This window comes from Dermacentor albipictus, chromosome 1 (assembly GCF_038994185.2).
Source record: "Dermacentor albipictus isolate Rhodes 1998 colony chromosome 1, USDA_Dalb.pri_finalv2, whole genome shotgun sequence".
In the NCBI taxonomy this organism is placed as follows: domain Eukaryota; kingdom Metazoa; phylum Arthropoda; class Arachnida; order Ixodida; family Ixodidae; genus Dermacentor; species Dermacentor albipictus.
This window is the reverse complement of record NC_091821.1, coordinates 26118888-26171801: the sequence shown is the minus strand read 5'-3', so window position 1 is coordinate 26171801 and position 52914 is coordinate 26118888. Positions and strand designations below refer to the sequence as shown.

Sequence of the window (52914 nt, the reverse complement as noted above, 5' to 3'; positions counted from 1 at the left end):
CAGGCTTGGGAGAGGACGACCGTTCGGCGAGGCTCAAATAAATCGCGTACTGCTTGCAAGGCGAGAAACGGGAGCAGCCGCAGATACAGCGATTAGCTGGGATACTGTTGCGGCTGTTGCTGAATCTGAAGCTCTTTGAAGTCAATGGTTGTAGCGGCTGCGCGCTGCGATCTCAAAGCGCGTTCATTCTTTGATCTCTAGTACCACGGACATTGGACAAAAACTATATTTGCTTTACGGACAGAGGGTACGTCGCAGGAAATTCGAAGACCTCACCCGTGTATGTTTGTAGCGTGTGCGCGCTTGCATCCTACGGTTCCCACAGTGCGTCCGATGCTCGAAGGTAGCGTCGTCGCCTGTCGGCACCTGTCTTATCGCCGGCCGCGCTGCCGCCGTGTCTACTTTTGGGGAACTCCACATGCGCGTAGTCACCGTGTTGGCAAGTGAGCTTCGCATTCTTCTGCTCCCCAAAACGTGCTCATTTCGGATCGTACCAATGGTTATGTCATCTAGTGTATGTTAAAACGACGATGGCATTTGTACACCGGCGAAGAAATAAATCGTTATGAACTTGGGCGGTCATGAATCTAGTCTAACGTTGCAGTTTTTACGTAGCGAAAATGGCTACGAAAGTGGGGCGGTCCCGGAGATAGGCGCTTCAAAGCGCCAGCTGTAGCGACAGCACCAGGAAGTGGCACGCGGCGCACACGCCAAGCATTTCAGAGCTCACTGGCTTTCGAATGAGAGGAGTATGCGCGCGCTCGTGGCCTATTGGTGAGAGTACCGGGCTTGACGGCCGACGTTCGATTCCACCCCATCGGTCACACATAATTTTCTATTAATGAAAGCGAGGCGAAAGAAGAACCTACCTGCCGCAAAGTGACAGGAATGAGGTTGGAACGCATCGCAAAACATGTTTGGAATGTCTTCATATGCGAGTCCTAATTATTGTATACTGGACTCAACTGCTACACAACAAAAGAACAACTAAAAAAATCAACACAAATTACCCAATAAATTGTTTATTGAGAACACTCAACGGTAATATTGTTGTGCAAGGGTTGAGTGAACTCAATTGCTCTTGAAAATTTGTTGAAGTCCGTTGTTTCAACAATTCCCCAACAATATATCAATGGTTAATCAACACTCATTTTTGTACGGGTAGCCTCCGAAATGCATGGCGCGCTGGTGGGGGCGAACGCTGAGAAACGCGTCATACAGCAACTAGGCTCCCTTCTCGAGCTTTTTCCTGGACCTGCTGCGCAACCTAGTGGCGCTGCCGAGAAGTCCGCACGTGGCCTGGGAGTCGAGAATCACGGCGCGCCGGTGCCTGCGAACGCTGAGAATTGTTCACTCACTTTGCCGCACATTCAGTCGCACATACTCAGTGACCCAAGTTGGCGAGAGGTTCATTGCAGAGCGGCAGATACCCTGCGCTTTAATGGCGCAGCTCGCTGAATCCTTGGTGTGAAAGGCGTTCATTGAAAAGCAACACATACCAAGTGCATTTGGGGCGCATCCTGCTAATGCGTGAGTTTGCTGTCCTTGAGGAACCCTTGTGACACTGGATCGTTTCCGCTCAGCATCGAAGAAATTTAAGGGATATTGTTCGTGATTGTGGAGTGGCACATTCCCAGTGGCACATACTTACATAGTTACCCAAGTTGGCTCCACAGACGTTCATTTAAGGGGGCCCACACCTACTCGCACATACAGCGTGACCTAAGTTGGCATCAAAGTGGTTCATTCTAGACCAGCACTGACCAAGTGGCACAGTACTGCAAGTCAGCGTCAAAGAGTTTCTTCGAACTGCGGTACCTGCTTTAAGAGTTGGGATCCGGCATGCACAAAAGGGGCAGCTGGCCCACGCTGTCGTCCGACCCATCCACGCTAAGGACGTTGTTGAAGGTAGGAGCTTGTTCTCATCGAGAACGAGGAGTAGTGGGTATATTTACAATATCTACATCAGGAGTGCAGAACGTTACGTCTCATCAGTCGAGCATGACTGAAGTGAAGCACTCCAAGGAGTCGAAAAAGCTCGCTTAAACTCCCTCTGTCCTCCCTAGATCATTATGCCAGCGTAAACTGTCCCCCCCCCCCCCCGCCTCGTCCAATCGGAGCGTCCAAAGTCGTCAAAGGACTCGTGTTCAGTGACAAGGGTTCACACAATCACTCCCGCACCTTTTTACACTGAACACACAGAAAGGACTGGAGCTTCGTAGAGGGGGATTGCCACACTTGACTCAAACTGGTGCGTTTTGGTTCCTGGGATGACTCCGCAGTTAGTTGGAGCGTCTGTCAAGCGACCGTGGCGGTTACCGGAGTTCGTAAGGGAACACCTTAGTACACCCGTTTCCAGGAGTTTTCTTGCTCCCATTCGTCCATGACTGCAACCGTTAACCAATTAACAATACTCGGTCCGCCAAGCGTGTCTCGCCTAGCGGGCGCCGCAGGTTTGTGCGAGGGTGACGCATTGTTAGCTTTACGAAGCGATCAGTCGCAATGGGGCAGGTGAGGCTAGAAGGTTACTGCCTCCGCTAGCCGATCGTAACATTACCCAGTACCGCGCCTACCATGAGCCACGTCGGCCTGAAAAAGGTTCGTTGAAGAGCGGCACGTATGTAGACATTGCTACATACTCAGTGACCCAAGTTGGTCCGATGAATGGTTTCGAACCCTGTTACCTCAGCCGCGCAGCCCGATGCGCTATCCGACTTCTACTGCAGGGAATCGCTTTGTTATCGTCGCAACCGACTACCTCACACGTTACGCTGAAACAAAGGAAATACAGAGAAGCACAACAGCCGAGGTGGCGCGCTTTTTCATTGAGCATGTTGTGTTGCGACACGGCGCACCAACCGTCGTAATAACAGACCGAGGAACCACATTCCCGGCTGCAACTTTAGATCACGTCTCGTGGCTAAGTGGAACGGCTCATCGGAAGTCAACCACCTACAATTCACAAACCAACGGTATAACGGAACGCCAAAACAAAACAATTGAAGACATGCTCTCCATGTACGTGGATGTTGAATGTAAAAATTGGGACGACATCCTACCTTATATCACCTTTGCATATAACATGGTGAAACAAGAGACGACGCGCATGACTCCGCTCACCCTTGTTCACGGACGGGATGTGCGAACGATGTTGGATGCGATGCTTCCACACGACTTTGACGACACTGACACGGATGCCGATGTGTTTACGCAACGCGAAGAGTCTCGGCAGCTCGCGCGCTTGCGGATCTGCCAGTAGCAAGACTACGACGCGGGCCGCTATATCTTCACCGTCGAAGAGCAATCTATGACGTCGGCGACAGAGTGTGGGTTGGACACCCATTCGGAAAGGAGGCCTCTCCGAAAAGCTGTTAAATAAGGCGATACTTCCGACCATATCGAGTATTGCGCCGACTCGGTGATGTCACATACGAGGTCGTTCCCGATAGTCCCAATTGTACGCGGCGCCGCACGCACCGTCCTCAACTTGTGCACGTTGTCCGCATGAAGCCGTATGTGGGCGAATAACTATGCGACAGACCCTTACTTCCGCAAGTGACACTTCTGGTCAAGCATCAGAGCGATGCTCTCTGAGGGAGGGACAAATGACGCGTGTATTCTATGCAGACAACTAAAATAGGAACATTAACGGACTTCGTCTAGTGGGTCGGTGAGATTCGGCGAGGACGAAGAAGACGTGTCTCTGGCCTATTTGTTCTTAAACAAGTTGTCCTGCTGTTCTTGAATAACGTCTCCCTGTCTACTGTCTGCGCTGTACTGCGACAATATAATGTATGCTGATGATACAACGGTAATTCTGACTGCACGAGATCATGAAAACCTAATGAGCGACGCCAATCAGGTACTGATGAAGTTATCGTCCTGGACACCAGTGAACTCTTTAACAATAAACACTTCCAAAACGAAAGATGTTTTGCTTAGGCCAAGAAATCGAAAAAATCGCCTCCCACGTGCAGTTAAAACTTCACAATTCAGAAATCCAGATGGTACAAAGTTTCAAATGTCTAGGTCTAACTTTCGAACAACACATGTCATGGACTGCGCATGTTGAAACATTACTTTCCAGTACATCCATGATCTCCAGCATTCTGTCGAGGGTGCGTTTTTCACTACGAAAAGCAATCAGACTTCTCGTCTATGAATCTTTGTTTTTATCCAATATAAACTACTATCATCTTGTTTGCGGCTCGACGACCTTGACAAATATCCGTAAATTACTTATAATACAGAAACACGCTATTCGTGCTATTGCAGATGTTCCTTATGGCAGCCAGACCACCCCACTTTTCAATGAAATGAATCTAGTTACTCTACCAGACTATAATCGTGCAATTTTCCGGAAGCAGTACCACGCAGGCCTTAGAAGGGATAAATTTAAAAGCACCGCTGCAAGACTAAAGCACAGGGAATTTGCTTATAATACTCGTCTCGTTCAAACGTGGGAGATTCCGTGGACGCGCACTAATTACGAAAGAAATGCTGCCATATCTTTTTCCGTTGTACTTGAATCAACTAACAATATGAAAATATCGATTACGGCCTTTATCGTTTTTTATGCGCTGTTGAACTCACTTGATGTACGATTTTGTTTATGCCACTTTACCGTTTTTCTTGTGCTATTATTCAACCAATGCTTCTACTAACTTTTTTTTTCTTTCATACCGGTTGGTGCGATCTGTCGCTGTATTTGCCTGTCCTTGCCATTTATACTGAGCCGTGGTCCTAGGCAAGCCCGTGTAGCGGCTTTTTGACCACAGCCCTCAGCATCCGAAATGTTGGAATAAAGCTTTATTTGATTTGATTGACTGGTAGTCAGAAGCTGTCGCTGCGGAGGTTATTCTAACTGTGGCCGTGTTGTCTGTGAGCAAATTCCTGACATAGTCGTATGTCCGAGACCCGCAGCCGAGGTCTTCGAGGTTGCAGAGGGTAGCTTCGTGACTGACGTTGACACAAGCTACCTTTACGTCGATGGCTAAGATCGAGGATTCGCTTCTGGTGCTCAACTGGTCGATGAGGTCTTCCTTGAGTAGAAGCAAGACATCTTGGGTTGACAGTTTCTGCCTGACAGAACTTGCGCAATTTTGCGCAAGTTCTCGATGCTGAGTTGTCTGTTTGGTTTGGAGATCATTGTGATCTCCGAGTGCTTCCAGGCAGCCGGTCGCTATCCTTTCTCCTATAGCATGCACTGAAATATTGGAGTAGGGTTGTGGTAGCCAGCTGCGGAAGGTTCCGGAGATGATTGTTGATAATCCGATCTTTGCCCGCGCTGGTGTTTCTGGCGAGCGTCGAAAGTGACGCAGAGAGTTCAGCATGCGTAAAGGTTCGGTATAGTTCGTGGTTTGGTTTTCGACCGTAGACTTTGTTGCATGACGTCGTATTAACGGTTGGGTCGCCGCACAGCTTCTTCTGAATTTCTCGAGCGAGGTTCTCTTCCGTCCCGGCGTGGTTGTGCACGAGCCTACAGAGGTGCTGTCGCTGCTCCATCTTTGTGGGGCCGTTTTCGAGAAGGGCGCGCAGGACGTGCCACGTCATCTTTGTGCTCAGGGTTCCCTGGAGTTCTTCGCAAAATGCGTGCCACTTCTGTCTTCCTAATCTCTGCGCGTATGCCTGTGCTTGCTCGGTGAGGAGGGCGATTCGCTTCTTTAATTTCTTGTTTAGCTTGTGTATCTTCCATCTCTTGAGGAGAGCTCTTCTGGCTTCCTAGAGGTGGAGGAATGGAATGAATAGAATTTATTGATAGGAAAGACAGAGAGGTCGATCTGAGCTAGTGCGCTCTAGTCTGCTACTCTGTACTGGGGAAGAGGGAAGGGGAGTAAAAGTATTGGCATGGATGATGATGATAAGAGAAGTGGTGAGTGCTTATGTACATGAGACAGTTGCCTCGCTAGAGCCGCTCGTCGAGCTTGGTGTCCTGCAGGAACTTCAACAATACTTTTGTGGCACGCATTGAAATTGCAGTGTCAGGCCATGGGCCGAGAATAGCTTCCTCCGACAGTAGTTGTCTGCCAACGCTGGCTAGGAAACTGTCTAACGTCCTTCGCTCCAGCATATATGTTGGGCAGTCGCACAGTACGTGTTGCAGTGTTTCGGGCATCTGGCAGTGTACACAATCAGGGCTGTTCGATTGGCCGATGAGGTGTGCGTAGCGACGGGTGAAAGCAACGCCGAGCCGAATCCTGTGTAGCAATGATGTTTTGTTCCGTGTAAGCTTCGGGGGCAAACAGAATTTACCGTCTGGGTCAATCATACGTAGACGTGTGTGAATGTTATCAGAGTGGGCTCTGTAAGCCTTTGTAAGGTCCTGCATGAGTGCCTTGATCATGGAGTTGGTGTCAGGTCGCGAGTAGGCAATCCGTACTTCATCACAGGAAGGGGAGGCCGATCTTGCCTCACTGTCAGCGAGTTCATTACCAAAAACACCACAATGGCTAGGCACCCATTGAAAGGTGATCACGTGGCCACTTAACTCGGCACTGTGATAAAGTTCGACGATTTCCAGCACGAGCAGATAGTATGGTCCTTTGTTTAAAAAGTATTTTAGCGCCTGTAGCGCTGATTTGGCATCGCACAATATTGTCCATTTATGGGGTGTCTGCGTTCTCATAAAACGGACAGCCTCCCGTATTCCCGCAAGTTCCGCTGCCGTAGATGTCGATTTGTGGTCTAATCGAAATCGTTGAGTAATACCAAGTTGTGGGATGACAAATGCGGCCGTTGTGGCAGATGGCGTGACCGAACCATCGGTATATACTTCTAGAGTCCCACTATATAAAGTAAATATATGGGACAGGGTGAGCTGCTTCAAGCCAATGGAGGAAACATGAGATTTCTTCCTAATTCCGGGTATCTGAAGCCTCACTAGTGGTCTTGGCAATGTCCATGGAGGTGTCGCGGGGATGTCGGTTACCTGGAATCTTGCAGGTACAATGCTTGCGTGACATGCAATAGCTTTAGAAAAAGCACAGTCAAGGTTGATGCTTGGAAGCGTTGACAGTGGATGGCGTGAGTGTCTGGTTAGCAGGCGAAGATAGGTTCGCACAGGTTCACAAGACCTGTATATGTCGATAGGACAAGCCCGTGCTTCCGCTATTGTGCCCTTAGTTGACGTGCAGCGTGGCAAGCCAAGACATATCCGTAGTGCTTGAGCCTGAAGGCTCTCCAGCGTGCGTATACAAGATGACCCCATGTTAGATAACACAGGCATGCTGTAGCGTATGTAGCCCACAAAAAGTGCCTGGTACACTTGGAGCAAACTTCGCTCAGAGGGGCCCCATCTCAGTCCTGATATTACACGAAGAACGTGTATGAAGTTGGTCAGTTTAGCCCTTAGCGCAGTAACATGTTTGGTCCAAGAAAGACTGCGGTCTATTATCACGCCAAGAAATCTGTGGTGGGTGACTAAAGGGAGCGCCGTTCCGTCGACAACGATTGGATAATTTGACATCGATTTGCGCGTAAATGCCATGACTGCACACTTAGTAGCTGAGAGTTGCAGGCCTTTATGGCGCAAGTACTTCGCCGTTATGGTAACCGCACGTTGAAGCCTTGCACGCACTTGTGGACGTGTGACCCCAGATGACCAAATACAGATATCATCCGCGTACGTACTGAGAGGTGGAGGAGTTGCTTATAAACTGCTGGCGCTTCTTCATCCAGCTGTATTTTTTTGGTGGGGCGTTCAGCGGTGTCGAGCACTTTCCCCAGCCAGTCATATATTTTCTGGATTGTGGTCTCGACATTTAGCCCGTCTCTAAATGACTTCCACTCCGTTACCCGGACCGTTCCAACTCAAGCGGGCTTGCGAATGTGAGCCACGGTTAGTTGGAGGATGTGGTGGTCACTGCCCAGGGTTGCTGAGAGTCGGCTCCATTCTGCCGAGGGCACGTTTAGCATGAAGGTGAGATATGGGTTTGTGTCTCTGGACACACTATTGCCAATCCTCGTTGTTTGGGGTTGGTGTTTCTGCATGGTGAGTCTGTTTTGTTGCGCAATGTCATGCACTCGGGCTCCTTTCTTCGTGGTGGTGTGGTATCCCCAGGTCGTGTGTGGGGCATTGAAGTCCCCTACAGTAACGAATTGATGACAATCGGTGCGTTTCTTAATTTCTTGGACAAGATGGCCGAAGTATGAAAGGTGGCTTATGGGAGGGCTGTACACACTCGCCACGAAAAGGCTCTCGTACGATTTCCTTTCCGGTATGATTTCTACTAAGGTGTATTTGATCAGTGTGTTGACCGGTTCCAATTCCTGTGCGGTGAGATTTTTCTTGGTGAGGATTGCCGTGCGTTTTGTTTGTACGTGGGCTTTGTACCCTTGTAGCTGGGCCTTTCGTGTATTTGTTTCTCGAAGTTCCATGACGTCAGGTGGCCCTTGTTTGACAAATTCTGGTATGGTAGGATGCCGTGGTCGGCAGGAACGACAGTTCCACTGCCATATGCGGAGAGTCTAGAGCGCATTTGTCGTCCTGTGATTAGGGACCGTCATCTTCGGCTGGTTCTCTTGCGTGCCGGCGCTTGCTGGTAGGTGAAACTGAACCAGCGATACTTCGGCCGTGTGCTCACACTCGCTTTCTGTCGGGCTGACTGTCATTTAGTGAGGTGTTTAGGTGCTGTTTTGTTACGTAGGTCTTCTTCACGAGGGCTAAAGAAATTGTTTTGCTGAGCTGCAAGTCTAGCGTGTCTAGCGTGGTAATCTTATTGGCCATACTTACGGCGAAATTTGCTATTGCTGCCTGGACGATTTTCTCAATTGTGGTATGTGGATGCTTCGCATGAGGCACTTGTACACACACACAAAAAAAAAACGTTGACTTACAGTCAATAAATAGCACAAGGCTATGTCACCATGCAGTGTTACGATAATTGTGTGGCAGCAGAAAGAAGAGTATTAAGCGTCAAGTATAAAACCAGAGATGTATTAAGAGTATAATAGATAGACGTAATGGAGAGCAAAGCAGCTGTGGAACTATTTCGACCTTCAAATAATAAAATCAAAAGGTATATGCTTTATGATAGTTCAAAGGACAGTGATCGAGGCCATATCAGGGTCTATGAGAGTGCGGAATTATTCGAGAAAATTTTCATATGAAGATGATGCGCGCACGGTTTACCGGAATGGTGCAGAAACCAACCAGCGTGTTCTCTTAGAATGTCGCAGTACCCAATCAGCGATAAATGCGAACGTAGTTAGCCTTCCCGAAGCCTTGGCTGTCAGCGGCTGTTAGGGAAACGTGAACAGTTCTGGCGGTGGAGATTAGCAAGAGACGGCTGGATGATTGGGATCACTCACAAAGCAAGGGGAAACATGCAGGGAAGTAAACTTTCTATTTTGAATAAAAAAAAAAGCTTAGGGCGTAAAATTCGAAAATTAAGGTACGTCAGCAGGTAAACAAAACAATTTGGAATCATCATCATCAACACCACCACCCCCACCACCACCACTACCACCACCTAATTGGCTGGACATGGTTCCCTCCCACTGGTGCTGTAAAGCGTCCTCCGCGTGATCATCGTAGCCTGATCCTTCACCAGCGCCTCCTGCCCTGCTCCAGAAGCTTACAATGTTGCTACAGCGGCGGCGCCCTCTCCTTTCAGACAAACCGTCACATTAAGGCTGCGAATACTTCTAATAAAATAGTAAAGCCATTAAATGAAACAAATCATTCACTGACGAACTCCTCAATGTCCCAACCTTATTTCCTCTTATGTATGATGCCGTAGTGGATGGCGTCGGACGAATCATGGCCACCCGCGATATCATCAACCTGCATAAAACCACCTGTTTCTCTCACCTCGAAATGCGACTGCCCCGGCCACAGAAGAGGAAGTTCGCTGCACTGGCTCCCGCATCATGTAGCACAGTAATTAGCTCTATACAGCAGCAGCCAAATCGACTACATGAATCCAGGGGTACACGTTCTGCAATCTTTTACCATTCTCCTACCAAAGTAGTGTGATGAAAGCAATTTTACCGCTAACAATACCCATGTACAATCGACTGCCGTTTAATCGGCTTCGGTTAATTTGACTTCTTGCTCAAATCAAGTGTACTGGAAAGCCCCGGTGACATTTCATACATTGTTGTGGAATAAAAACTCTTTTAGTTCGAATTCGACCCCTTCTGAGGGGTCGACCCCCGTCATACGCGCAGCGGTTTCTAAATGTTTCAAAACACAGTAAATTCAACCGACAGTGCTGTTGCCTCCAGAGACGTGAAGCTGTTTTATTTAAATTTATTTTTATCTTTCAGTGGCCAACGCTCCTTCTGTCTGTGAAACCATCCGTTCCCGCTTATCTTGTTTCACGTCCCGCTGAGGCGGCGTTTAAACACGTCTGTGCTCTTCGCAGCACACCGGTTGAGTCGCGCTTCGAGTGTAAGAAGCAAAAAGACATTACAATCTATTTCAAGCGTTCAAAAAAACAAAAAGATTCAAATTGCTTTATTTTGTCACCGTTTCTTAATGAAATGTTTGAGATAATTCGATAACTGCCGTACCGGAACGGTTCGAATTAATGTCACTCGAACGTAATACTGCTGTGTGTGATACCAAATAATTGTTTTTTAAATAACCCATGCATATTTGAAAGTTCTGCGTGTTTCCGGAAATCCGAAGAAGCTGTCTGAGAAAAGCTCAGAGGATATGAAACGACAGCAAGAGAACACGCATCTCACATAAGAATAAAAGCGCCGTGATCGGCATGTCTCCTCCGGTCCTGTATATCCGTGTTTGCACCCGAAGCACGTGCGCGCCATTCGCAGTGCGCCATTCCGTGCGGCCGTGGCGCGTTCGCCGAATTGAGCCTTCGTTGGTAACGAAGCCGTATATCGAGGGCAGCAAAGGGTGCAACCGCTGACAAGGGTCGTCAACGTGTCGAGGCACGTCTCTAACTCATCACAAGTCTGACGAGCACCGCCCACTCCGTCGTTATACATAGTGTCATCTTAAATGCTAGTTCCATAACGCAGATCTTTAGAGCCTCTTTCTGATTCGCTGGATGTTGTCGCAACTCGTACTCACGCGACTTGGCACGTCGCACCGACGTCCTACTAAACGCAGTTGGTTGCTTCATCGCTGTTGTCAGCATCGTTCAACCTCCCCGCGGTTACCGTGTTGCAATTGAAGCCGCAGGTGCACCGACTCGCTCGTCGCCTGCCTACGCTTACAGCCGAGCATGTGGGAACGAACTGCCACTTCGTACTAAGCGAAGCGCAGCGGGAGTTATCATCGTACCTTGACACAACGGTTACAACTTCCAAGCTGCCCTATGTGGCCACGCCACCATTGTGCAAACGGGACGTCCCATACTGAAATCAGCGCTACAGACACGTTTGGTTGAATAGACGACACAAGCCAAGCCGACACGTTACGAGACATGCCTTCGATGCGCACAACAGCACCGTTTCCGAAGCGGCGGCGCCAGCTGGTCGCTGCCCAGCTCGCGTCTTTGGACAAGGTTGCCGACTGACCACATACACGTTTGGCGGCGCAGTAAAACGGCAGCCTCTTGGAATATTCCACGAAGAATAAACCCCAAATTGCGGTTTTATGATGGAACACACCGAAGTACCATAATCTGTACGACTCCACTGTGTCTTGTTCACGCGACGCTTTCCATGGCTCAACTGTGAACACCGAGTGATGCTCCGTCACACATACGTACATACATACATACATACTTACATACATACATACATACATACATACATACATACATACATACATACATACATACATACATACATACATACATACATACATACATACATACATACATACATACATAATCAGGTCGTGGTTTTGACACATACGTGTCAAAACCACGGCCTGATTATGAGGCGCCTCATAGTGGGGGACTTCGGATTAATTTTTACCATCTTGGGCTCTTTAAAGTGCACCCAATACACGGTAAACGGGCGTTTTGGATTTTGCCCCCATCGAGATGCGGCCGCCGCGGCCGAGATTCGATCCCGCGACCTCGTGCTTAGAAGCGCAACGGCTTAGCCACGAAGCCACCATGGTGGGTGAGGCTCCGATATATATATAGACATATATATATATATATATATATATATATATCTGGAAGGCATAATTGTGAGACGGAACCTGTACTGTCGCTGAAATTTAATGGTTGTTATGATGCCACATCTTACAAACATCGACTATGGAGCACTCGTTTTCGTTTCGCTGTTTATCGGAACTGATTGAATAAGCAGTGCTTGCCAACGGGAGGTACATGCTTATGCCCCACTCATGACTCAGGTCAGCTGATGGTTACAAAAAATCAGTTTTTAATTTGTTCCCGTCGATTGTATAATATTCGCAGATAGGGGTACCAATGGACGTGTACATACAGGGTGTCCCAAGTATCATGCCCCAAGATTTGAAAATATGCAAATGCGACGCAGCTGGACAGACCCAAGGTAATATTGTTTGCGGTCGCTTGGAGATACTCCGATTAGTTTTTCCATTTCGCCTGATAACATAATTACTCTTAATTAATTAATCAGCTTCTCAAATATTATAATTAGATGAAAAGTGTCAATGAGAAAATTGTAGAACAACAAGAAAAAACTCCAGATACAGCTTTCTGTTGCTCAATACCGGCTACATAAAAGTGTTTTTCCAAGGGTGAATAAGCCCGCGAATACATGCAAAATTGCCGCGCGACTGCCGCTCGAGGCACATTGTGTGTATTCTCGGGCTTCTTTGACGCTCAGAAAACAATTTTATGTAGCAACAGAAACCTGTATCGGGAGCTTTAAAGGTTGCTGTACAATTTTCTCACTGACACATTTAATCTATTTATAATATTTGAGAAGTTGCTTAATTGATTAGGATTAATTGTGTAATTAGGCGAAATTCAAAAACAATCTGAGCATCTCCAAGCGACAGAAAACTACATTACCTTGGTTCTGTAGCGATACATGCCATTTGCATATTTTTAATGTTTAACTGAAGTTACGTGGGACACCCTGTATACTTGTATTGTGCATGCATGCGGAACCCGGTTGGCTAGCTTACAGTGCAGAAACGGAGAGACGGAACAAAACAAACAAACAAAAGGAAACGCACGCGCGCATGCACACACGTTCAAACATTGATCGCTATAGGTCATTAGTGTCCTTCTGTATGGTGTTCCTTCCACACGTACTCAGTGCTTACTCTCTGCCTTTCTTCCTCTTTCTATTCCCCTTTCCCCCACCCCCAGTGTAGGGTAGCAAACCGGATGCTGTTCTGGTTGACCTCCCTGCCTTTCCTATCCTTGTTTTCTCTCTCTCTCTCTCTCAGAAGCGAATTGAACGTTTGCCCGTCATAACCCATACAAGCAATTTGCAACTTTTAGCTGGCCTAACCATAGTCTAACTCGATGCGAAATTTGACTGTATACTGCTTGCGAGTAGGCGTTGCGTTGACGAACCCTTATTCGTTAATAATCGGAACGCATGTATTGATAAACCTTGAGTTGTCTGTCTTTCAGAACCATGGACTCCCTTCGCACCGCTTTGACGCAGTTATACAGATGACATAACTTTTGCAGTGAAAATGCTTGGATTGGAAGCCTCATGCGTAATGTGTGCAAAAGAGCACAAAAGTGATGTTGCGTCTTATTAAATATTTTTTTTTTAAAGCGCGGTAAATTTCAGCACTCTTGCAGAGTTTTAGATGTCTTCTAGTGGCAAACTCAATGCGCTCAATGTGACAGGCACACTGTGACAACCACTACAGATCGGTGCAGTGAACTCTGCGCCACGCTCTTCGGCAACAACGCCACTGCGTCACAGCTCTGCAACTCTCGCTCGTGACATCTGTCCCCAACGGGCCCTCGGCCCAATAACGCCGGCGTCGGCTTGCGTCGACGCAACAACCACGCTTTTCATCGGTTAACGAGCGCAGACCCTTAACGGGCTGCTTCAGCGAGTTCGAGTGATTCTCTTTCGTAAGTTCTCGTTTCTGTGGCATTTAGCGTTGCCTCACTCATTTCGAAATTAACCGCGGGCGCGCTATCGCATGGCGCTGGAGGGCGCACGCAGTACGTACACTGACTATATAGGAGCACGTGCGCTTCGCTTTCGCTAACATCTCTTTGTAGGTACTGGATTGTTTCCAAATGGACGCACCGATGTTTGGGGCCCAAACGAGCTTTGCGCTAGCAGGAAATGGCGGTAGGATGGGCGCGATTTAGAATTTGGAGATCTTGCGGTCCTGCCGTGCGGCTTGCAGCGCCGCCGCGGGTGAAAAGCATAGCTACGACAAAGTGTAACGTAAATCCTTTGAAGCAGAGGTCGTGGTTATACGCGGCCGTCTTTGTTGAGGCCAATTTTGAGTATTATTATTGAGGATATCATCCGGCTCGTGATGTCTATCCGTGTTTTTCCATACGCTCGACTGTAGTCGAGCTATGGACCTATTTGAGGCCAACGAGCTCTCAGAGTGCACTACTGGTCTCAAAAAACACCGGAAAGTCTCGTTCAGTTCTGGTCGAATGTTAGGTAACGTGAGAGCCGTCGCTACGATGGCTGCCTTTAGTTGACGCGAAGCTATTGCGGCTTTTTGTATATATATATATATATATATATATATATATATATATAGTCATTGTATTTTTCAGTGGCTCAAGAGTATTCAGAAAGATGAGAAGCACGAATTCTTGGTTATTTTTGGTTGATTTGCTCAACAGTTTCGGTCGGCCCACCGACTGACACTGTTAGGCAAATAAACTAAACATAGCAGCGAAGTATACATACATACATACATACATACATACATACATACATACATACACACACATATACACATATATATATATATATATATATATATATATATATATATATATATATATATATATATATATATATATATATATATATATATATATATATCCTTCCCATATACTGCTAACGCCGCAAAATAGAGTGTCGCCCAACATATGCAGTCAATGACCGTTGCCTAAAGACAGAGGGAGCAAGCGTGAGAGTGAGTGTGAGAGAGATTTTAATGATAGCAGTAGATGTTAGCCTAGCCAAATTTCTGGAATAATTATTCTAGATATGAAGCTAAAAAGTATACAGTGAACGTTTCAAAAAGTGCAGAAAGACTCATTCAGAAATAAAAGAAGGAAGAAACACTTTTCAATGAAAAGGATCCACGAAATGAGAAAATTCTACAGCACCTTGAAGGCCTGTGTCACTTAAAAAGTCAAAAGCGCACTTCTCTCGCGTCAAAGGCAAAGTGTTTCCCCAAGGCCCGAGAACGTCTAGCAAGGCGTGCATCGCGGCGGTCGTGTAACAAATCTCAAATGGACTCTTGAAGTCCTGAAGCACCTGTAGGTACAAGTGATGTATGTCATGCCCTCGCGAACACTGTAATAGCAACGTAAGATGTAAGTTTGAGAACACAAAGTTTAAATGTGATAGCTTCGCGTCCCTAACAATACAGAGGCAAAGCAAATTTGTTAATCATGGTGTCTACCGACTTTTAATGGACCTTTGGTGCACCGGTATCGAGTAAACTTCATTTCCTAACCCACTCGTGGTTTGCAGCACTCCGGAAAAATCTTTTTTTGTTTCCTTGTCTTTTTTTCCCCTTTTTTTAACGTAGCCTCTTCATCGGTTAGCTATACCGAGATATGTCCGAGACGGAAATTGCTTATGAAAAACCCCGTGAATTTCCAAATGGGTATTACTTTCACTCAGAGCCACTGGCAAATGAAGCAGCTTTGCTTTTCCAAGCACTGTTGCCTGAACACGATGCAACAGTTTACGTATACAGAAGTGATGCACCCTGCAGACCACCTCCAGCACATCCCCTTGGTGGGGCGCGTGAAATAAACAGAAGCAATAAAGAAAATCGCAGTTTCGCCCGAAAGGCGAAGCATCGATTTCGATAACAAATTAGTGGACAGCTATACGAAGTAAGGATAGCAGTTTTATCGGCCGTATAAAGTTGTAACCATAGACCTACTAACTAAACTGACAAGCATGGGTGACGCAAGCGCATAAGCAAACATGAATACGTCGCACCGGATGACCGCAGAAATTCGCTGTCGAAACGCGGAGTGAGTAAGTGCGGCAGCAGCAGCCAGCAAATTGACCTTCGTGCTGCCGCTCTCATCAACGCGAACGAAGTCGCGAAAACACAGCACGTAGCGGAAAATGCACCCGTCGCAAATGGCTTCAAGATACGGCGGCCGGGGAGGATCGCCCGGAGGAGAACGCGCGCCCCCTTCCTACCCTTTTCTTCGCGCTTCCTCCCCACTTTCCTCTCCTTCGTACGCGAGATTGAGACGCGATCGCCGGCTCACCCTAGCGCGCTTTCTCTCGCACATACAGCATACGGCGCGCGGCGACGATTTTATCACCCTTGGACTTTATGCGGAAGCCCACGGCGACTCCGATGGCAGGAATGCACTTGGAGTGTCCATATAGTTGCTATCGCAATAAAAAAAGAAAACCGCAGAAAAGTTTCTTTTCTCGCTACTGGGGACACTGATTGCAGTATGTTACCGCATATGCAAGAGACCAGAACAAACACTAACACGTCCCATCATGCCTTGCACTCGAGAATATTTAGCGCTTGCTTTGGTGGGTCAGTGAATAAAACAGCGCTGGGACAGACCTAATCGCACTGCGCCATCGATCATCACAGGCTAAGTCGGAGGTTACCTGTTTCACAAAAGTAGCTGGATGTAGTCGCAAATATCTTCATTGTCACCGTTGCTTCGTTCTGTCCCGCCCCATGCTTGGCGCTTAAACGTTCGCACTGAATGCGGCGTATGACAGAAGATCAAATGCCTTTGTTAGATAATTTTACTCTTTAGTGTTGGCTCCTCCGGCAGACCTTATACGAATTGTCTTCTGGAAGTTAGGAAAGTAAAATTCAATAAATTACAAAGCTGTTCAAAAGGTTTTCATTCTGCGACGTACTAAATTCATATGATGAATGGTGGAGTGCACTCCTATTTATTAGCACTGTTCACGTCGAATATGATAAGTTGTTTTTGTTTTTACCAACGCTTAGTCTAAGAAAGGCTGTGCGTTGCGCTATTGTATCACCTCAGTGCTTCATTTGGCTGTTGTAGAGGGAGAGTAGGAAATATATTACAAGGAATAGGGTCTCTTATGAACTCAACCTATTTAGTTGTCCACTATGAATAGTTAGCACGTATAAGAACAGTTTTGTTATTACAAACTAAGGGAACAGTGCTCGACTCCATCTAGGTATGTTCGATGTTTCCTTCTTTTTTAAGATATAGGTGCATGGTCGCACCTCTTAGTGTGAGCTCAAATCTCACCATTTTCTGGGACGCGTTCTTTTTTTTATATATCAACCCAAAGGTAAACAGTGAGGATGATAATGAGGTCAACAAATCTGTCGCACATACTAAAAGATTTCGTCACACGCCGTTCTCAAAACACCGTAAAGAAGGCAATAAGAAGGTTTCGTGCACTACATCGTCATGCGGAGTGGCGTTACCAGCGTACAAAATCCATCGAAGACCTTAGGACAGCCATACGGCTACAAAAGAAAATTCAACATCGCATGGATAAATTGGCATCTCGACGTCGGACAATGTTTTGCCGGTCACTAGACCCCCGAAAGCCACTTTCCCACATCTGGAGAACCATACGTGGCCTGCATTCCCTCCCTGAACAACGCTTCCCATTCAAAGTGGTGGCACTCTTCCAGAGGTGGCTGAATGCCGATGTTGCAGAAGACTTTTGTGCAAGGAACGCTGGCCAAGCAACCGGTCCAGGCTCTCCAGCCTCCAATGACATCCCTGTTTCGCGTGACTGCCGCATGGATCTTCCGTTCACAATGGAGGAACTCGAAGCGGCTCTTGCCTCCGCACATAGACAGTCCCATATTACACGAACATCCACTAATGAGGAATAGGCAGTGGGAGGCATGGCTTGCGGACGAGGGTCGGGAGAGCCAGTTGGCTTTTCTGGACCAAGCCCAGCGAGCCGCTCGTGCCAGTGGGGCTCTGGAATAGGGGCTCCAACCATCGTGCCTTGTTTTATTTACATTTAATAAAGTTTTACTCTCTCTCTCTTGCTCTATGCAGGCGTTCTTCATCCCCGGGACCAGATGGAATATCCTACCGCGCCTTGAACAACCTGAGTGTAGGCGCACGGAGAGAACTGTTGGACCTCTACAACGTATCCTGGCAAGATGGTGCGGTTCCCGAAGAATAGAAGACAAGCCGCTTGGTCCCTCTCCTGAAGCAAGGCAAGTCCCCACTTGAACTCACCTCATACCACCCAAAAGCGCTGGCCAGCTGTGTGGGAAAGATAATGGAAAAAATTATCCTTGCCCGCTTGGAGTGGTACCTGGAACACTACATGTTCCCAAATTGCATGGCTGGTTTTCGTCGAGATCGCTCATCAGTAGACAGTGTTGTTGATTTCGCTACGCATGTCCAGCTTTAAAAGTCATGCAAAAGATTATCTGCAGCTTGGTTCTTGGATGTCAACGGGGCATACGATAACGTATATCACGAGGCTATCCTCGATACTCTTGAGATGGTTGGCCTAGCTGGCCGAGTTTTTCAATATATTTCTCATTACCTTTTATGAGATCGTTCTTTTTGTTTTAGGTCGCGGGATCGAATCCCGGCCACGGCGGCCGCATTTCGATGGGGGCGAAATGCGAAAACACCCGTGTACTTAGATTTAGGTGCACGTTAAAGAACCCCAGGCGGTCGAAATTTCCGGAGCCCTCCACTACGGCGTGCCTCATAATCAGAAGATGGTTTTGGCACGTAAAACCCCATAATTTTTTTTTCTTTTTGTTTACCGGCGATGGTCAAACCGCACGACACTACACCTACCGAGGTGTTCCTCAAGACGGTGTACCAAGCTTCACCCTATTCAACCTCACACTCATTGGTCTCGTTGAACATCTGCCAGCAGCGATCAAGATATCAATGTACGCAGGCGACATATGTATATGGACTTCGGGTGTGACCCGTCCTCAGATACGCGCAACACTTCAAAAAGCTGCTACTCTAACAGCTATATACCTCCGCAACCAAGGTCTAGAAATCTCGTCAGACAAATGCGCACTGAAGGCATTCACTCGCAAACCAATGACACCCTACGCCATCTCAATAAATGGCCTGATATGCTCTTATGAGAATACTTACAGATTTCTTGGCATAATCATTGATGGAGATCTCTCATGGAGCCCGCACATGATCTACTTGAAACAGCGTCTGACAGCAATCTCCCATTTTTGAAGTTTCGGGGCGGAAAGACTTGGGGAATGTCAGTTCATGCAATGTTGGAATTGTACAGGGCTCTCTTTCTGGGCTTCTTGAGATACAGTTTGCCCGTACTGACCAACACTTGCCTGACAAATCTTCGTGCTCTACAGGCTGTACAAGATCGGGCTCTAAGGGTTTGTCTTGGTTTGCCAAAATGCACATCGACAGTGGCGACTATTTCAATCACCCGGGACACTCTCATACAAACACACATTGCGGTGGAAGTGTTGAGAGTGCACATTAGGCAATTTGCCCTTGCCCGTTCCCATCATCTGGCAACACTACCGTCAGAAAGGCCGCAGGCATTATTTTGTGCTACGATTTCGGATTAGTACCTGCCTTCCATCAGGCATTGACCCCCGCAACTAAGCCATCGATTCCTCCATGGTGTTTGGCTCGACCTGCAGTGCATCTCACCGTACCAGGAATCAGGAAAAAAATCTGAGCTGTCATCACCTGCTCTTAAACAACTAACTCTGCTCCTTTTGCACGAACGTTACGCCCACTTCATACATATTTATACTGATGGATCGGCAACTCCTCAGTGTTCCTCTAACCGCCGTGGTTGCTCAGTGGCTATGGTGTTGGGCAGCTGAGCACGAGGTCGCGGGATCAAATCTCGGCCACCGCGGCCGCATTTCGATGAGGGTGAAATGCGAAAACACCCGTGTACTTAGATTTAGGTGCCCGTTAAAGAACCCCAGGTGGTCTAAATTTACGGAGTCCTCCGCTACGGCGTGCCTCATAATCAGAAAGTGGTTTTGGCACGTAAAACTCCATAATTATTTAACTATTCAGTGTTCCTCTGGAGCCGTGGTTCTCCCAGCGAAAGCCACCACTATCAGTTTCAAGACGTGTCACCCAACGACACCGACAGCTGCGGAACTTGCAGCTCTTCGCGCTGCGCTTCGTCTTGTCAGCCAAGAACCTCGAAGATTGTCAATATTTAGTGACTCGAAGGCAGCACTGCAGTCTTTGCTATCAACCCTGCGGCGTGGACCACACGAACAACTGGTATTCAAGATTAGAGAATTAACCCATACCAGCCAGACGGCTAGAAAATTGCTTAACTAATGCATATTTTTGTACCTGGAAATAATAATTAACCTGAAAGCTATCGTCAGTTACCTCACGTGCATCTGTTGTAACCTTCTTTAGCATATAATCGCCTCCCACGTCTACAGTCACCAGAAGACTAACAAATTCTTCTTTCGCAACCAGCACAGATGCTGGAAGCGCATGTCAAGCTGAACACAACTACTGGAATTCACCACTGAACTTCATTCCAATGTGAACCATTGCCTACAGACCGATTGCATCTTTCCTGATTTTGCCAAAGCTTTCGATCGTGTCACCCATTGCCGCCTTCTTTCCAAACTATATGCCCTTCCATTAGGTTCCCTCACTTTATCATGGCTTCGGAATTTCTGTTCCCTTCACAGGCAATTCACGATGGTTAATAATTCTTCCTCTCTCTTCCTACGTCTCTTCTGGCGTTTCACAAGGCAGCGTTCTAGGCCCGCTACTTTTCTTGATCTAAATACACGGCCTGCCAAATAACGTATCAAGTTTTAGAATCTTTGCTGGTGAGTGCATATTACACAGACCAATAAACTGTCTCGATGACCACTGATCTTTCAAGACGATCTAAACATTATCTCTAACTGGTGCAACACCTAGCTCATGACCCTAAATACCAACAAATGAAAAATTATTTGTTTTGGATGCAAGCATGATGTTTACAATATTTACTACCTCGTACAAGGCGACAAGCTGTCCCGGGCATATTATAATATCCTGGCGTTTGCCTTACACCAGGCCTCTCACGGTTTGATTAAATCACTGCTGCCTGCGCGAAATCCACAAAACATTAATGCATTTACGCCGCAACCTTTGACAATGTCCCTCTAATGTTAGTAAATTATCCTATCCAGCTTTCGTCCGCCCACAACTTGAATATGCCTCATCTGTTGGGTTCTGCATTTCAGAACAGAGACGCCCGTTGCATTTCAAGGAACTATGACAATCATTCAAGTGTGACTCAGCTTAAACTCGATCATTCCCTTCAACCACTGGCCATTCACCGTCAAACGTCTCTCCTATGCGCGTTTCACAAGTACGTCTACAGCAATAAAATATCCTCGTTACACCTTGAACACCCCTTTGCACGTCGAGCAGGCTACATAATCACCTCCGCGTCACTTTCACAAGCCATCCGTATGTGGAACGATCTTCCCGGTGGTATCGCCCCTGATTAAAACCTGAATATGTTTCGCCAGAAGCTGGAGGTAGATTTTTTTTTTTTTGTAATAGCGCTGTAACATGGTTTCGTCGATTAAGGTTTTGCTTCATTCTGCGATGTGTTGCGTTGTCTTCGCTTGCAATGAAACGCTCTTTTAGTGCTCACTTCGCAAACGCATTTTGTTGTGTTGCGTTTCTTTTTGTTCACTTGCTTCACAACCTTGTTCCTTACGAATTAGCTTGTGTGTTCACTGTAATAACTAAACGCCCCTTAATCAATGCCCTTTGGGCCTGTAAGGTAATTTGAAATAATAGTGTTTCAACCGTGACGAATATACCACAGCGCTGGCCGAACACTGTGCTCTTCTTGTCCGTAGACCCTATCACCAATTTGCGGCTCCTAAACAGGCAGGTTCTCTATTTGTTACTCGAGGGAATCGCACCGAATGAGAATAAAGACATGAAAATAAACTCATGGAAGAGTGTCCTAGCTGTAGACAATTTACTCGTAGCACACTAAAGAACTTCGGAATGTCATGGAAATCGACAAAGTAAATATGCGATCAATGATTCCTACAGGAGGTAACGGCACTGTTGACATCATTTATGACGTCGACGTTTCCATTTCGATCCACAACTTGCCAATATGAATAAATCCAACAACAGACGCCTCCCATCACGCATCTCACCAGATTTAGAAAAGCGCGCTGCGTGAAGCTTGTGTTTGACGCACGAAGGAAGAAAGGAAATCAACTTTATTCAAGGTCCTGAGACGCCCTCATGGAGCGGGCGTCTCACACGGCGGAACCGGGAGGTTGAGTTTCCCGCCGGCGTCGTTGACCTGCTGGACGGCTCAGAGTTGGGGAGCGAGTTCTTCGCTCCGTATTGCTTGTTCAAACTTGCGCTTGTCCGGTTCGGAGTTTATCTGAGCTTGCGAGCACGGCCAAAGTAAATGATAGACGTTAATGGATGTATTGCAACTGGTACAATAAGACTTGTCGTAAAGCTCAGGCATGTAGTGGTGTAGTCTGTTTTGCGTGGGGTATGCGGGTATGTGTCTGTATTGTTCTGAGTGTAACCGCTTCAGCTCGAGTGAGCGTGCGGTGTGGCGTGCTATACTCTCTACGTTGTAGGTAGTAGTGCTTAGTGATTTCATTGTATGTAGTGGGGCGTCCTTGTTCTCCGAGTGGTTGGGTGAAGCCGCGCGGTCTCTAAGCGTGCGCGCAGCCTCGTGCGCCGCCTCGTTAAGCTTGGGGACGTCGCCGATCTTTGGTCCTAAGTGTGCCGGGAACCAGTATATGACGTGGTTCTTGATCCCTTTCTTTGTAACAATTCTGAGAGCCTGTGCGCAGACCATGCCTTTTTGAAAAGCTCTGATAGCGGCTATGGAGTCGCTGTAGATCTGAGAAAGATTGACGTCGGTGAGTGCAACAGCAATCGCAATTTGTTCGGCCTGTTCAGGCTTCCTTGCAATTACCGTGGCTGCATGTCTTGTGGATCTGCGGCCGTCCACAAGCACCACTGCGAAAGCTTTGTTTGCCGCGTATGCCGCCGCGTCCACAAAAGCTGAGCGTTCGTGGTTCGCCAAGGCTTGGTTAAGGAGGAATTGTCCTCTCGCTTGTCGTCTACCCCTGTTGTTTTCGGGGTGTACGTTTCTGGGTATAGGTCGGACGGTGATCTTGGCGCGGATGTCCCGTGGTAGGTCCGCAAAGACTTTTCTTTGTTTCCTTGAGCAAAGTCTAGCTTCCCTAGGATCCTGTGCCCCAGAGGCGGCGTCGAAAGCCTAACAAGCTGGGCGTGCTGCTGGGCTTAGGCAATTTCTTCCAGGGTGTTGTGCATGGCCAGGTGCCCCAGCTTCTCATTACTGGTGTTGGTCAGAATGCCGAGGGATTGCTTGGTGACCTTTCTGATTTGCGCATTGAGTCTGCCTCTTTCGGATCGTGACCAATTGAGCATTGCCGCAACGTATGGGAAGTGACAGGTGACGAACGCGTGTATGAGTTTGACGAGATTATGTTCCTTGAGGCCCCTGTGTCTATTGGAAATTCTTCTGATGAGCCCGATAGCGTTGTTGGTCTTGGATGAGCGTCTGAACAGTAGAGGCATTGGCATCTTTAGTCTCTACGATCATACCCAGGGCTCTGATTTTGACGACGCACGGGATGGCGTGTCCCGAATTGGTTCATACGTTAATTTCCTGATTGTAATCGTGGTCTGACGACTGCCTTCCCTCTCACGTCAAAGTTAACTATGTTCGCCATCCAATTCGACCACACTTACTGAAGTCCCTACAGTGTCACAAGTGCTTCAAGACTGGCCACGTAAAAATGTCTGTATGAACAATGTCTTGTGCCCGTGGTGCGCTGAATCCCATTCAGCAGACGCCTGCCGCGCGACTGTCCTAAAGTGCCCAAATTGCCATGGTTCCCATGAAGCCTCTTTGAAGGAGTGCTCGCGGGTCCGGAAGAATTTAGCGGTCCTAAAGCATATGGTTCGCGATCACACAAGGAGGCTGCCACTATACTTAGGCGGCGGTGGTATCGCCACCGAAGAGTGCAACGAAAAGCTGCACCAAGCGGCACACTGTCTTCCGCCAAGGCGGCTGCAGCATCAACGCGGAGCTCCACCATGAAAGACACTGTGAAAACGAAGTGGCAAGACTCGATCATCCTGAAGGGTGGCCCACACTTCGAAGCGCACAAGTTGCCACGGAGACACCTCGGATACTACCGCCACCGACACCCTCACCAACCAATGATGCAACGACTGATCGACAGGTCATAATCATGTTGCGGTCACTGATGGATGCTATACGTGTTCTACTTATACCCCTGTCACACGAGCACTTTAAAGGCATTTGAAGAAAAAGACATCTCACACAAAGGAGTTGCATCCGCAGACACACGCCAAAGTTTAATCTCTTTTTCAGAAGCGGTCTTTTCCGAAACCGGAGATCACCGATCTCTTTTACGGCTGGAAAGGCGTAGCCTCCAACGCAGTGGGCACCAGTAATTATCATGCAATAAAGAAACGAAGCAAAAGTGCATTTTTATTTCAAGTGTACACATCACAAAAAAGGGTTTTGTCTTTCGTTGAACCTTAAGTAGGCGCAGTTTTGCACTTTTTGCACGGCACTCTCGTAAGCAGTTCGAAAATATCACGTGACGCTAACAGACGATGCAAATTCGCGCCATTTTCTGCGACCATGGCTACGGCGAGCGGTACCGACGAACAGCCTCCGGCACGCCAAAGAAAACCGCGGGTACAGTGGTCGGAGAGAGACACCTGGGCGTTAATCAAGTTATGGGAAGACAACCTGCCCTCGCTGCGTGCGCAGAAGCACAACGGAGGCGTTTACGATGGCATTGCACAAGCATTGACGAGCATGGGTGTACCTCGCACAAAGGCGCAAGTGCACAGCAAGATAGAGAACCTGGGACAGACCTACAGGTAAGACAAAGCACAGCAGTAAGCTGTGAGCGCTAAATTTACCTTGAAGCGGCTTCAGGCTGTGGTCGCAAGCTGCAAGCTCTCGTTTGTGGTGTCGCGACCTCAGCATCGAACGTTGTTTCCGTAGTAGGCAGCGACGGAACCCTAATCTAGCGGACGGAGCCGTAGTAACGAAGGTTTTAAGGCAGAGACCCTTCATTTCAGCTAGCGTCGAATTTTGCAGGGCTGAACTGCGCCCTGCACACACGAAAGTCGACGACGCGCTAAAGGCTGTTTCTGCAATTCCTTTACAGTGCGAGTCGGTCTGAGTAAACGCAAATTCGCCTTCACATGCGGCGAAGAATGACAACCCGCGCAGGTCGTCAATAGCATGATTTCGTTCGTCACAAGATAACGGGAACCTTAACTTATGGACAGGCGCATTTCACATTATATTGTACGCCTTCTCACGGCAACATATAATACGAAGCAGGAAGTCGTCTGCATGTTTTCATTTCTGCAGATGTGACTACGGTTTGCATTTTTCTCGGACCATGCGCAAGCGGTGTTCTCAGACAAGAAAACATGAGAAACTTTAAATTTTTTCGAGTAAAAAGGGTTACCTTCGCTTCTCAGGCTTTCTGTACCATCAAGTCGCGTTTGTATCTATCGGCAAACGTTTTGCTCTGTGTATATCTTTACATTTTGAGTATATAAAATTTTAGTTCTTTCGTTTTCTTATCCAGGAGCTGCCTGAAACACATGACAACAGGGTCATCACCGCCGAGCTGGCCATTCTTCTCCGAAGTCCATAGGTTTCTAGGATCCCTGCCTGTTCACGATACATCTTTAATGGAAGAGGCTGGGTGCAGCGAGAGCACAACAAGCAGCACTGCCTCCGTCGAAGAAGTAAGAAATGCATAGTGGAGACTATATATGCTTTATTACAGTCAACTAAATTTCAAGACATAATGTAGCATCAGCTGTGCTGCCAAGCCCATAATCTGCACAACCCTGCAGTGTAGCGGACTGCTCTTGTTAATACTGTGGTTCATTTCTGCTTGTGCTCACGCGCTGTTCATTTTGCAAGCTTGGCAGTGCGCTGTTTGGAGAATAAAAAAAATGCAGACTCTAAAATAAAAAAACGTGAATACATACACGCAAGGAGAGGCAGCTCTCTTGCAAGTAAAAACCCTGAACTAATTGTTTACCGCTTCACACATCAACTAATGTGGTCAATGTATTTCGGATCCCTTCTTCAAACGCAGCTGATCTTCGACATGCTTGATTCCGGCTCTGCTTCTTGTGAAGACGTCGCCGAAGATTGTTCACCTTCCGAGTCGCCAGTACAACAGGTTGAATCCAGGAACCTCGCAAGTGGCAGTTCCGAATGTGCCCGCAGGAAGAGAAGGCAACCGGCTGGCGACTTTCAAGAAAGGATGCTTGAGGAGCAGCGACGGCAGAGAGAGCAGTTTGCTGATGCGCACAAAATGGAAATGGATCTCCGTAAAGAGGGGCTCAAGTTGCAAGAGAAACTTGTAGATGCAATGTTGAAGTTTTTTAGTAAAAACTGACATGGTGTTCCACAATTGTTGCTGATTCTTGGGACTCTTGCGTTCAGTTCCTTCGCTTGTAATATTCCACAAGTGCTGTCCTGATGGCGGATGCATTTCCAATTTCAGCTTCTGTTCTGCGTGATGGCTGTGGAAATGTAGCATTGGACTGCTGCACCTCACTGAACCACTGTGGGTGGACACTGTCGTTGAAGTGCTCGCAAATGTTATTGAGCACGCAGCATGCTCGTATAGCCAAACGGGCATTGCCAACAGAACACTCCATTCTTTTCGCAATGAAACGGAACCGGGCCTTTAGCCTTCCGAATGCGTTTTCAACTATCCTCCTTGCTCCAGATAAATGACAGTTGAAATTCCTTTCAGCTTCACTGATGACAGTTCGGTGTCCAAATGGCTTCATGAGGTTTGGGGTTAGTGGAAATGCTTGATCGCATAATATTATCGGTGGGACTGCTGTGGTACCCACTGCGGCAACAGGTGCTTTGAAAAGGGGACTGTTGACAATCTTCGACAGCCGTGAAACACCAAACACATGTGCGTCGTGGCAGCGTCCTGGGGCACCGACATTGCAGTATCTGAATCGATACTTGTGGTCGACCAATGCTAGTAGGATAATACTGTGCCTGCAAGAAAAAACAAAGTGCAAAGTGAATAAAGGTTAGTGCAGCATGGCACTGCTGAGTTCACTGCCTTTAGTTACTGTGATGCGATTTTACAGTTTGCTTTTATTAATAGCTGTGAGTGCAGCTCGGATTACATTATTTCACATAATGCCACAACCGGTCGCTGTTAGCGTACTCTACATCGTATAGGAGTTGCAGTCCTGCGGAGAACTCTTTTCGTCGTCGCATTAAAATTGTCGCTGCTAAACACTGCAAGACTGCGAACCAAATTACGCGTTTTCTTAAGAGCTGCTGGTAAAATTGAATAACATTTTACTTAGCAATAAAATATGGGTCAGTCAGTTACTTTTTTTTACTACTATAAAAATGGGCCCAAACAGAACACTTACATGAAATAAGTTAAATCGTGGCCACTTACCAACCCTTGTAGTTGTAGTAGTCGGTGGCGTACTTCTTTGGAGGCGAAATAGGGAAATGGCAGCCATCAAGGGCACCGACAGCTTGAGGGAAATCGCACACGGCTTCGAACTCTTGGATGTGCCTAGGCATTTCCTCTTCAGTAATCATTCTGATCCAGTCACTTTCGAGCACAGAGACAACAGCTGCGCAAAACTCTCTGTAAATGACGTTGACGGATGAGCGCCCAACGCCGAAGAGGTTTGCCACAGTTCTATCTTCGGCAGAAGAGCACAATTTGTAGAGGCCAATGGCGACACGCTTTTCCGCAGTGATCGGGTCACGCATGTTGGTAACTTGTTTTTCGAGCACATGGCGCAGACTTTCCACGAGAAACCGGAACGTTGAGGGGTTCACTCGAAACGACTGCTTGAAGTTGTGGCCACCGAGGTGAGGCACAGTCTCCTCGAACCACTTTTCGTGGCGGATGAAAGCCCACGTCGATCGGTTGCAGACTCTCGTGGGAAGCGCCAAGGCATAAAATGTACACCCGTTGAGTAGCAACTGCCGCTTAATACGGTCTTTGACTGCCTTTGCGGCGTCTGCTTCGCTCTCTGCAGCAAGAATCCTTGCCAAAATGCATGCTATTTCGACTTTTTCCTTCGTGTCCGTGCAGTCCCCCATATTCTCGACCTCCATGTTGACTCCGATGTAAACAGTGGCCCAAGGTTGCTAGACGAACATGTAAAATTTGCTACTTCTGCGAAGACTCTTGAAGCTACCTTATTAAATCTTCTTTAATTTAACCTTTTCGAATAAACTGTATCTAAATTCACTAAAACAAGCATATTATAGTACGTTTCTAATTTCTATATTGAAATACGTTGGTTTATTCTAACTGGTTTTGTTTCAGAATCTAGCGCCATGCTTTCCATAGCGTGTTCGGAAGGAAACGATAAAAGGAGATCGCCCGCGCCGTGTGTCTGCAGCGCAACTCCTTTTAATTAGAGGTCTTTCAACTCGGTAAAGGACCGCTTAGGTAAAAGAGTTTTTGCGTGCTTGTGTGACAGAGGTATTAGCAACATGAAAATCCTGTCGGCGCCGAGCGCCCTGTAGGTACTGGACACCCTGAGACCAGTGCTTGCCGCTAGGGTAAAATAATGTCCCGCCAGATGCCATCGTTTCGAGAGGAGGTCCAGAACGCATGTCTTTCAATGGAACACCAGTGTACTTAATTCGCGCGTGTCCGACTTTCGACAGTTTGTATTCGTGAATCAGTTTTCCATTATTGTGATTTGTGAGCCAAACCTGTCACCTCCCGTCAGACTTTCCGGGTATGAGTGCATTATGTCCTCCACCCAAGGGCAATGCAACAAGATTGTTGTTTTTATACGCCGTGACTTCACACGTGTTCATCAGCCAGTGTCACCTGACAATGAAAGTCAATACGTGTGTTTAACTGTGAAGAAGAGCAAGGCCACTGTCACAATTCTGGAAGCCTACTTATCACCATCAACTCATAGAAATGGCGAGCGCTTACGGGAAATTTTGACAATGACTCCACAGCTGCGGATGATTTGTGGGGATTTCAATACCCACCATTATCGCTGGGGAAGCTCCAAGATTAACTCTGGGGGCAGAATATTGGTGTCCATTGTCTCTGAATGAGAACTTCGTCTTTGAAATGATGGAAGCCACGCCTATCTGCGAGGATTAGCATATGATAGCTGCCTAGGCCTTACCTTCGTTTCGCGCTCTTTTAACAGAAGGGTTCAACGGTTCTCGGATTTGGAAACGCGGGAAGTGACCACATCCAAACTTATCTCACGATTGAAGGGCTGACTATCTATAGCACCAAGTTCTGCGGAGTCGTCCACTACATCGACTGGCCTAAATTTAAATAAATCCCGGAATGCTGCGGTTGAGACGACTTACCATCCAGCCTAGGGGACTCAATAACAGGTGCCTTACAGGTTGCCACACATTCCATTTTAAAGAGCTCCGCACGCACCGACTTCTACATCGACTTGGGCGATTCGCCGCCGTGCGGAACGAACATACACAGGCTAAATGCCCATTCATGATTTTGGATTGGCCAGACGTGCACAGAAGAAAATACAGCGTCTTATGAATAAGCTGGCTTCACAACGATGGGTCTGTTTCTGCTAGTCTATGGATCCCCGAAAGCCTTTGTGTCTTATATTGAGAACTATTCGTGGCCTCCGTGCAAACCCTAGACAGCGCCACCCACTTAATTCCCTGACTCTTTATCTACAATGCAGAGATATTGAAGCAGCAAAATCCTTCTGTCGGAGGATTGCCGGTGAAGTAAGTTCCACTGGAACGCGGACTTCCGACCACTCACCGTTCTCACGTGATCCCCGTATGAGTGCCCTTTTCGATCCGGAGCACCTTTTGGGGGTGGTATTTCAATGTGTTTTTCCGAGCCGCCGGAAGAATTCGTGGTAGCGTCCATGTACCTAACAGTAGCAGAGAATTCTGACATATCAGAAAAATAATCCTAACTTTCGGGCAGACTGAGCTCGAAGCAGGAGACGGTCTCAGTGGAAGGACCTTGGCCAGGTGGAAGCGCGAAATTTGTAAAGGAAGGAGTATAGTGGTGGCTTGGGGCTGTTCCAGGCTGCAATCCAGAGCCAGAGGGTATCTCGAGGCTCGTTACCGCCGCTTGCATCTGCATTTGTTGGTATGGTGTAATACCACACCCTATCAGGCGTCTCAGGACGCCTGAGAGTGTGTGTCGGGGGGTGCCGCACCCATTGCTGGAATCATGTCCGACACTTAGAAGCACAGTGTGCAAGAGGACAGACAGTTTGAAACACACAAACAGAAAAGCTGCCACAACCACTCCGCAACTTCTTCCCTCCGACTCGAGACCGGCTTTACACTCTATGGAGTTAGTTTTCCGACGCGGAGCTCACGAACCGCTAACGTAAGAAATTGTCGAACTTCACCACGACGTCGAACTTAAAGGACACGAAATTATTTTCCAGTGATTACCTGGCCATTGCGGGATCCGAGCAAATTATCACACAGACAAAGATGCCCGAGAGTCACATAAAGAACACAGCGTTCCCATTCCTCTTTCCAGGGCAAACGCTGCAAGGCAGCTTCGTCACCTGGCACGCAAACTCCCCTTAGCAGAATGGAACTCACGAAATATAAGGCGCACCAGGTTACACGAACTGAACCCTTCGCTCCAACTCCGAGCTCCACCCGGGCTTCACCGACGTGCGGCATCGCTTCTACACGGGCTGTGGTTGGGAGTGGCTTTCACGATGGCTCACACTACATTGATTGTAATGACCGACAGTGCCGCGTCGACGTCTGCGGTAGCGAAGAGTACATCGAACATTTATAGCGTCACTGTCGTCGATTTCAGTAGGAAAGACAAACATTATCTATCCTATTACGATGACTGAAAGATCGGCCGTTGTCCGTACAGTGGCTCCTTGAAGACCGTCCCCATCGTTCATCGGCGCACAAAGCGGTGAAGGCACTTTTGTGTTTCTTGAAGGCGAATGGCCTGTGTGAACGTCTTAGACTTGGCGAGGCCCTAAGCACGCTGGCCTGTGTGAACGTCTTAGACTTGGCGAGGCCCTAAGCACGCGTGCGCGAACTCACCGTGTCGTTCTTCCCCTACTTCTTCCCACTCATCCCTCTATCTCATCTTTCTATTCCCCCTTTCCCGTCCCGCAGTGTAGGGTGGCCAACCAGATGCATTTCTGGTTAACATACCTGCCTTCTATCTTTCTTTCCTCCTCCTCCTCCTCCTCCTCCTCCTCCTCCTGTTCGTAATCGGGCTGCAGCCGGCCTAATTCCGAAATCGTGACGCTCCAGGCGCAAGTTTGCAGCGGTTGCCTGGTTCCCCGGTGGAAACGGAAAGTAGAGGCCGCACAGAGCGGGTCGTTAATTGCACCGCTAATGTTTTACAGCCGGAGGCATGGACGATGCTGCAAAGGCACCGGCTTGGAAAGCGGGCGAATGACCTCGCCCGAAGCCGAAAAGCAGACTGAAGAGAGCGCCGTGGTTTTCGGCCCGTACGCACCTTTGAGCACAACATTAGGCACCGCGTAATCCTTCTAATCGGGCTGATGCGCACTGGTGCTAATGGACGACCGCAGTCACCGTAAAGAGGCCGTGAAGTTTGAAATAATCAGCTTTGTCCATGCGTCCATGCGCTTTCACGGACGCGACAAGTTGAGAGTCATTTTGAAAATAAATCATACTCGGAATCTTTGAATCACTGCCGTTGTAGCTGTGAACCGACTCTCAACGCCGCGACTGAAATTCTCTTCGATTTCCCACTGCGTACGTTTCTGTTGTCCGCACGTTGTGAGTGCATGAGCGGCATCCAAAATTCTCAGTAGAGTGGAGTGAGCTAAAGTAGGCTGTCACTATAGCAGCCACTTTCTCTGTGTTACCGGAACATCTGAGAGATGTAACCACACCTAAATTATAAGAGCATCTTATGTAATGCCTCGAAGATGGCAAGACGTTACTACTTGGAGTCATTTGAAAAAATAACAAGATGATACACAAAACTGAAAAGAAAAATTACGGCAGAAACCTTCCTCGATGAGCCTCTACATCACTGCGAAGCATTTCTGCAATTTACGTGGCGCAAGGCCCGAACGAACTCGCGTGCTCCCGGGGAAACACTCACTCGAGGACCACCACATGCGCGAGCCGCGACACCCTGACGACGTAAGATCGGAACCATAAGGGGTCGCAGACGCTACACGCCACACCCAATTCGTCTTCGACAAAGTGCTTTTGAAAGTACGCGCGGCGGCCCGTAAGTGCTGGTCCTCCAATCGGCGCCGTTTCGTCTCGGCGGCCTGGTCAGTGGCCGTTCGCTTGGCGTGCTGCTGTGCTTCGGCCGTGCGTCGCTTCTCTTGCTTCTCGCGCTCCGCAGGCGTGCGTATCACGCTGGCCCGTCGCTTGGCCTCCTGCCTCGCCATTTCGGTACGGATCGCATACCTCCGCACTTTCTGCAGAACCTTTGCACTCTTATAAGCTCCTCTCCTGCTTGTTACTTTGGAGGGCTGATTGTTGTACCTGCAAGTAGAGGCATACGCGCAACATAGCGCAGCTAGCGCAATCGAGTCACGTTTATTTGTGACGCGCACGCCCGTGCCGGCGAGTGGAGCAAGGAGAGGAGGCGCCAAACCAGTAGCGGTGTGACCGCTCCAATAGCGCATATAGGCCATAGCGCATATATCAATAGGCCGCATGGGGATGCACATGCATCAGCGACGAACTGTGTGACCTTGTGAAGACCTTGGCTTCAACTAGGCAAAAGATGCTTCGGATTTGAAAGGCAGCACATTTGCGACCTATATATATATATATATATATATATATATATATATATATATATATATATATATATATATATATATATATATATATATATATATATATATATAGTAATTTTGTGGTGTTCTCTAAGTAGACTTTCTGTAGTCTTATCAGGAGTTATTGTTTCTGCGTTGATAACAACGTTAAGTTCCCCTTTTCATGCCTTAATGGGGGGCCACTGTCAGCTCCGACTTTCGTCTCTACAACTATGCCATGTACACGCCAACGCAGCCTTCAAAGCCTATAGCAGCGCCCCAATGTGCCGCAATTCGTAGACTGTAGATGCCCTATATCATTCATTAAGTCAATGCAATACTTTGAAAGCTATGGGGTTGTCTGTACGGAAAAATTGTATACTAGTTGTGTACTAACAAGGTATGGTCCAAGTTACTCGGGTTTCAGTCTCGGGAACATCTCCTATTGCATGGTGAAAAACTTCGGTCAAACAGAAACGTCTCTTGTCTTGCATATATTCAAGAAAATATCGGAGGAATCACATCTTCGGTCATAATTGCTTCTGTGGTACCCTTGCTAAAGCGTGGAAAAAGACCATGTCATTCGACTCCTAATGAGACCTAGGATTTCATACTTAGGAGCTCCAAAGGTACCTAAGATCGAAACGTCAGTTGAAAGCCTTCATTAGAAAATGGGCGTCTTGGCTCTTGCAACAAAAGGCCTCGCAGCTCTTGAATGACTACCAAGGATGTTTACACGGATGTTTACACGGATGGTTATGACAAGGAAGGCACGACAACAGCAGTTTAAGTTTTACCGGATTTTCATGAGGGACACGCTTGTCCTCTAGGACGCGAGCGATGATCAACAGCAGCAGAACTAGACGCATTTCTTCTAGCCACTGAGATTATCAAAATATATGAAACACCACAAAGGAACAGAAGATCTCATTCTGTTATGCGACGACGTCATTATCAATCAAAAAGACATTGCGCACCCTTGGACCTTGCAGTATCGAATAGTAGACTGCCGTTCGTATGACGAAAACGCACGAAAAAAAAAAATGTACCGACCCAATCTATGTGAAACGAAGCTTTAGTGAAGTGGGTAAATAAATGTTTTACAACTAACGGCGCTGCTTATAATTTTCTTTACATTTATGCTAGGCATCGTGTAATCTCATGAAATGATTGTGTTTATCCAGCACAAAGGTCAAAAACTTATCGTTAAATAATTGTTATGCCTATGCACTATATCGCTCACAACCGATGCACAAATTCAAGCACCTTATCAGACGGATCCAATGTGTGGCACATATACGCAGCTATGTCAAAAGGACGAAGGCTTGTCGAGAAAAGAATGGGGATGACAGGTATATGTACAGAAAAGTAGGACACGTATTAAGGAACATTAAGGGATTCTGTACCTCTTGTGCCCTAGTGGGGCATGCCTATTCTGGTGAACTGTTCAAGAGAGGGGCTTTAGTTCAAGAACGGGCACACAACCTTTGACACGCACTGAGTGGCTGAATCAAAGAAAAAAAAACGCAAATCAAAGAATTCGAATGATGATGATGACGACGACGATGACGACGACGACGACGACGACGACGACGACGACGACGATGATGATGATGATGATGATGATGATGATGTGAACTGACATTATATGCTCAGGATTTATGCAGGAAGTTATTTTTTGTTTCGCCATACAGAGGTGGGCATCCTCGGCCAGCTTACAAGGGTGGTATAAGCCACTTCACGGGTACTTTATTATAACCCTTGTCTATATGTATCCACAAATATATCCGGGAGGATAGCGACCGACCCAACAGCCATGCAGCCACGCCAAACTCGGTAAAGTATTCAAAATAAGCTTCGTTTTAAAAGACAGTGTGAAGACCGAGCTTACACCTATGTTTAACAATCGACTGGTGTGTAACGCCATGGCATTCATTTTTGTTTCTGCACCATTAAAAAATTTACTCTGCGAAAACTAAGTACAGCATACGAGAAATAATATGCATCACTTTCCATTTTTTCCGATGACACGCACAGCGTCTTTGGAGGCTCGCGATGTCATCGCTCAAATACTTTCCTCGTTATGCGCAAAAGAAGAAAAAGAAAAGAAAGGAAAAGTCAACAGACAAATGTAGAGTGCTTCTCTAGTCCCCTAACCTGCAGCCGCAAAGGGCACCCGACAGCTGAACGAAACAAATGGGGCATAGACAATATTTGGTAACATGATCTGGCAATTTTCGCAAGACGAATTTGGCAACGCTTCCACTGTGACAGCGTGAGTGGTCCTGCCTAAGATAACTGCAACATAGCGCTGACTAAGTGGTCTCAGTTGATTTGCTTAAGACGCAGTTGGCTGTTAATACAGTACAGCGTTCTTTGGCTGGTCCATCTGAAACTCGGCAACATTTCCCAGCGGATAATGCCTTCAATACCCGCCGTAGTTGCATAGTGGCTATGGTGTTGGGCTGCCAAGCACGAGGTCGTGGGATAGAATTCTGGCCCCGGTGGCCGCATTTCGATGGAGGCGAAATGCGAAAACACCCGCGTACTTAGATTTGGGGGCACGTTAATGAATCCCAGGTGGTCCAAATTTCCGGAGTCCCCCACTACGGCGTGCCCCATAATCAGATCTTGGTTTTGGCACGTAAAACCCCATAAATAAAAAAAAGCCTTCAATGTCTCACCAGATAAATGATATTTGGTGCCGAAATTTCCCCTAATTAGTGGTCGAGATAGATACGGGTGTAGCGCTGCCAGCGATGGCGTCTGCACTTCGAATTCTGCTGGTGTGTCTAGAAGGCCCCCGAATCTGGTGATCCATTATTAAACTCGCCCGGCACACAACGCATCAGAAAGGATCATATTTATCTAACTCACACTCCAACTTTCAAGAAATAAAGAGCCAAGAATAAGCCCTCAAATACTTCCAGAAAATGAGAAATTGGACCTTGGGTATAAAGAATTTTGGTGGTTATATGTTTTTGTACACAAAAGCCCATCTGTTGAAAAAAGATTGACATGACAATAGGGAGCTGACAATGATAATTCCATGCATCGCAATATTTTTTATATGGCCGCAAAGTATACGCATAGTGGTTCTGTATTAGGGTCAAGAGCAAAAAGAAGAACAAGAAAAATCACACGCCTCTTGCACCGTCAGCAATGAAACACGCAGAGGATGAGTGTTCGCACTACGCAATTTTAACGCGAATCCTCGTCATTTTTATCCTTAGTGTGGTGAATCACTCGAAGCCAAAGGAAAGAAAATGTTCCACCAGTGTCATGGTTTTTATTCTCTCTCTCTCTCTCTCTTTTCTTCCTTGCAGAAACTCACCCGCGTTAGCGCTCTTGGTTCTGAATAAAATGGGGCCCCAAACAACCGGATTTAATTCATGCGATTACAAATAAAATGCGTTCACCTGAACTTACTGACCACTGGCACAGTTTAAACTAAGCGTGCTATAGTTCGTGTGGGCGGTACGCGCTCACGGTTCGTGCAGGAACTCCGCGACTCTGCTATTTTTTCAGCTCTCGGCAAACAATGCTGGCGGCCCGACAACGATTGAGAAGAGACCCGAGGCGAAGATTTGAAAACAAGCTCGGTCGAAGTGAGACATCCGGCCGGGCTAACAAGATTTGAAGGTTTTGGGATTTTTTTTTTTTATGCTAGCCAGTTTCACCGAACCTGCCATGCGAGCAAGCGTGAGTCGTGTTTGCGCTGGCGCAGTCCGAATTCGAGCCCGTGTGGTTGATTCGGGCCTACAGGGCAAACACGAAAGACGCACGTGTCTCTTGGACACTATGCCGCTTTTGAATTTGTTGACTGCGTAGTTTCAGCTTTTCGTGAAAGTGTGTTCGAGAGAACTCATTCGGCTCGATTGTTGCAACTAAGGAGCGCCTCGCTGCTTTACTTCGGTCGTGCTTTTATTGCGTTCGCCCTTTTAAGTGCTGGTGCTGCGACTCAAATCGCAAGGCGAGTGGCGTTTTCCTGCTTTCAGTGACACTGAATAGACTTTGAACTTTGGAACACTGCACCGGAGCGCACTGCTGAAGTGGAACGCGGGAAGGTAATGTGCATCAATGGCTAAATTGGAATAAGAAAACCCGATAGGCTCTTTACTGGCAAACAGCGTCTCAAATACAAATAGAGGGGTAGGAGTGAAATGGGGGGGGGGGATTCTCTTTAAAAATTTCGGAGAGGTTTGCGTGGCGGCAGGCCTAGCGTGCTTCTCAAGATGGGAACGGTGAAAAATGGCATGACATCTAATGTACACGTCACAGATACACAACATACATAAAACGCAACACAGCACACAACGAACTAGAGTTGCTCATTGAGACTAGTGTCTCTGGTGCTGAAGTCTAGTCGTTAATATTGCTACAAGCCATTCCCGTACATTGGAGAAGGTGCAAGGAAGAAGATGAAGTCAAGGATCTATGAAGCGCCTCGCGTGGTGGTTGTTCCGCCATCTCGGCTTCTATCTGCATATATTACTTAAATACATTTTCCCTTTTGTTTTGCTTAGTCTTATCACCGTCACAATATCCTGACAATGATGGACAGTACATGAATTCTACCATTCGACATGGATTAGTCGAAGAACTAAAAACGGAAAATAAAAAGATGGTGTGGCATTTTTAGCGCCCCCTCTTGCTTGTTCTTATCTTATTTTTAGCCGCACAACTTTTCCTGGATCAGCTTAGTCTTTTGCGTTGAGCATTAATTCATTCGATCAAGCAGTACCACCCAGTGCATAAAAGAACTCTCGACACTTTCGAGCGTATGCATCAGTAAATTTAAAGGACATTTAGGCAGTCACTATTGATAGTTATTTCTGACATTTTATTAATAAGGTAAAAGTTGGTGGATAAATCAGGCTCATTGTTGCTGCACAAGAAATTTTCGATGGCAGGTTAGGTTAAAACAAGAATCCAAGTTATACGAAGCCCAAAGTGTAAAATTTAGACAAATCCGTGTAGTAACTATCATTCACATGGTGAATGGAGCACCGCACTAGTGGCGCACGCCTACGCTAATGCTAGATTTCGCTCTAGCATACTTATAAGGAGCTGTACGGCTGTAGGTAGTTCAGTTCTTGCAGTCGTAGGCGGGTAAAGCGACTGTGGCACTATAAAGCTTCATAAGCTCGCCACGTGAGAGCGCAAGTAGGGTGATCGCAGCGTTAATAGGTGAGCGTTTGAAGTAAACAAGAGGCAGTATCGCTAAAAAAATAAAGAACGAAAAAGGCTGAGAAGAAATGGAGTCTTGGCCGTGACACATCACTGCACAATATACAAATTGAAGTTTTAATGAAGAGAGACAATGTAAACTAGATAAATGCAAAATGGTACACTGTAATAGATGTAGTAAATCCTTATGCGCTCAATCCTTATTCGCTCAAGCTCAAGTATTTACTTGAGCGAGTAAATACTCGCTCAAGTATTTGTCGCTGACCCGTTTCAAAGGGAACGCCAATAGAGATCATCATCAAAAGCAGCAGCGGCGGCAGCTAGCAACAGCAGGGGCATAGTGTGGCATACTCACTCAGGAGCACAATGACTTGTACTCGCTCCATACTAATTTTGCAGGCCTTATGCCTATGAAATTAGTATGGTATATAGTATATGTAATTAGCATTAATGTAGAGCCTTAGTGAGTGACGAAAGGTCTATGTGGACGCGAGTATGAGTGGGAATGCCCATGAGCTTGAGTGAATGTGAATACGAGCAGGGACTGAGTGCCGGCTATGTGAGCCAGTGACGGTGATTTTGAGCGAACATGACTATAAACGTGACTCGGCCAGGGCGAGTGGGCGTTGTTAAGAATGGCGAGCTGCAATGCAAGATTGCCACACAGTTACGACCGGGGAACAAGACACGCATCCCCCACTCTCCGTCGCTTCAGCTAGGATGCGTTCGATGAAGCGGGCTTTGTGCTGACACCGCCGCCATCCTCCAGCCCCATCGCCGTTGTGACGGAACGAGTTCCGCGGGCGAACTATTGTGCCCGAGCTCCCCAGCGCGGACCTGATCTGCTACGCGTGAACGAGCTGCCGCGGGAAAGCCGTTTTTTGTTGCTTCCCACACGCCTTCCGGGACGCAGGACAACAAGCTACCCACCATGGCTCCGAGCTTCCCGGAACGGCGCCCCTCTGACGTCGGCGCCGGACATCGGAATGTGTGTGCCTATGTGTGCGTAAACTGTTCTGCAGGGCGGCGGCAAGTTGACAATGAGTAAACGAACGTTCGCGTCACCTTATATTGTGGGAGGACCGAGTGTTTAAAAACTGCTGTGGTGCGAATGCTGGACACTGCTCTCGTGCAGTCATGTTGGACTGACACTCTTTTTCTCAAGCAGTCATGTTAGATTGATTTAAATACTGTAAATAAACCCATATTCCTCGTTCTCGATGAGAAGCAGTTCTTCCCTTCATCAATGTCCTCAGCGTGGATAAGTTGGACGACGGCATGGGCCAGCTACCTTCGAATTCATGCCGGAAGTAATTGAGTATAAAAACTTAAGTGAGCATAAGTTATAAATGTTAGAAAGTGTTGGTGAGTATGAGTTGACGTGAGTAGGAACGCAAGCAGGAACGTGAGCGCTTGGTGTGTCGTCTTCTTTCACGTCCGTGTCGTTTTTAGGTCGCGCAATATCATTTAAGCAATGGATTACCAATTTGCCCGGAATGCTGCTCTCATTAACGTGAGTGGGTGTCGAGGAGTTTAACTGCACTTGAGTGTCATTGAGTACGTAGCCTGCAAGAATATTTGTGAGCCAGTATGCGGGAGTACTTGCTTATTCTGCCGAGCTTTGAGATGGGCGTCACACGCAGGATAATTAACTGGAAATTCAAATCCAGTCGAATGACGAAGCTAGCGAGAGCGCCTTGATGGAAATTATACATGGTTTGGAAAAGCGACCTGTTATTGACCATTTTGCATTGCAAGGGTGCAACACGATGACTATGATGAAGAAAAGCGGATGCGTACACATGCTCATAAGGCAAGGTATGAAATGCCAGAGGGCAAAAGACAAATGTAAGGAACATTTATAGACTAGCGACACATGGGAAAGAATACAATACATGGCTGGGAGAAGCTTACTTATGGACAGCTAGTGGCAGCAGTGAGCGAAATAAATTTATTGACTGTTACAGAAGTGGAATATACAAGTTTAGAAAATCTGGCCACCTAAGGACGGACGGTGAAGGCAGAGAGCAAAATAAAGAAATGTTGGACTGTACTAGAAGCCATAGAAATGAGCTAAAACAATCAGGCCAGGTGGTATTAGTGGGAAATATGAACGCCGGTAAGAAAGATCTAGATGAATATGCCAATTACAATGGTTCTGTAGAGTTGGATCAGTGCGAGGAACAAAACTTTATTAACAGGAAGAACAAATGCTATGGGCATTGCTGGTAATAGGCAGTCAAGTATCGACTATGTTCTATAGTCCCATAAACTGGTAATGAACGACTAAACCAAATGGCGTAAGATGAACAAAAAGTCGCACTTTCGTCCGAAAGGAGAAGAATTAACTTCTATAGTAAATTAGCAGACAGCTATACAAAGTAAGGATAGTAGTTTTATCGGCCGTATAAATTTGTAAACATTCGCTAACGGACTAAATTAACAAGCATGGTGGCACGCGCGCACAAGCAAACATGACCACATCTCCCTCAATGACCGCGCACACTCGCTGTCAAAGCGCTGGAGTGAGGAAGCGCGGCAGCAACAGCTAGCGAATTACTTCCTCTCGTACTTCCTCTCGCTTCAACGCGAATTAAACGGCGAGAACACAGCGCACACGAAGCTATCAGCGCTCGGCGCACTCTGTCCCCATCGCAGATCGCTTTAGTGACAATGCCCGCCCGGCCGCGCCATTAGCAGCGGGCACCGGAGTACAACGCCCCCTCCCCCTCTACCTCCCCACCCCCATTGCCCTGTGCACGCTGGAAGATGGCGCGCTGCCTCCCCGCTTTCCTCCCACGCGTGAGGGACATTGATCCACCATCGTCGGTTCCCTCACGCACGTTTTCACTCGCGCATACGGCATACGGCACGAGGCAACGATGTTATCGCATCTGGACTTTACCGGAACATCACAGCGAGGCCGCCGCCGACAGTGACGATGATCGCGGAAATGTACCTGGAGTGTCCATAAATTTGCTATCTCAAGAATGAATGATAGTTTGGGTGGCGATTATAAATGTACAACGCTAAACTTCGAGAGAGATTTGCAGAACCTACACAAAATAGGAAGCAACAGCAGCAACATACCCAAAAATGACTGAAAAGTAAATATTCCAAATGGCGAAAACCATATAGAGGGAAACAGAGGCACTTCCTACAAGGATCAGGGATTACTAGAAGCTCAAGAATCGTTGAAGTAGAAAGAGGAACCATGAAAAGGGTGGAACAAGAAAACAAAACAAGGTATGAATGAGCGTAAACAGTCCTCTAGGGATCACACAGAAACCAAAAATCTGGTATTGCACGAAGAACAAGTAATGCTTAGATGGAACCCTTACCGTGAAAATTAAAGGGTGGCGAGTAAACTAGCGCAATACAAACTTAGAAAGCACAAGTGAGAGTTGCGTGCATGACTTTCGCAAAAAGGATGAAGACACACGAAAAAAGGTTCTGGAACCATGTGAATGCACTAGCAGTCCCAACTAAATATTTACAGATTGTCATACGGAATCAGGATGAAACCTTCGGAGGAGAAGGCGTGCTGCTGCACGTGAGGGAAGTAATTAGTTATAAATTCGGCAAAGAAGATAGTGTAATTCAAGCCCTGATAGATCAAGCCACAGAGCAGCCAGAGAGTGCACGACATAAAGCAGAAAACTTGAACCGGAAGAAAGCGGAAGAAAATGTCGGTAATTATACGGCAGCGGGATCCGATGAAATCTCTATGCAACTCATCAAACAACTGGTTCCTAAGGGCAAGACTCAGCTGACTAGCGCTATCGAGCAAGAAAATAAAGCAAGGCAAATTCTAAGGGGGTGGCGTTTAAGCAGAATAAATATAATGTATAAAGGCAAATGAGATAAGGATAATATGAGGTCTTACAGTGACGTCGGTTAAATATAGAATGACAACACAAGCCATTAAGCTAAAGCTGTCAAAGTGGGTGGAGAGAAGCGATGTTTTGAATGAACTACAGATAGCATTCAAGCCAGGGTTATGCTTGGAAGGTAATATGTTCCCGCTGAGTGCATAAAACTTTCAATGGCTCAAAGTAGACCATTATGAATAGCGTTTCTAGATACAAAGGTAGCTTATGACAATGTATAGACGGAGAGTTTCTATGGGATATCCTCAGGAACAGTACATATGGATGGCGATTTATTAGAGCTGCTGAAGGACATAAATAAAAACAACCGAATGCAAATCATATGCGACGACCGAAAATGCTAAGAACTATTGGAAATTTACCGATGACTGAAGCAAGGATTCCTTTGCTTCCATTGTTGTTCACGCTTTATGTTAAGGGTATGGAAACACGATTGGAAAACAGTAAATTAGGTTTTGATTGATTTTAAACCCCTAACGGGCAGATGGTGCTACAGAGAGGTCCAGGGATAATGTATGTGAACGAGGATGCTACTATAGCAGAAAATTAAGGGGATTTGCAGAGACTTACGGATACTTATGGTAATAAAACGACATATCTAGCCCTTACTTTTAGCACAGAGAAATCGGGAATTATGGTCATAATGAAGAAGCGAATGATTACTTGGTATCAATTCAAAAGCAAGTCGCATCCACAGCCAAACAATGTAAATATTTAGGTGTGTACATAAACAAAGGAAAGACAGCCACCCAAATATCCACGAAGATGACCTGAGGATGATGGGAAAGCGGAGTGCAGTTATATTTTATTTATTTGTATTTATTTGTATATACTGCAGCCCTATTGGGCTATTGCAGGGGTGGGTATGGGAAGCAGAACTACGGACTAATTGAAAATAACTACCTATTCAATGGTCGCTAAAGATAAGATTAAAGGCAGAGAAGGAGCATTACCAGGAAAATAATTCCGATATTCAATAATACGGGGAAAAAACTGTATTTAAAAGTGTCTGTACAGGCAAAATAAGGTGCAATGTTTAGGTGATGGTAACTTCGAGTATTGCATGATTTAGCAGGAGTTAGATAATTATCCGATGAAATCCGGCAAGAGGAGCTAATGATGAAATGCAGAAACTAGAGCTATTCCATTCGTCGGCGATCTGAGAGCGGTTGCAAGCCTAGGGATGGAAGCGCTGCGGTAGGTGAAAAATCTGTCGAACCTGTGGTATATGAAGGGAACCGCGTTCTTTTGGATGACCTCGATTTGATTAATGTCGCATTGTTTGTGCGGATTCCAGACAAGAGAAGCATATTCTAGTAAATGTCGGATTAGAGGTCTATACATCGATAGTTTAGCATCCCTTGGGGCCGTGGTCAATGTGCGGCGCTGATAGCCCAACTTTTTCAGTGCCGTTGAGGTTAATAAATCTATGTCTTTAGACAAAGACATACTGGGTGTGAAAACAAGACCGAGGTATTTATATTCACTGACGCTCTGAATGGGGCTATTATTAATGTTGTGGGGAAAAAATGGAATGCGTGGTTTTATCAGTGAAAGTCATAGCAACGGTTTTACGGGTGTTAGTTGTCATTTGCCAGGTAGCACACCAAGAGCTAAAAGCAGAAAGTTATTTTTGAAACTCTAAATGGTCATAAAGGCAGGAAACTTTATGATATAATACGCAGTCATCAGCATACAAACGTAAATTTGAGGTTATGTGAAGAGGCAAATCATTTATACAGATCAAGAAAAGCAACGGACCCAACACTGAACCTTGTGGCACTCCCGAGGGTACCTCTGCTACCCTGGAATTAGCTAGCTCGGTTAAAGGACACAAATGAGATCGATGGGAAAGGAAACTAGAAATCCAGTTCAGAAGGCGGGAATTATTTAAGGCGGCGTCAAGTTTATACATAAATTTCGTATGAATCACGTTGTCGAATGCTTTTGAAAATTAAGTCAATAAAGATTGCGTCAATTTGGTTGCCCGCTTCGAGGTTAATACAAATGCCATACGTAATTTCACTTAGCTGTGTTAATATGCTGAATCCCCGTCTAAAGCCATGCTGGATATTAGATAGTAATTTACGTGGCTCAAGGTATTCCATAATGTGTTTGTGAATAATGTATTGTACCCTTTTGCACGAATGAGATGTTAAAGAAATCGGTCTATAATTAGATATAATGTGTTTGTCAACGGTTTTGAATAAAGGAAGAAAATCAGCCATATTCCAGTATGAGGGTACTGTAGAGGATGCCAGGGACTTGCTAAATATGACAGTAAGGTAACGACAGGTCCATAATGAGTACCGTACCGAGAACAAGTTCGGAATGTCGTCTGGGGCAGCAGATTTTTTAATATAAAGTTTCAAAACTAATTTCAAGACACTTTCTTCGGTAACGTTTGTGTCATTGATGGACATGTTACTACGAGCAATGGTGTCTGGTTGGATGACATTGTTGTCACGAGTGAAAACGGACTGAAAATAGTGATTAAATGCATTGGATATATGAAATGAATCATTAGTAGAAACATTGTTATTCACCATAGAAGTAGCTATCGTATCACTTGGTAAAACAGACGACCAGAATTTATGTGGGTTAGTTTTTAGCAGGCCCTGCAGCTGCACATGGAAGAAGAAATCCTTAGCTGAGTGGCTTAATGGCAAGGAAAATGAAAGGTAGAGGACTTTAAGGATATAAAGATGAAGTATGAAGCAGTGCAAGAAATTGGGGAAACAGGAATGGTGCCAGCGCTAGGGAGTAATTGGAAGTACAAGCACATGACCTGAAGTCATCAAACGTTAGGTGGATCCCACGCACTGCGGAAATCGATGTAAGCGAAGCTTTGTATGCTGTTTGCTTTATTAACGATAATAAGTGGTGATGCTGGAGGCGAATGTGTAAGTTCATGAGTGTTTATTCCAGTACGAGAGTGGTGAGTTGATCTTAAACGTTGCCTTGCGTCTACCACTGCTGTTTGTCTGCGTAGTCCACAGAACATACAGGGAAACGTGTTTGCTTGAAGCGTTGTTGTGCGTCATTGTTGATAACCTCTGAGAGGGTTGAGCATTATCACTGCCTCACATGACACATCACATCATGGCAGAAGTGTTAAACTGGAACTGAATTATGGCGCTGTACGTAAATCAATTATTTATTCTAATTGTATGTAGACATTGTACATACATCGAAGTTTGCAGGGACAACATGGCCACAATTAGCACATAACCGGGGTAGTTCGAGAAATATTGGAGATGCCTTTGCCCTGCAGTGGGCGTAACCAGGATGCTGCTGCTGCTGCTGATGATGATGGTGATGGTGATGATGATGATGACGATGATACATTGTACGCATACATTCGCGGTCTGCATCACGTTTTGCTTCGTAGCGAAGACAGTTCTGTTCCGCGCGACGCTTCTTTCGGGCCTGGATGTCCTCGACGTTGAACGCACGCTTTGGAGCCATTTTGCTGGCGCGTATTTATATGCTCTTTCTGCATACGTGGCCAGCACGCTGTTTAGACGCCAGCTCCAAGCGTTCTCTTCAGGCTATGGGCGATTGTAATGTTTACACTATCACAGCCCAGCACGCGACCTCCGCAGCCCTGCATCTGCATTTTTGTCGCATAGGAAAGCAAGCACAACGCTAGCCATATAAGCACAAATTGTGAAACGCTGCCGCGGCGACGCCGGCCGGGATGGATGGATGGATGATATGAGCGTCCCCTTTGGAACGGGGCGGTGGGTTGCGCCACCAAGCTCTAGCTGTTATACTGCTTAATGTCCTACCTAGGTTACAAAAGGAAAAAAGAAGAGAAAAAAAAACACTATGAACTCCCACAACCAAATTTTCTGGCCCCCTATGGCGAACTTTGCTTTTGTACGTCTCGGTTTTTTGTCGTTTCCCTACTTTTCATCCACCAATATTCCAATCGCCTCTTACTAATCCCTATTGCGGACATGCTTACTTTTCCACTGCGCTCGCTGAACCCAAGGGCTTCAAGGAGGCCAGTGGTGCCTAAATCGATCGCTCGGCAGACGTCTTCACAATCTAATAAAACATGCTCCATAGTTTCCCTAGCTTTACCGCAGCGAGCACATGCTTCTTCTTCCTCCTTATATCTCGCTTTATAGGGGCGTGTTCTAAGCCATCCCGATCTCGCTTCGAAAAGTAATGAGCTTCCCTTTGAGTTATCATAAATCGTTTTTTTCCTTGTTTAGTTTTTTCCTTTTAAGTAGTTACTCAAAACAGGTTTCGTTCGCCTCCGCACCAGGCGAACGAAACCTGCCATGAGTAACTACTCAAGAGGAAACAACTAAACAAGGAAAGAAACAATTTATGATAACTCAAAGGGAAGCTCATAACGCCATCTGGTGGTGTTGCAAAAAACCCAGTGGCGCTCGAGCGAGACCGCAGCAGCAGCGCCCGGAAAGTAGAGAGAAGAGGCAAAGAAAGCTGAGAAAAAAGTGAGAGAAGCAGAGACGTTAAATTGAATGCAAAGGCCGGAAATCAAAAGTCCATGATATTTACAACGACGACAAGCAAGAAATCAGGAAATAAAATTTTTACGGTAACACAAAGGGCAGTGCCTTGACATTTGAGGTCCATGCTTGATGCGTTAGGACATTAAATTCATGCGAAACTATTCGCAACAGGCTTAGGCTTGTGTCTGCTGCGGAAAAAATTCGGAGACGACTCAGCAAATCGTAATGGAATGCGACGGTATTCACCCAGCGAGACGCTTAGGGAACGTCTACCTTCAAGAAGCAGCCCTTAGAGTTCAAAGCTGATTAGAGCATTAACTGGTCAGCAGTGGAGATAAGCAAAACGCGTTCAGGTAATAAGCAAACGCGTTCAGGTAAAGAAAGAGATTTATAGAACCGAAGTCGTTACATTCATATGTAATTTTACAATATAAATATATGGGTTTTACTGAAGAGGGAAATGATCAAGGAGAGATAGGGAAAATACTAGACTGATAACAATGTAATGTCGGATGAATCATTCGACATTACATCAGCTACTGAAGGTGGTAGTCTATTCCCGTATTTTTCTAGGGAAGAAAGACGTCCTGAACGTAGGGAACAATTGCTGCATTTGGCAGCCGGAAGGCGCTGGCCACTGAGTCACCGCGCCATTTTCGCACTTCGCACTTTGCGTGACGATGGAAGCGTATGCGACACCATTCAGCATCAACAGGATTTGTGTACCATGACTTAGAAATAAACAACACAGTATAAGTAAGCAAAATGGTCAAGGAATTACAGACACTATTAGCACGCAGAGAAAAAAAACTAATATCGCATCAATTGAACCAGTTATAAAACGTATCATTCGACATTACATCAACTACTGAAGGTGGTAGTCTATTCCCGTATTTTTCTAGGGAAGAAAGACGTCCTGAATGGTTGTATGGCAAAATACTTATGGTACTCTATGGGCATGGTCGCCTCGAGCTTATGCCTAATGAGGTTCAAGTATGTACTGTTGCTTGTCCATACAAATTGTTGAGTGAATTATGAAAAACTTTTAAGGCTAAAGCCTTTCTAGGCTCATGGTGAAGTTTGTGTTAGCAGACCTGACCACCACTGCGGTGGTCAGCTCCGCTGACGCATCATCACGCCATATGAAGAAAGATTAAAGACACATTAAAGAGTGAAAAATGATTGATAGTGACAGTTAGTGAATGCTAACGTGATAATAGCGATTGATAGAGGTTAATAACGACTAGTAATAACTAGTAATGACTACTAATGACTCCGAAATGACCAATATGTCTAACGACGGCTTGTAAGGGCCAGACTTGATTAGAAATGACTAGAAATGTCTAGTAATGAGTAGTAATGACTAAAATGACTACTAATGACTTTTAATGAATACTAATGACTATGAAATGACCAATATGTCTAACGACGACTTGTAATGACCACAATTGATTACAAATGACTAAAAATGCTTACTAGTAAGCAGTAATGACTGATAATGATTGAGTTCACTTGTAAAGATTAGTAACGACTATGAAATGACCAATACGTCTAACGACAACTTGTAACGACTACAATTCATTAAAAATGACTGCTTAGTAATGACCAGTAATGACTAATAATGACTGAAATGACTTGTAATGACTACTAATGACTATGATATTACCAACATGTCTAACGACGGCTTGTAATGACCACAAGTGATTACAAATGACTAAAACCGCTTAGTAGTGAGCAGTAATGTCTAAAAGAAAGAAGAGAAATAGAAGAGGCAAAGACAAAGAGGCGAATGATAAGAGGAGGAAGAGTAGGCTTTCGCTGTTCGCCTCTGAAGAGAGACCTTAATAGACCCTGTAATTTTTTAAACGAAGTTTCTTCCTGCAATTCTCAAGAGACTCCTATTGTAAATTATTTTTCGCTTGTGTGGCGCCAAAGGTAAAACTATAATTTCCAGTAAAAAATCTTGTAGCTAAATTTTGTACTCTTTCAAGGCGTTCCTTGTCAGCAAAAATATGTGATTCCCATGCCTCGCATGCATATTCAAACACAGAACTCATGAACTTCTTCAAGAGTAGCTCTTTATTGCCCACACTGAATTTCTTTGGGATTACGCGGTAGAAACCCTATAATGACTCGCCTGCACTAGCTATTACATTATCAACGTGACGATGTCATTTTAAATCAGTGGTAAAAAAAGTTGACAGTCAATTTAGCATACTCTAAAGAGGATGAAGGTGAAAGCCTGCCCACTCACAAGACATTCATTTTATTACTTGACATTTTCATTCTAATGCCTTGTTACTATCACTTGTTTTATCCCACCAAAGGTCGTGGGTTCGAGTGCCTTAATTAATTGTACATTAACTAACAGTGCCCTAATTAACTTCGCCTTAATTAACACCAGAGAACGTGGGTTCGACTGTCGACCTTCACAATGTCAATTGTAATCCAACTTGGAGATATGGCCGGTTCGCCCATATCTCCAAGTGGGCTCGACTCCTGTCAATGGTCGTGCGTTCGAGTACCTTAATTAACTATACTTTAATTAACTTTGCCTTAATTACCACCACAGCTCTTGCTGACGCTTCTTGTTCGCCTCGGCTTCACGCTTTCTTATAAAGTAATTGATGGCCTAATTCGCACCAAAGGTCGTGGGTCTTAAATAAATGCGCCCTAATTAACACCACAGAAATAAAGGTTCGACTGCCACCAAACGTGGAGGGTTCGACTCCATATGAATTTCAGTGCCATAACACAGGACGGCGTTTTCTCATCGACGCTTTTCATCTACTTATAGTGTTTGAGAAGTTGATTAATTAATGAAGACTAATTGCCTAGTTAGGCGGAATGAAAATAAATAATTTGACTATCTCCAAGCGTCGGCAGAAAACATTATCTTGGTTCTGTCCAGCTACGTGGCATTCGCATATATTTAAACTCTAGCTAAAGTCAGTCGGGACACCCTGTATGTGTATGTTCCCTGTAGTTACCCGAATTGACGAAACAGTACAGTCTCGCCAGTGCCTGGGAGTTGCATTCATCAATGCATGCTCAACCTTGATCAGAATAATCAATAGCACCTGATGCAATGCCTGTAGTGGCGAAGAAACTAACACGTTCTGTGCTACTACCCGTCCTTTGAGCATGAAAGGCTTGAAAATAAAATCACAGCTACAGAAGGCCACAAATGCGATTTCCGAAAGCAACCGCACTCAGTGAATGTCTGAATATCTGTGATAGATAGCGCAAGTTTTTGCTGCGACGGCGACATCAGCAATGCTTTTATCTCGTTCTTTTAACCTTTTCTTCGCCTTTTTCCTTACCCCAGTGCAGGGTATAGGCAACCAGGCTCAGTCCGGGTTCATCATCATCATCATCATCATCATCATCATCATCATCATCAGCCTAGTTACGCCCACTGCAGGGCAAAGGCCTCTCTTATACTTCTCCAACAACCCCGGTCATGTACTAATTGTGGCCATGCCGTCCCTGCAAACTTCTTAATCTCATTCGCCCACCTAACTTTCTGCCGTCCCCTGCTACGCTTCCCTTCCCTTGGGATCCAGTCCGCAACCCTTAATGACCATCGGTTATCCTTCCTCCTCATTACATGTCCTGCCCATGCCCATTTCTTTTCCTTGATTTCAACTAAGATGTCATTAACTCGCGTTTGTTCCCTCACCCAATCTGCTCTTCCTGTTCATCCTTCTCTCTTATCTAGCTACAGAAATGCGTGCCGGCGAATGCACCTAAAAGTTTCGTCCTCAAACGCTCTTTGAAAGCTGCCCGGAACGACGAGACTCATGATCGGCGAACCCGCGAGACTCATGCATTTGTCATGGTGCTGCGTCTCAGACGAAAACACGTGTGCTTAAGCGTATTTTCGTTTTTTTTTCGTGGCACCCAGGTTTCTCTCGCTTCTTACGCGACCCCCTATGACCTTTTACGCATTCTACTGTATCACTGCGATGCAGAGACGCCAGACTACTTTGGAGGGGACAAAAGGAAAAAAGAAAAGCGATTAAAATAACGCGCCATCTCGTTATACGCGGTATACTTTTCATCCGCCGCAATTATAAAAGCTGCATGCCCCGTTCTTCTTGCCCGCTTGCGGGTGCAGTCGCCATGATATGTTCAGCAATTTAAAGTTTGTTTTCGCGAAACCGGGAACTGAGGAAACCAAGAAGGCCCAGGGGTACTTCATCCAAAAGGCGTGCCTCGCTTTCGTGTATACAGTCTCTGCTTTCTAACGAGTTCTCGCCAGGAGCTATACTCGATCAAGCCGCGAAGCTCTCGCGAAGAAGAAAAAGACGAAGCAGAAGCAGATGAAAGGTGATGGGGGAGGGGGGCGTGGGTGGTGGCGCACGAACTGCAAGAACGATACGCAGTCCTCCTTTATTATTATTTTTTTTCGCCCTCTATTATGTTTCATAGAAAAGATACTCAGAGAACCGAGTTTCCCTCAAGCTCAGCGCCGTGATGAATCAATCCTGCTCGAATTCATTGAAAGCGTTCCCCGTACTCCGAAGCACAACCACAAGGCCTCGAAGAGGGATAAAAGAAAGGAGGAAAATTCGATAGCTTCCCAATTTAGACGTGTCCAACAAGAAGGCAGACAAAAAACGCACGACGGTGGCTCGCACCTCGTACACAGCCAGATGAATTACACGCTGCAGCTTATCGCCGCATCGGAACTCGCCGCGTGTCCTGCCTTTGTTTCTTTTATCATTTAAGTTTACTATCTTCTTTCACTATTACGCTGACTTTTCTTAATATATCTTCCCCGCCCAGGGACAGGAATTGATCTCACACACCTTCTTTTTTGCACCGCTAAAAAGAGAAAGTGAATATAGAAAAAGAAAAGCGCTAGGGCAAGGACGCCACATACAAGTCAAGGCTTGGTGATTTAACGCACGCATCCCTTCCTTCCCAGTGACCCACACACTACGTGATGGATCAAAGGATGAAAGCGGAAGGTAGTCTTGAACTCCAAAAACTTTGTTAAGGACGACTTGGGGTAGCGTGTAGCATCAAGAAAAGAACGGCAGCGCATCACGTTTCCACATCGACAGTTTATTATAAGGAGGAAAGCTAAAAATAAATTAGATAGAACGACAGCATGGCTTTGGGTCACATTGGGCGGCGCGCTATAGTAGTGATTTGTTGTGCTCTTGAAAGGTGCGTGGTCTCCCGGTTGCCAGTGCGCTGACACGTATACGGAGGTCCCATGAAAAAAAATCGACCGTACATGTTCACAGGAAAAAAAAAAAGTCGCATTTTCGCCAGAAAGGCGAAGCATCGATTGCGACAGCAAATTAGTGGACAGCTATTCAAAGTAAGGATGGTAGTTTTATCGACCGTATAAACTTAACATTCGCTTACTAGCTAAATTTTAGCATGGTTCCACGCGCGCACAAACAAACATGAACACATCTCACTCGATGACCGCGCACACTCGCTGTCAAAACGCTGGAGTGAGCGAGCGCGGAAGCAGCAGCGAGCAAATTCACCTTCGTGCTGCCTCTCGCTTCAATGCGTACTAAGCGGTGAGAACACAGCGCACCCAAGCTTATCAACACTCGGCGCACTCTGTCCTCATAGCGTATTTTCGCATGTCACGACGATAATACGAAGGAGTTTTGTGGTGCTTATCGAGGGAACGATAGCGATGACAGATGTATGCACAAAGAAGTACGACACATGCATACACATTTAGTGATTATGTACTAAGTATTGGCCAAGAATGGGCCTACACCCAGTGACACCTATCAAATGGCTAAATAAAACAAATATAAGTAAATCAAAGAATTCGTTAAACGTAGTACGCTATTCTGTTAATTTGTCCGTGTTGTGTCGGTTATGGCTTGGAGTTGCCTTCACGAATGCCTACTCAGCACTAATTGGAATGGCTGATACTCCTACATGTGATGTTTGCGGATGCGAGGAGAACATTGACCACTTATTGTGCCATTGTCCTCAATTTCAAGCACAAAGACAGTCTTTGTCCAACACATTGAGGAAACTAGATGATCGTCCTCTGAGTGAACAGACCATATTAGAGCACCGTCCCAACCAATCATCGGCTCAGAAGGCAGTGAAGGCACTTTTGTGTTTTCTCAGAACTTCTGGTTTGCTCGAGCGACTTTAACTGAAGTGCTGTCCGTACACGTATCTACACCTTCTCTCTCCCTTCTTTCTCTTTCCCTTCTCCCATCTCGCTGTGCAGGGTAGCCAACCAGACTATTGACTGGGTAACATCCCTGCCTTCCTGAATTCCACTCTCTCTCTCTCTTGTCCGTGTTAATAGGTAGGTGTTCTGTTAATAGGTCACGGTTTCACGTCTAAGCAACGTGAAAGAAATAGCGCTGTTAGCCACCGCTTCTTCAATGTGGAATGCCTCATATGTGGTGAACTGAAATTGAATCATTGCCATTACAA

General features: G+C 46.3%; 2 protein-coding genes across 2 annotated transcripts; one reads left to right on the top strand and one right to left on the bottom strand.

Annotated features, from left to right (window-relative positions):
• Positions 1 to 24366: 24366 nt before the first annotated feature.
• On the top strand, positions 24367 to 26548 carry LOC135909397 (myb/SANT-like DNA-binding domain-containing protein 1). Its single transcript, XM_065441341.2, has 3 exons — positions 24367 to 24980; positions 25706 to 25868; positions 26228 to 26548. The coding sequence occupies exons 1-3, from the start codon at positions 24736 to 24738 to the stop codon at positions 26531 to 26533; spliced, it is 714 nt and encodes a 237-aa protein (XP_065297413.2). The 5' UTR covers positions 24367 to 24735; the 3' UTR covers positions 26534 to 26548.
• LOC135909415 (uncharacterized) lies at positions 25883 to 28548 on the bottom strand. Its single transcript, XM_065441356.2, has 2 exons — positions 27575 to 28548; positions 25883 to 27156 (listed from the first exon to the last, which is right to left on the bottom strand). Exons 1-2 carry the CDS (start codon positions 28249 to 28251, stop codon positions 26577 to 26579), a joined length of 1257 nt encoding a protein of 418 aa, XP_065297428.1. The 5' UTR covers positions 28252 to 28548; the 3' UTR covers positions 25883 to 26576.
• Between the last annotated feature and the right edge of the window lie 24366 nt (positions 28549 to 52914).

Excerpts from the sequence above, each read along its gene's own strand:
- LOC135909397 (XM_065441341.2), top strand. The coding sequence starts at position 24,736 with ATGGCTACGGCGAGCGGTACCGACGAACAGCCTCCGGCACGCCAAAGA. Across the intron at positions 24,981-25,705 it reads AACCTGGGACAGACCTACAG|GAGCTGCCTGAAACACATGA; the intron begins GTAAGACAAAGC and ends TTTCTTATCCAG. Across the intron at positions 25,869-26,227 it reads GCACTGCCTCCGTCGAAGAA|CTGATCTTCGACATGCTTGA; the intron begins GTAAGAAATGCA and ends CTTCAAACGCAG.
- LOC135909415 (XM_065441356.2), bottom strand. The coding sequence starts at position 28,251 with ATGGAGGTCGAGAATATGGGGGACTGCACGGACACGAAGGAAAAAGTC. Across the intron at positions 27,157-27,574 it reads TACTACAACTACAAGGGTTG|GCACAGTATTATCCTACTAG; the intron begins GTAAGTGGCCAC and ends TTTTTCTTGCAG.